A 72,089-nucleotide genomic window follows, 5' to 3' on the forward strand; every position below is an offset into this window, starting at 1 on the left:
AGCTCAGCGAATACGCAGATGCTCCACAGCAGCAGCCTGGGACACCATGCTCATACAGTCCCCATATCACCCCACCTAACTCCTGAGATCCCTTATCCTCTGGAGCCAGACGGTGTGTAGTGGACTCAGACTCTGACTCTGCATTATCCCGCACGCTCCCCTCTACTAAACTATCTTCCCTTTCCCCCTGATTGGCCTCCCTCCCACCTTTCCTCTGAGAAGTACAAAAGCCCCCCCTGCCCTTGGTGCCCACATGCCCTTTCCAATCTTTTACAGCACTTACCAAGTGAAGTTACTTGTTTCTTTCCTTGGTTATTCCCCTCCCCTACACCAAATTCTCCCCCAACTTCAGCCTTCCCTACTAGTTACTGAAGGGTTCATTTACAGCCCCCATTGGATACTTGAAATCATAATAGAAAACTCAGGGCAAACCAGGTCAAGACGACACACTGAATGGAAGCACGCTGCTCAGTGAGGCATCCTCCTTAGTTCAGAATGAACCACCATACCTCTCATCCGTTCATACACAAAGAACAAGCAAGAAATTGCACTCCTTACAATGTCAATCACTTCCTCCTTCACATTGATCCTTATAGATATGAATCCAGTGATTTTGTATAATCTCCACACGTATCATAATGAGACTGTCAAATGTCGATTGCTTCCTTCTCTGATATGCTGTATATGCCCATGTCAAATATCTCTAAATTCCAATCAAAATGATGTGAATTTTTTTTACATCAATCATGACATTTTAAATCATTGCATGGATCACATTCCCAATGACATCTGAAATTATATTGTTCAATACAACACCATGCATTGCGAGTTATATTTACTTTAGGGAACAAGTTTTAGTTATTTGAAATAACCATAATTGGTGAATTTCTGTGTTTTTCTTAGTTTAAAACATTTATCCAGATTTAAGAAAAGTGGTGCTTCATGTCATGAAGCGCCACTTTTTTTGCAGCCCATTGTGCCCCCCTAAATCAACCATGTGTGCACCATATTTAACATAAGGTGCATCATGGCGCAGGTTAGGGACAATAGGTCATAATTTTTAGTGCTATATTTGTGTCGCGTAGGCTCTCATTATCCTATTGAGACTACTAGATTTTTGGGTGGCAGGATCGTTCACAGTGTGGGGGACTAAGTCTAACCCACGGCGAAGGACCCTTGTCACCCCAAATCTGGGTTGAGCTCCGGCTAACTAGCAGTGCCTCATCTCTCCCAAAGGGAAGAGACAATTGGGCAGCCGAGCACATGACATCTTAGGGCTTCCCAGGGAAGTCGTGGTCACTCAGATCCCAACCAGTTCTCTTATACACAGTGTGGTCTCATATAAAAATAACAAAGGCAGTTTGAGTTTTAAAGATTGGTTTAATAAAACAACTGCATTTTAGATAACAAGGCGTGAGCCGCAATAACCAGAACCATATAACACATTAAGATTTAAATAGTAACAAGGAGAGTGAAACATAAGAATAACGCTATCATAGTGCTACTAGATTACGTTCTCTCTTCTAAGTTCTATTTTGAGCACAGCATGTTAAGCTCTAAGCCTGCCTTTCAGGTTCCCCCGGGATGAAATCAACCCTCATACCTGTGCAAAGGCCTGTGATCGGGATCAGCATCTGCAACAGGGCAGTCAGCGTCTAGTTGTGGTTCCCTGGTCGGAATCTCCCTCTTTAGTGTACCAGGACTAGGAAGTGTTTTTATAACTAACACGCCGGTGTTCTAAGAAACGTCCCTACGTAAGAATGTGTACCTTCTACGAACCCTAAAGACTAAACTTCTACCACGTCTATCGGCAATGTACCAGACTGTATCCTTGACGGAAGCACAGAGCGAGCAAGAATGTATTCTTTGAGAACTCCAGTGCTGAAGTAAACTAAACAGTGTGATAGAAGAAAATTAAACAAGACCGTGAAACTGGTTATTGTAAAATAACAGTGCGAGGCTAATTAAAATGCATCTAGGACAGAGTGCACAGAGGACTAATACTATAAGCAAACGTGCAAAAGCTACATTAAAAAATGGCTACTCCACACCCTCCCTTTGTCGATAGATGGTTTAAGCCTAAGCTAAAAAATGCCCTAAGTTAAAAAAATTCACTAAAACCTTATAAAATGTCAACAAGTCAAGAGGACACCAAAGCACAATAATCTTAAATTTAAAATATGCATACGGCTAAGAGCCAAATTCATGTAACAGTGTCAATTTAGACCGAATCCAATTCAAACAGTGTTCATTGAAAGCAGGAGGTTATCCACTTCGGCAAATGACAAGACCGGAAAATCCACGCCAAAGACTATTAAGGAGCAGGTGTGTTCCAAAACCCCAGAATCAACCAAGGCGGCATCCCGTACACGGTCCGTAAACAAGTTAATATCAGCTTCCTCCAGGAAGGGTATGTCATAATCAGCCTCACAAAGCAAAGGCATGTCTGGGAATGAGCCCTCATTGGGAACATCAACAGATCAGCATTAACCACTGGGGGGCGTCGCTGTGAGAGACAGACGTCTAGTGCATGTTCAAAAGAGCACCAACGGCACCGAAACACGGGCTGCACACAATCCAAAACCGGTCTGAATAACAGAGACCAGTCACACTCCAAATGTCCCAGGAGTGTTGTTCCAAAGTGCTGGATCATGCGTTCACAACACAGCTGCGCTGATGGGAGCGCCCACATTCGCCCTTGTTGCGGCGGGACAGCCATTGCGGAAAAAGAACAGCAACAGCAAAATGCGAGCTAATAAAGCCAAAGTGATCGGAAATCCCCCAAAAATGTTTTCGAAAATTGAATGAATAGCCGAAGGTATTAAACCGAATATGGAAGAGAAGGTGTGAATGAAACCAACACCTACGGCTTTGAAAAAATGTGCCAATCCAGCTGTGCAGGACACATTAAATATACGTCCCACGAGTTCACCAAAGTGGCTCGGAAAGTTGTTATTTAACAGGGACTGTATTTCTGCTGATGACCTTGCCATCTGAAGTGTGTAGGTCTCGCGTGCAGATGTAAGGGCCACATGCTTCTGAAACAATAAAGCCTTTAGTCTACTTAACTTGTCGAAATTCACCTTGGAAGTAGCAATGTGAGGCCAGATATCTGCTACCTTCCTTAATTTAGTGGGGGGAAACAACACATTCCTGCAGCAAGTAACGACCTTGGTGACTGAAACAACGTAAACTATTCCGGCCCGCATGCCACAACAGTCTTCACTATTGAGGAGGACGTAGCTGCCATTTGAAAGCACCTGGAATGTGCATTTAATCAAGGGGACCCGAACTCCCTTCAGATAGCAAGCCAAGTTCGCAACCGAGGCATTACATGCCCCATGCAAGGACAGCTGCTTACAAATCATCGAATGGCTGACTGAAGTCTCACATTCACTGCCGCTTAGAAAGACCTCTTTCATTCCATTGAGGCATTTGTATAAGAAGGGAAGCTCCCACACCTCATGGATGTAACTATCTCCCAACTTTTCATATCTGCCTACCGGAACATGTTTTAAACAAGAAGTGAATTGTAGTGTGGAAATAGGCAGAATAATAACCCCGTGTATCAACCACTCAGCTGAGGGAATCTCGGCCACGTTAAAAGACAATCTTTCCAATTTTTCAATGTTTACCATGACATAAGTCGCCTCCTTCTTAGCCACAGGTTGTTGTTGTCGTGTCAAATTAAAGGAAAAAAAATATCTCCCTGGCACTGATGTGCTGCCACGGAACGCGACCCGCCTTCAGTGTCTGAAGTGTCCAACCCAACTGCATAATGGACCTTGTTTGACTTTGTCCATGATATAAAGTAGACATATCAGATCGTATAATGTCTATAGCAGAAGAAACAATGTTGTCAGTGGTATATATTCGGTCGGACAAGGTGTGAATTCCATTATCCACAACAGCTAATGCCTTTTTCAAATTGTCCTGATCTATTTGCCTTAACCGGGCTGCAGCCTCTTGTTGGGAAAGTTTTCATATTTCATTGTACACTTCGTACAAGAAACGCTTCCTACGTGGTGTCTTCGGGGCTGACAAAAAATCTTGCAAGTCAGTGTATTAGACAGGAGAGTGAGATGTGTCTTGACTGCATCTAGCGAGGATGATTTTAACCATTGTTGACAGAATTTTCCCACACAATATGTAGTAATAATTTCAGCATGTTCAGGTGATATGTAGCGAGGGTCTGCCCAACTCGTCCTGAAACCCCCCCCGAGGAGGTGACAAAACGTTGATGACACCCATTGGTGTCTATAGGCCACAATAACCACGCGCCCGGACGTGTCAATGAAGTGTTAAATGTACCATTCTGGAGCCAGTCTGTAAGCTCACTAAAAGTGGCATTTATGTATTTCTGCCAATCCTTAATTTTTGTAGGGACAGGTATACTAGGCATGTTCAATTCTCTAATCGTTGCTAAGCCCAAACAGCTAATCTGTTGTACTGTTTCATTTAAAAAATCATTTGGACGGGAATGAGACATGCTCTAAACAATGTTTCTCTACCCTGTGTCTGCCAATGTTTTGTTCCCCAAACACTTTTCAAATCAACATTATTTGGCCAATATTCGTAACCTTCAATTGACAGTTGGGAAACAAAAAATCTGAGTATATGAATTTCGTATTAGTCAACAACATTTGCTTATCTTTAGACGGAGTTAACATAAAATAATATGACTTAGCATTCATTTGATGATGCCCAGAAAAATACGTAAATTTGTCTGAATAAGTTTTAGAACTCCCTTGCGGGGGAGTTGGGCAATGCTCCCATTGCGTATAGTCAAATATCATTTTCGGACTACTTGCTTTATGTATAAAGTGATGCCCATAATAATTATAGCAAAACATGTCACCATAATTGTCTTTAAACTGGTAAACATCTTCATTCTCATAGACGGTATAGTATTGTAATTCAGTCATCATGGAATCAACTGTCTTCACATCCCAATCATCAGATACAATGCCTGGTATTACTATATCATTCATAGATAACTTTAGAACATACGGTATTTGAATTATCTCAGTTGGACCGTATGTATCAAACATTACTTTATCCCACACAATCCCATCCGGAATTGGTACCGCAGAAATGTTCACAAAGGACAAGTCTCTTCGAACCTTAAGTGATGAAAAATGTGGCTTCAACACCTCCTTCACCTGTTCAACCGCCGATCTCTCAGGAAGAAAATGACCATGTATCAACAGAAAAAAGGTAATGACAAACCCGATCCAGAGAAAAAATGCTAACATAGTCAATAAGAGCCACAGATAGTTCCAAGGAAAAACAAAATACGTATCTTTAAGCCAATAAATCAGCTTACGTGGACCTGGGTCAGTGGTTGAAGAGGCAAACGAGTCCGATAGACCATCGTTGTTGTTGGCAAAGTACCCAGAGGCAGTTCCTGTAAAAGGTGCCGCCGTATTCAGTGGAGGAGTTGGTGTTTCTCGCGGTGGTACACTGTAGATAGCACCATCCGCAACATCAGTAGTCATGGTGACTCGATCAAAGGTCTCCAAGTAATTTGTCGTCAGTGGAACTAATGCAAGATCATCTTCCACCCTCCCCAAGCTCGGAGAGGCAACAGTGTTGGTATAAATAACTTGGAGTGGAACATCTTCCTCAGTAGTGAGAGGGATTCGGGAACTACTGGACGTTCCTCTTGGTCTGCTTTGCAGAATCGGCCACATGTTGTAACTTGACATTGTCAATAGAAACAAAGCGATTTTCTTTGGCACCTGGCAACGGTGGTAAAATAACAGTTCTTGTTCCGTGTATCCCCAACACAGGGACTGGTGCTCGATAAGAAGGGCCAAATTCTTTTTTCACCGCGACTTTTTCACGCACAAGATCCCCAACTCTGGGAATCCAACCAGTAGGTGTTACTGGCACATCCTTAATTCCTGTGGAGGCAGCACTTTTAGAAGAGTTGTCTTCACGGAACTGTTGTAATTCCTGCAAAACAGTGACACGATCATTTATGTCAAAAGGCGTTTCCGCCGCCTCTACACCAGGACCATCTAGATCCAGAACAAACATTTGTGTTCCGAACAGGCACTCATATGAAGTACGACCCCCCAGGGACCTTCTAGGCAGGTTATTCAGTGCTCTCTGTACTCCATACAGGTGGGTTAGCCAACTACGACCCGTACCTAAGACTCTTGCTGTTAAGGATTGCTTTAAATCACGATTTAAACGCTCCACGACTGAATTTCCCTTGGGATGAAATGGAGACGAGAACTGGAGCTGGACCCCCAACGAAGCCATAGTGTCCCTGAATGCCCTTGAGGCAAAAGCAGGGACCTGGTCCGAATGGAACGCCGCAACTGCATATGTACCGACAAAGACACACAAATCTTTAATAAAAGTTCGAGTGTCAGCCAAGGGCTGTGGCCATACCCACACAAATCTGGAGCAAGAATCTACAGCCACCAGTATATATTTGTATGCACTATCAGGTGTGAGTGGACCGCAATGATCCAAGTACACACATTGTAATGGTCTGTTTGATACTAAGAGGGGTGTCTGCGGCGTGCGCTTAGCTGTTGAAACTTTAATTTGTTGACAGATGTCACAACAAAGGACATACTGCTTAGTCTCTTTATAGAGACCAGGCCACCAGTAACGGGCCTGTAATAACAAAATTGTGGCGGCCACGCCAGCATGTGCAGATGCCACCCCTCATGCGCTGCATTAATCAATTGAGGTCTTACAACTTTACTGGGGATCTCGCGTACGCCTATGCCTGGAATTTTAACCTCAGCATTCAGCATACTTCCCATAAAGTATTGGTATTTATTAGGAAATCCTTTAGGATAAGGCTTGCCATTAACCATAGCTTTTATGGCAGCCAGAATCTCTGTGTCTGGTTTGGAACTCGAACGAGTCACTGCAGCTACAGTGGCAACTGCCACTGCTGACTTTGCAGCTTCATCAGCCACGTGTATTCCAACGCGCTGGTGTCCAAGAGTATGTACAACATGGACTTTGGGTAGCGTCTCCTTCAGGTCTGCTACCTTCCCCCACAGTAGTCTGTGTTTTATGGTGTTGCCCTTTGAATCTCTGAACCCATTCAAGCGCCAGTAATGTATGTATTCATTAAAAGACTGGACACAATAATACGAATCACAAACAATCAGCGTGAACTGTGTCGGATCCGTATGTTCTAATGCCATCAATAGAGCTTTCAGATCAGCCAATTGTGCCGTACAGTCCCCTAAGGTTTGTGTATAAGTATGTTGGGGGCAGAATTTCTCCCCCTCCATATGGCCGCTCACTACTGCACATGCAGCAGAATATTGGTGTTTTGTCACCACGCCGGTTGCGCAGAGCCATCGGTGTACATGACTACTTGATAGTGATCAATAGGCAACGTGTCAGCTGGAACTGGATATTCAATTTCATATTGCAGAAATTCCTGAGTCTGTAAATTTGGGTCAAAAATGTAGTCTACATCAGTGGCTGTTAAAGACGTAGCCCATTGTATCCATCGCGGGTGCAGTGCTTTCGCGTTAGGAACACTCGCTTTTGTAACAGCCTCTAGGGCCGGAATAGGGGAAACGACTATAATGCATTTACCCTGGGCAAGAGGTCGTTCTTTAATAACAGCCATCTGTACAGCAGTGAGAATTTTCTCTGTTGGTGCGAATCGTTGTTCAGCAGCCGAATACAAGTGGGACTTGTATCCAATCGGGACTGTCTCACCTTCATTAAATGTGACATACGTAAACCCAATGGCCCCAGCTATCACCCAGATGACCAAATGTGTCTTATTGTCCTGTGTATGTAAATGTTTCGCAGCTAGGAGATCTGCTTGTAACTCCCGAAGAGTATGTGTATGTTCAATTGTCCAGAATTTGCTTTAAAAATCAGGACGTATTAATTTGTATAAAGGTTTTATGCGTGTAGCATAATCAGGAATGTATGTTCTGCCAAAATTTAGAAAGCCCAACAATGATTGGAGTTTCTTAATCGTATTAGGTGGTTGCAATTGTGCACATTTTTCAAAAAATTGTTGCGCTAGGCTCTTACCTTCATTTGAGAGGAAGGCAATTTTTGATTTTTTGAAGTTAAATTTGTAGCCGATTTTGGCAAACCCAACAAAAATGCGGGCTACCCGTCTTAAATGTTGTAGTAACTCGTCATCCATGAGATATATATCATCCACATATGACAATGCTTCAGGGTCCAACCCGTGTAAAATTTCAGTCATACGAGTTGCAAACAGTCCCGGGCTATTCTTAAACCCCTGAGGTAAACAACTGAATTTTTTCTGGGAACCTAACGCACTAAAACTTGTGAGATCCCTACTTTCGGGTGCTATATTCTTGCAGAAGAAACCATTCGAGATGTCTAAAGTCGTTTTGTATTTTTTCCGCACAATTTTGTTCATCAGTGCAGCGCTATGTGAATTTTGTATAGCATATGTACGTGTATGTCCGTTCAAGTGTCTGTAGTCTAAGACTATTCTATATGAATGGTCCGGTTTAGCTACAGGGAATAAGGGATTATTCATCGGCGAGACACAGGGTTCAATTCCTCCCTGGTATTCTAATTGCGTAAGTATTTCTCTCACCGGTGCCCTTGCTTCATGTTTTATTGGATATTGCGGCTGTGGCTGAGGTTCACCTTTAATCGGAATTACATGATATGGAGAATCCCTATCCCAGCCTACGTGATTTCTATATAAAGCAGGTGCTTGTGCTAGAGCCCATTTGATGCTATAGGACTCTGCGAGTTCCCCTGGAACAAGTGGTGAGAACGAAGGTTTAATAACCTCCTTCCCAACTGGGCAGGTGCGAACAAAGTCAGGTGGCCAATCCTGTTCAGCCAGCAAAATGTCATATATCTTGACTACACGATCCCAAAAGATTGCGTTTATAGTGCGTTCAATGTCTCCTTCCAATTGTAATGTCACTGTATATACCCTATCGGGTTCAGAGACACGCATATCTGCTGTTTCAACTTGTATGAAGTCATCAGTTGCTTTCACCTCCAGATGCTCTAGAAGATTCCGGCGAACTATTGTGACCTCTGCCACGCTGTTTAGCAGTGCTAGGGCCCATGTCTTGTTCTTCAAGAGAACTCTCTTCCTGTGTGGCATGTCTAACTGAGACTGCTGCCACTTTTTTCTTTTTAAACTGTTGTTTTTGTTGTATCTGTTTCTCTTCTTTCTTGACAGAAACCTCTGAAGAGCGTTGTGATTCCTGTCTTGGTTTCACATACTCTGTTCTCCGCTCTGACCGCCCACCTCCCTCATTTTTCTTTTCCGATGAGTCCTGAAAGGAACGAGATTGGCGTGTATCAGTATATTGATATCTATCAGGCGTTTTCAAGTTATCTCTATTTCTGAGATTATACCTAGTCTGCGGGGTCTCCGCTCGCGGAGATTCTCCCCTTTCTTTTTTAGGTGTCTGTTGTTTTTTCTCCCAGCGCTTCTTATTACCCTCAGGTTGGGGTATAGTATTATCTTTACTAATTTTCCCTTGAAACTGTGGTTTCTGTGGTCTAGCCCCTAGGCTATCTCGACGATACTGGAATATGTTTCCGCTATTATTTTAGGCAGTTCCCGTTCCTGATCTAGTTGCAGGACGTCACGAAGACGCATACGCACCGCTAGTGCAACTGCCTCCCCTTTAAGATTACTTAGTATTATTGAAGAAACTGTGGCAAAATTGCCCATCAGTTGCATTCCCAAATCTAAGGCTTGGGCAGCCCCGTATTCATCCTGAATCTGTTTAATCACTTCCGGTAGGTTTGCTAATGTCGGTGTACCATGTGCTGTTGTGTAGAGGCCGGCAAACACCGTGCCCCATGTATTACAATGTTCCACTGTGGGAACCATGCCAAATGGTAAACACATAGTTAATATTCTATGTTTGTCCTGAGGTCCCGTATGGGGAAATACCGCCTCCAGCCTATTAATTTTCTGTGCCAGCCAAAATGGAGTCTCCTCCCGTTTTGCTGGAACTTTACCCATAATGGAGTGTACAGTCGCCGGGTTTATACCTGGAGGTACTTCATGTGGTTGTGCTGGAGCAGCACGCGCTGGGTTTGTATTTAGTGTCTGTATCACGAATTGTACTAAGCGTCTATATGTAGCCATTAAATCTGTATATAAACGACGAACTTCAGCCACCGGCATGTTTGCAACCGCAGGATGTGGTGTATATGTAGCCAATAAAGGCCAGGTCAGACCATCATTACTCAGTGGACCTAACCTTACTGCCAATATTGTATGTGGTAGGGCGCATCAAGCCAATTATTATGTTCTTGATAAGATAGTGGTATCTCTAGGTATGCGTACGCCCTGTACTGGCCAGGCGCGTTCGCAACCGTATATGTGTGAAATGTATTTGTATTCCCATCAACTGCTGGAAATGTGACCCAGGAGTAAAAAAGTTCTCTTCTATAGGCTGCATGGGCAGCCAGCACAAACGTGACTGGACCCCCCCTGGATCGTAAGACTATATGCAAGCAAATGTGCCGTGAGCTGCTGTCTCATATTAAGAGCTATTTGTATTACCTGGGGATTCGCCATTAGAAAAACAGCAATGGTTCAGAGAAGGCACACCAAAAACGGGGTCTTTCCTTTTAAGGTTCAAGCTTGAACAACCATCCGCTATATCTATGATTACCTATATCGCGGTGGTGGAAGTCCTCAGTGCCATGGACGTCTCCGTTAAAGGAACTGGGGGATCATAATAATATATGAGACCGAGAGAGACTGGTGGACCCGAAAATTAGAGCCAGACCAATCGTTAGCGGTGCCAAGTCGCGTAGGCTCTCATTATCCTAATGAGACTACTGGATTTTTGAGTGGCAGGATCGTTCACAGTGTGGGAGACAAAGGCCCTCATTCTGACCTTGGCGGGCGGCGGAGGCCGCCCGCCAAAGTCCCGCCGTCAGGTTACCGTTCCGCGGTCGAAAGACCGCGGCGGTAATTCTGACTTTCCCGCTGGGCTGGCGGGCGGTCTCCTTCAGACCGCCAGCCAGCCCAGCGGGAAAGAGGCTTCCACGATGAAGCCGGCTCGGAATCGAGCCGGCGGAGTGGAAGCTGTGCGACGGGTGCAGTTGCACCCGTCGCGTATTTCACTGTCTGCGCAGCAGACAGTGAAATACATTTAGGGGCCCTCTTACGGGGGCCCCTGCAATGCCCATGCCAGTGGCATGGGCACTGCAGGGGCCCCCAGGGGCCCCGCGACCCCCCCTACCGCCATCCGGATCTCGGCGGTCCGACCGCCGGGATCTGGATGGCGGTAGGGGGGGTCAGAATCCCCGCGGCGGTGCAGCAAGCTGCGCCGCCGCGGAGGATTCAATGGGGCCGCGGTACACTGGCGGGACCCCGCCAGTGGTGCCGGTCCGACCGCGGCTTTACCGCCGCGGTCGGAATCCCCATTGAAGCACCGCCGGCTTGTCGGCGGTGCTCCCGCGGTCCTCCGCCCTGGCGGTCAAAGACCGCCAGGGTCAGAATGAGGGCCTAAGTCTAACCCACGGCGAAGGACACTTGTCACCCCAAGTTCGGGTTGAGCTCCGGCTAACTAGCAGTGCCTCATCTCTCCCAAAGGGAAGAGACAATTGGGCAGCCGAGCACATGACATCTTAGGGCATCCCAGGGAAGTCGTGGTCACTCAGATCCCAACCAGTTCTCTCATACAGAGTGTGGTCTCATATATAAATAACAAAGGCAGTTTGAGTTTTAAAGATTGGTTTAATAAAACAACTGCATTTTAGATAACAAGCCGTGAGCCGCAATAACCAGAACCATACAACACAGTAAGATTGAAATAGTAACGAGGAGAGTGAAACATAAGAATAACGCTATCATAGTGCTACTAGATTACGTTCTCTCTTCTAAGTTCTATTTTGAGCACAGCATGTTAAGCTCTAAGCCTGCCTTTCAGGTTCCCCCGGGATGACATCAAGCCTCATACCTGAGCAAAGGCCTGTGATCGGGGTCAGCGTCTAGTTGTGGTTCCCTGGTTGGAATCTCCCTCTTACGTGTACCAGGACTAGGAAGTGTTTTTATAACTAACACGCCGGTGTTCTAAGAAACGTCCCTATGTAAGAATGTGTACCTACTACGAACCCTAAAGACAAAACTTCTACCACGTCTATCGGCAATGTACCAGACTGTATCCTTGACTGAAGCACAGAGCGAGCAAGAATGTATTATTGTTTGAGAACTCCAGTGTTGAAGTAAACTAAACAGTGTGATAGAAGAAAATAAAACAAGACTGTGAAACTGGTTATTGTGAAATAACAGTGCGAGGCTAAATAAAATGCATTTAGGACAGAGTGCACAGAGGCCTAATACTATAAGCAAATGCGCAAAAGCTACATTAAAAAATGGCTACACTACAGTTGTACTTTGCAGGATTGGCGCCAAAAATGTTGATGCTAATCCTGCAAATTACATAGATGCCTATTATAAATAATGTTGTGCCTCCTTTTAATGCCAACTCTGTGCAGCCTTTAAAAATGCCACAAAAAATGGCGCAGTGGAATCTCATAGATTCCATTGCACCATTTTCGTGGGCCCCTAATGGGGGAACGCCCCCCTCTTGCATCCATTATGCCTGGGGCAGGCATAATGTGGCACAAGTGTTTAAAAGGGGTGCATTACGCCACTTTGTAAATATGGCACAGCGTTTTTTGCCACACTATCGACACATTAGCATCAAAGAAATTATGCTAAGGTGGCGATAGTTGGCGCTAGGCCCTTCATGAATTTGGGCCATTATGTTTTAACTGACATTTTAACTTATGTATAACATCCCTTTGACCTTTGGTGTTTAAGTGAATATTTACATACGTATTTATTTACACATATTTTTGTGACTAAATAATGATGATAAATACAAAAAAAATTGAGCAAGCCAATTTAAAATCTATGACAGCATTGCCCTGGGTGGAGCTGACTGAAGCATGCACCCTTGCCTGTAGCTCTTGATCTTGCATATTGTTTTTCTATTTTTTCAGCAGTTGATTTTGCTCTGCTGGGTGAATTAAGAGTAAATTTGTCTCTTAGGGCACTTCCCACCCTGTGTTGCATGAAAAGGAGAGAGCAGCAGGAGCAGCTCGCATGGCTTTGTCGGGGTGGGTGCGTGAGGGCGCGGGGGAGGGAGGGGCACGGGAGAAAATAAAAAACTTTTTTTTTTTTACTCACTTACCTCCTCCAGCTGCGAGCTGCTCCTTTGTCAACTGCAGGCGCAGGCTTCGAGCCTGCCCTGCGCCAATCCTGACGCTGCTCAAAGCAGTATCAGGATTGGCTGTGAGCGCCCAGTCAGGGCGCTGCCAGGCAGACTGGGAGCCTGTGCAGGAGCCCTGTGCGCATGTGTGTTTGGCCGGCCCAAGACGGCCAGACAAACACACATGCGCTTTGAGGGGAGTGCACAGTGCACTTCCCTCAGCTCGTCACCCCCAATGCCCCACCCCTTCCGCCATGTGAAAGGATTTGCATTGATTGCTGGTGGTGGAGGGGAAACGCACCTCCGCCCATATGGAGGAGCCACGCCTGGAGAGCAGAAATATTTGCAAAGATATGGAGCATTTCTGCTCTCTCCTTGTGCTGGGCCTGCCTAGCACCAACATATTGCTCTTTGTGGTCTTTACTTATTGTTCTGATGCACCAGGAAATACAAATTTGTTTGTGTCAACCAGTGCGTTTGCCTATTCCCTCATAAGGCTGCTGTGTTACGGTAGAAAAACAAAACAGACTTGTTCAGCAGCGTGGTCATTCCCGAGACTTGTAATGTATATCAAAAGACATAAAATGTCGGACGTGCTCTGCTGAGTCAACATTATAATCTAAAAATTGCACGCGTTAATTTGAAAAATATGTGTAATTCATAGGCTTGTTGCCCGGAAGCCTGCTGCTCAAGAATTGTAAATTGGAAGAAAGTATGGTCTTTCACAGTTTATGGCCCTACCTGCACCACCAGTGCAGTGGACTAGTCACTGCTATAATGCCCCAGATGAGTCTGTGTAGACAAAAGATCATTCTACTATCAAATTAAGTATCAGTTTTAAATTAAAGCCTCCCTTTAGGATGGTACAGGCATTCTGCATGACAATAATTGTACTCAGACTAGCAACCAGATTTGTGGATATGGTCCTTAACCTAAACTTATTGGCAGGATGGACATAAATATACAACAGAAGATTTCGAGAGATAGTGTTCCTTTTACAATTCCATGTAAACAGTAGTAGGTCTATATTATCACACCATAAATTGATAGGGTCGATTGTACAGTTCATTGCATTGAAATGAAAATGCACAATAGACAAAACTCCTTTCGCTCTCCTATTCCATTTATCTTTACTGGCTTTTACATAATAGCTGTGTTACCATTGCAATTGTAGTGGCTCACAGCACTACGGCGAGATCTATCATGCATTTTTGTGATTGCAAAACGGCCCAGTCTGACCGTTTGCAATCGCAAAAATGCATTTTGGTATGTATAATTCCAATTTGCGATTCAGTAACTCGTTACCGAATCACAAATTGGAATTTCAACTACATTCTGATTTGCTATTAGAAAGGAGCGTTTCAATGGCGTCCTTTCCTAATACCGAATCGCAGCGGTATGTAGGAATGTTTTGTAACCAAAATGCGGTCGCAAAACATTTGCATTTTGCCACTTACTTCAAGTAGGTGGTAACTGTGAAGACAGATTCAAGTCTTGGGAAGTTCACGATCCACTTTATTTGTTATAGCACAATGGATACAACACACTGTCAGGGTAGGATTTACATAACTCGTGTTCCTCCTCCCGGTGTCCACCCAACTGTCCCTGCACTCACTACCCACATTCTCGAATTCTCACAGTTTCTCTCACACGCGTACAACATAAAAGAAAGTTGCACATGCACATATTAATCTTAGGCTAAATAGCATCATAACACATCTCTTTCCTTATAATAACAGACAATTGGAGAAGGAATTAGTTTAAATAATGTACAATGAACCATATTGCAATATCGAAATTAAGGTACATAACCTACAAATTTGGAAAAGGGTACATAAATTAACAGCACGGATGGGTGACCCTATCTAACCTTTATACCTAAACCAAAGCCAACGTGACCTCAACTAACATGCTTTAGTGCTATAACTTTTATAAATAATCATCATTTAAAAAAATATATATGTTCTATAAAATGAAAAATCTTTCATCCTACACATGCTGTTTATGCATTCACATATATAGTCCTCCAATTTCCTAGGTTTGCTTACTGTTCCACCCATCCTGCTAGTTCTGTTAGTAAGATTGCCCACAGCATGGTGTTCCCTCCAAACTCTTCCTTTGCTTTTAGGAGTTTGTGTGTTGTGTGGGAGCTCCCTCATATCTCCCTTCCGAAAACCCATCTCTGGTGCTTTCTCTCAAAGTCTGTGAATTATCTTCATGCTCTACATTTTCCTCATCCAACCACTCAAAATCGTGTCTGATGGTATCAAATTCTGCTTCCCAAGATCTTCAATATAGTTAAGTTTCGAGAAAAATGACTTTGATCTTTCCTACCCTGTCACCAACTTCTAAATGTACTGTCTTGCATTTATGCTTTAGATCATAATATCTTTCACATAATGTCTGTTTTTTTGTGAATTTCTCCATAACATGTTCTGGTGACCAATCAATTCTCCTGGATACTTTCATCCACCCAACATTATCTTTGGACATGGGTGTCCTTCCTCTCATCAATTCAAAAGGACTAGATTCTGTGTTCTCCAACGGTGTAATTCTATATGCCCATAAGATTGTATACAGTTCCATCCTCCACGGAAGACTGCTGTTGCTAACTGTATAATTCCTTTAATTACACGATTAAAATGTTTCACAGACCCATTCCCTGCTGGATGGTACACAGATGTTGTGTTGTGTATTAACCCATTCCTCTTCAAATAATCCTTAATTAAATTTTTCTGCTATGAATTGTGGCCCATTGACACTCACAATGAATTTTGGTAACCTTTCTCTAACAAAAATTCTATCCAAGAACTTGAGGATGTATTTTTAGTCTGTTTTACGTACGATCTCCACCTCAGGCCATTTTGTGGAATGGTCAATTAGCACTATTACACACACTTGCTCTTTATGTTCCCAAATGGGTCCCATAATGTCCACACCCACTTTTTCTCAAGGCATTTTTTGGCATTTCAATGGATGTAGTGAAGGTTTCAGGGTGACTTGAGTGTTGTCAGAATTTTCACATTGAAAACAATCCCTAACTCTTCTTTCTGTTTCCAAATCATAACCCGGCCACCAATACCAACTTTGTAATCTCAATTTTTTTTACTTATACCTAAATGTCCCTCATGGCATGCATCAAGAATTATTTTCCTCAGTGTCTCTGGCGGAACCACTTTCCCATTCCTCATTATTAATCAACCTTCATGTGACAATTCGTTCCTCACTTTCCAATAAGGTAATAGATCTTTACCAATATTTCTTTTGCAGGGCCAACCTTCTGATATTATAATGCTTATCTCGCCTATGATTTTATCATTCTCTTGCGCCAACTCCCACTCTTCCTTTGTTATGCTGGGAAATTCTTCAGCTATGTTTGCCACACAGAATTCTTCTTCCATCTTATTTGCTGGCAAGGGTACCCTACTAAGGAAGTCTGCAATCACATTCTTCACACCATGTACATACTGTACTTCAAAATTGAAATCAAACAGCCTTCTTGACATATGGGCAAGTCTGGCTTAAGCATTATATAATCCCTTAGTGGACAGATCTTTAGTTAAGGGTTTATGGTCACATCTTCAAATCACCCTTTTCCCCCAAATGTATTGCCTGAAATGCTCCAGACCCCAAACACATGGCAGTGCCTCTCGTTCAATAACTGAACATTTTTCCTCTGTAAAGGTTAGGTAACAATACGCAAATGCTATGGTAACTTCCTTGTTCCTTCCATATTTTTGCGTTAGCACAGCTCCTAAACCCTTTCCACTAGCATCAGTAGTGACAATACTCTCTAAATCTGGATCGAACCCTTGTAAGGGAGGAGCTTCACAAATACTTTTCTTAAGGCAATTGAATTCTTCCTGACACTTGGTAGACCATTCAAACTTGTTTTTCACTTTAAGTAATTGTCTGAGCACGTATGTTTTGGATGAGAAATCTTTCACGAATTTGGAGTAAAAGCCCACTAATTCCAAAAAGGCCCTCACTTCATCTTTGCTATTGGGTGTGGGCGCTTCACGGATAGCTTCAAGCAGTTTCTTTTTTGGTTTAATACCATCCCCACCAATCACATGTGCTAAGTAGGTCACCTGCTTGTGAGAAAATTTGCACTTACTAAATTGTACTGGCAACCCCTTCTTCCTCAAAATATGCAACACTTGTAATAGATTGTCATCATGCTCCACCTTAATTTTGCCCATCACTAATATGTTGTCTTGGAATATCAACAAATTTTCCATTCTTTTGAACAATTCATGCATCAACCTTTGGAACATCACAGCTGCTGAAACCAACCCAAATGGTACTCTCTTATATCTATAACATCCAAAAGGTGTAACAAAGATGGTTAAATTCCTACTATCAGGATGTAAAGGGATCTGATGGTATGCTGCAGTAAGATCAGTGGTTGAAAACCACTTCACACCCTTGGTTAGAGCTAACATTTCATTCATGTTGGGTAACGGAATTTGGTAAATCTGTTTTTTGCTATTGAGATCGCACAAATCAGTGCATGATCTAAGTTTCCCATTGGGTGTCCTAGCTACAATGAATGGTGCAACCCACTCTGAAGACTCTACTTGTTCAATAATGTCATTCCTCAATAGCTCTCCCAATTGTTTTTCCACGTCGCCTTTTAACGAAAATTGTATATTTCTTACTTTATGTACACATGGCCTGGCATCAGATTTAAGCTGTATTTTATGACAAAAACCATTCAATTTCCCAATACTACCTGAAAATACATTGGTGAATTTTTCCTTAATGTGACTCCCCATTCTTTTTCAGAAGGTATTGTCATAACAGGTTGAGGACTGTTAGGATCTAAAGTTATTCCCAATTCACCCTGATCAATCCATCTTAAAACCGAAGGTCCAGTAACCGATATATACAACTTCCCTGTGTTAACTCTATTCTTGAACCTGAAGTTAAGTATTTTGTAACTTAATCACCCTAATGGTTCACCTGTGAATGTTTTGAGTGTAATATCTGGTTGTTCCAATTTTCCCCCTATGGTATGTGTGAATTTCTCCTCCCACATTTTTTTGTTGATAATGGTGTGTGGAGACTCAGAATCAGCCACTATTGAGATGTCAACCCCACCAATGCACACATCACATATTGGTTTCTTTTTTTTTAGCTTCAATGTAAGTATCAACGTTAAACATTTGTTTATCTTCTATATTCAACACACACACATTCAGATCTGAGTCCTTTGAAGAACTACTATGAACCTCTTCTCCCAAAGCAACCATGTTTACTCTACTTCTTGTCTTCTTCTGGCACATCTTCTGAAAGTGTCCTATAAGCCTGCACTTTACACATCTCTGTTTCTTCACCGGGCATCTCAAATCATTTGCCAAATGGTTTGAACTTCCACATCTGTAACACTTCATCTTTGTAAGGTTCATTTGGTTATTTTTCCACTCAGATGCCAGTTCTTCCCACTGTTTTGTTTTGTAGCTGTATGTGTTGATGATTTTGTGCACTCAATTTGTGCTCCCAACTGTTCCACGTGAATGTTTTTCCCTATTTCCAACACCTCCTTGTTAATTCAGCTCTCTTCACGATGTCGATAACTTTCTGGAGAGGTTTTTCACTTTTAGAACACAACTGTTCTTGTATATTCCCGTTTGATGCTCCCATAACAATTTGATCTCTAATAAGTTCATCCTGTAAAGTTCCAAACCGACACATAATAGCTAAGTTCTTTAAAGCAGAAACGTAATCTTCAATGGGCTTATCTTCACCTTGTACCTTGCATGCAATTGAAAAACTTGTAGCGATCGACTGCAACACATACTGTATGTTTGTAGTAATTATCTAAGTCCTCCAAAGCATTCTTGTGCATATCTCCTTCTCCTTCAGGTCTTTGTTTCTTATTAATAGAATTGTAAACTTTTAAATCACCTGCCCCTAAGCAATGTAATAACATTTTCTTTTTCTTTTTAGGTGTTAATTCTTCTTCTTCTTCTTCTTCGTCATCAAATGAAGATATGTAGTTTATGAAATAGTCACACCATTCTTCCCATTTTAATGTTGGTTCTCCTAATGTTGGGATAAATACTTGTGGAGGAGATAAATTAAATATGTTCCCTGAGGCCATTATGCCTTTAATAAATGCCCCAGTCAATGGACATGTATACTGTAATAAATTTAAATAATTCCACTGTAAAAGTCTATAATTTGTTTTTTATAAATATATTTTTATCTGTTTGACCAAATGTGCTCAAATACACCAATAGGAGTGTATATTAACAAAATGCACACTGTCGTAGAAGGCAGTTCCTGAGATAACAAGCTAGTCTTCCGTTTAGCGTTGTTAAGATACAATGCGTCATGACCTACGCTCATCAGCTCAACAAATCCTGCTTTGCTTAAACATTATAACACTATCCGTTTTGTTATCTCCCCCTTTTATGTTGTTACAGTTGCAGTTCCGTTCCGCCGTCCTTTCCAAACGGTGCCCATCCGTATGAATAAACTGCACGCTTTAAAGGTTCCTGTGTGTTGTTCGTCATGCTCACTGCTCATCGCCAATTCTGTGAAGACAGATTCCAGTCTTGGGAAGTTCACGATCCACTTTATTTGTTAGAGCACAACAGATACAACACACTGACAGGGCAGGATTTACATAACCTGTGTTCCTCCTCCAGGTTCCTATCCAACTGTCCCTTCCCTCACTACCCACATTCTTGAATTTACACGTTTCTCTCATGTAACGTACAGTACAAAAGAAAATGGCACGTGCACATATTAATCTTAGGCTAAATAGCGTCATAACAGTAACCTTTACACAAACGGGAAGGGGTCGCCAGGGGACCCTTTTTCCTTTGTGAATGCATGCAAAAACATTTTTTAGGAGCAGGCAGTGGTCCACAGACCACTGCCTACTCTTAAAAAATGAAAAGAAAACTTTTCATTTTTCTTTTTTAAGGAAAACAGGCTGCATTTAAAAACAAAAAAAGATTGCTTTATTTAAAGGCAATCACAGACATGGTGGTCTAATGAGCCCAGCAGGCCACCATCACTGTGATTATAGCCATTCACAATGGATCGCAAATTACGACCTACCTCATAAATATTAATAAGGTAGGTTGATTTGTGAGCCATTGGGAATTGCAAAATGAAACTCCTGGATTTCATACATACAAATAGCGATTGCGTAATTGCGAATCGCAATTCGGTAATCACTATTTGATAAAATGATACATCTGGCCCTAGGTTTCTTGAGCAAAAATTATGTTATTGTGAGCCAAGAAATACCTGGAGCCTGCATCTAATTTTTGATATCCCATGTTTCAAGAGAGCAGCAAAAGAGCCTGTGTGCTAGATAAAGACTGCTCCAGCTGCGGCCGCTCCCTTAGGACAATGAAGCGTCGTCCTTCTGCTGCCAGCGCAGCCAAGAAGGTGAAAAATAAAATGGTAATAAAAGACATTTATTACCATTTATTTTTCCCTTTCTCCAGCCGAGCCATATTTTCGGGGCGGGGCCCCTTGCTACTGACTGTCTAAGACAGCTGAGTAGAGAGCAGGCACAGGTCGCCAGTGCCTGCTGGAACACCAAGGCAGCCTGCTCCAACCAATCCTGGTGCTGCTGTCATGCTGCTAACATTATCAGCAGCATGACAGCAGCATCTAGATTGGTGTGGAGCATTCAATTACTGCACTCAGAGCTTCGAGGAACGAGGTCCGGAGGAGGCAGGCCAAGGGGGTGAGTACATTTTTATATTTATTTTGTACATGTGGCTATTACCCTAAATGTTTGGTTGGTTTCCCCATCAAATGTTTAGGTTACCAGGCGCTACTGGCCTGCTCAACAATATTTGCATTGTGGGCGGTGATTCAATGCTATCTTGAGTGAAAGATGTATTAAATCAATGTTGTAGCAAGCCAACTCTTGTCACCTCTGTTGAAATAAATCTGGTTTGTGTTTTGCAATGTGTGGCCTCTCTGATAGTACGCTCCATTTATTTGTTAAGTAATTTTGAATGAACCTTTATAATCAATTTGAAGGTATGTTTTGCAACTCTAGCCTCATCTGAGTTATTAATAAATGGGTTGAAGTACCTCCTGGTTAGTGGTACGGAGACGATAATCCCCCTTGGTACAAAGGAGTCTTTACTTTTCCAAATTAAATTAGCCGCTTCCAGCTCTGACCAGAAAACTTTTGTAAATTCCTTAGTGCTGCTGATTACTTGATTTACAAACTCTATTCCTTCAATGCCATTTGTACTCAGACTTTTCAGCTCATGAAATGCTGAAACAACTTAGGGCCATATTTATACTTTTTGACGCAAAACTGCGCTATCGCAGTTTTGCGTCAAAAAAATTTGCGCCGTCTAACGCCATTTGGATGCGCCATTCGGGCGTCAAATTTATACTTTGACGTACGGCGGCGCAACCAACAGGTGGGAGTCATTATTTTGTGACGCACACAGCGTCGGTCTGTCGTAAGGGAAACCCACGTAAAAGTGACGCAAATCACTGTGGGTCGATTTACGACAGCGCAATCGTGAAAACGCCGGTTTTTTTCACGCTATTGCGTGACATTTTTGAGCGAAAACTGCACTTACAGGAGAGGAGACCCAAAATGGATCCTAGATGCCCCAACAGACCCCAGGAGGATGAGAGCAGACCAGGAACCAGCCAGGAGGAAGCATACAGGAACCAGGACATGTTAAAGAAAAAAAGAAAGTGTAGCTTCAGTGCAGAGGAGCAGGAAATCCTGGTGAAAGAGGTGACGGAACACCAGCACCAACTTTTCATATCCTCAAAATTGCCACTCAGTAGGAGAGAGGCCATCTGGAAACAAATTGTGGACAAGATAAACAGTGTGGCTGAAGAACGCCGGACAGTCACCGAGTGTAAGAAACGCTGGCATGACTGTAAACGTAGGACCAAAGAGAAAATGGCCAGGAACAGGAAGGCAGCAATACAGACTGGAGGGGGGAGTCCAGCACAACAGGAGGCCCTGGACCACATGGAGGAGATGGTCGCAGCCGTCATCCCGGAGGAGATCGTCACAGGGATACAAGGACTGGACAGCGCAGACTACCACGACACTACGCACATGCAGGGTAAGTCGCATGGGGAATTACAATGCAATAATGGGGACTGTAAGCAGGGGGGGGGATACCTACTACACAATGCATGTAACTTAGCACATATATGAAGTGGCATGGGGAAAGGGGCACGGCAGGGGGGAATGGCCAGTACTGACCATAGCCGGGGCACGACAAAATACTGCCACCACTACAGTCCCACGGGGACATCCTGTAATTACAACAAGAGAGCCAAGGGAAACCAGTGACAGGTGGGAAGGACACTACCCTGAATCCACATCCAGGCACTTGTTTTGCACAAACTATTCCCCATCAACTTGGTCCCTACCTGTAATGCAGTAGCAAATACAACAACTGCAGCTTAACTGCCACCACAGTTGACAATAACACCTCTCATCTCTGGGCAGCTATAGTACCAAATGGCAGGAACCCCACCCTGGAACATACATACCTAAATTAGGGGGTGAGGATGACATCTGCAACTACTCCTAGAAATAAGACAAAGGTACCAGTACACTTAAATGCCGAATGTCCATAACTGACACATACATAAGCCTAAGTAAACAGCAATAGGAGCCACACAGCACTAATGACACACACATGCTGCATACGTCAGGGTCCCTCACGTGCCTGCCTAACAATGCTACATCACAAATGTCATACTGCTCAGACAACAACATTGACGAGGGGACACAGGCAACTGGTCAATGAAACACATCTGCATAGTCTAACCAAAAAATAGGACATTCATACGATAAACAGGCCAATCCAGTAAGACACACATGAGACCCCATCAGATACAAACATCAACAATGTTTACATCCATACCACATCCTAACATTGACATACATAGGTCATGCCACCTAACATGTACAGATCATGCAATGTGAATAAAAAGTGTATGGTGCAGGGCCTGTGAGGCAAGTGTGCTGGCAGGGCAGTCACAACACCCACAGTCAGTCAAAGTGTAGCGTGGCAAGTGAAACGTATACTTTGCGCAATAGCCTCAGGCTGGAGGCCTTTGTGCATCTTACCCTGAATGTACTTATACTCATTTGCTCACATCTAAGTGCCTCAGAGCACTTTGCACTAAATGAATCTCATTGCCCTTCCTATCAGTTAATGTAGCAAATAGTCAGTCCTAAGGTGTTGGCAATTAGTCAAATCACCCTGTTTTGCCTACTTCTGCACTGGAGTTTGCCAGAACATATTCACTCTGTGCCCCAGTCAAGGGTACCGTCTGGTTCATTGATGATAGATGTGGTAGGGGTTAAGGTTTGCCATTCCTGCGCAGGGAAACTTTGTCATCACAATGACATATGTCTTTTAAATTCACTTCCTCGTCCCAAGACACGCATGGGGGAGTTTACAAACAGAAAATCACATCTAGATGCTGCCTGCCTTGCTGCTGATGCACAACCAGATCCCAGCCCATTCCTCTGATATGAGGGATGATGTCTCCCCTGTGATTCAGACAGCCAAGCTCCAAACTTAACATGCTGTGCTATATATAGAACAAGCAGAGGGAGAGTAGAAACTGTTAGGCACCATGATAGCTGTGTACCAATGTATTACTCTCCTGCGGACTATTTCAGTTCTAACTGTGTGTATTGTTTTGGTTATTGGGGCTCACACCTAAATTCCTACAAGTCAGTTGTACAATGAAAGTTCATATCAAACAAATACTGTCTTTGTCATTTGTGTATGGGAACATACCGGAAAAGATAGAAATGTGTAGGACCTGAGTGACCACCACTTCCCTGAGAAGTCCCAAAGATGTCATGGGCTTGGACTTCTAAACATTCCTCTTTTGTGGGAGACCAGAGGCACTGCTAGTCTGTTTGAGCTAAATAGAATATCTGGGTGACAGAGTTATTTACAAGTGGGTCAAACTTAGTCCCCCACACCATTAGCTATCCTGCTGCCTAGAAAGCCAAGAATCACATGTAGGATAATGAGAGCCCACCCAAACAAATGTCCCTCCATAACAATAGTGAAACACCGAGGGAGGAGTAGGACAAAAAAATGCATATTCCGAAATAATTACAAATCAACACCTAGAGATGACCTGGCAGGCATGTCTGATAGCTCCATATCATACATGTGACACACAGGTGGGCCATAGGCCTACAACAATGCCCTATGACGGACAGCAGATACCAAGACAAAATCAGAGTACAAAGTTAAGGCATCCAAAGGCTTGTATCTTAGTGCAAAATGATCTCAACACAGACACACTAATTGTACCCTGTTTCTTTGCAGAGGAACACGGATCTCCTGCCGATATGCCTGTCCATGAGTTCCCTGATGACATGGATGACGAGACCATCAACCTCACACAAGAGACCATTGACATGGTCCTCGAAAGCCTCCAAACCCCCCCTTCAGTAACAAGGAGGAGCCAAGAAGAAGCAGCCACCACAGTAGAACCACCCGCCACCCCAATTGTAAGACCTGCCAGCTCCAACACAGCTGAGGACTCTGACGACACTGGCACCAGCTTCGAAAGAACAGTCGTTGGGGTCCAGCGGGAGCTGGCCAAGGAGGTGCGGGTGGGGATGCAAACTATGGCAGCCAGCCTTGAGGGGGTGCGTTCGTGCATGCTGTCAACTGCTGATCAGGCAGCTGCAATGCAGGCCAGAACATCGCTGTTGGAGGAACTTTTAGTAACACAGAAGGCAATCTGCACAGCTGTCATCCAGTTGACCAAACAACTCCAAAAGCAAGCCAGTCAGCGTGTGCACGAATGCAACATCGAACCCCTCAGGGCCGACCTGGCTGCCTACCATCGGGATGTGGCTGCCATTCTGAAAAACCAGCACGCCCTCCTTGCTGCAGTACTGCCCTTCATAACTGGACAGGGATCAGCCCCCGGGATGTCTGCCTCCATGTCTTCTGACACTGAGGTGTGTGTTGCCCCTTCACAACCAACAACAACAAGGACACACCAGGCAACACACACATCAGAAGAAGAAGACATGGAACAGATAACATTCACTCGCAAGAGTACCCGGAAGCCCTAGTCCCTGCACCATGCCCTACTCTGACCAAGGTCCTACGTTTTGACACATGCCAGCCTCACTCCAACTACCCTCAATGACTGTTCGGCAATCCACTGTTTAACTTGTCCACATTGGCTGTAAATGTTTCTCTCCTACCATTTGGCAATTCCTGTTCCTCTGCACCGTCTGTGACATCACCCCAGCATGTCAGGAGCATCATCCACACCCTGTAAATAGGATCACCATTTAAGAATGCACCAGAACGGACTCACCTAACATTGTTAATGGACTTTTTGCACTACTCCACCTAAAAATAAATATCACTTGCACACCTATTGTGTCTCTGTGTCATTTCACACTTCAACTGTGCAGTACATAACTCCAAAGTGGCTGTGTGGCAACCATGTCGATTCTCTATACTACTGTCCTGATTTCATGTATACTGAAACATCTGTGCAGTGGCCAGGATTGCATCATAGCTTTACTAGACTGAGGAAAATAACTGATGTAGGGACTAAGCACACACAATCATGCTGTGTTGGACAGAATGAGGCCCCATCCATAGCTATTCTAGACAACTAATGGTGGCTGAGAAATGTAGGCACCTTGCAATCCTAAAACAAGAAATTATGCTGTAAAATGAAAGGAATGATAACCAAATTACACTGCATCAATCACCCTTACAGCGTATACTACCATGAAGGAAAGTCATGCTCAAGCAGTACACACATGATGTAGGTCAGCAATGACAGCAACAAGACAAGAGTGTGAACAAATACTCATCTACAAAGCTCTCCCTGAACTTCACAATGCTGTCCGACCTATCTATTTACCTACAAAATCAACTCTGGAAGCACTCTTTGTGAAGTAGGATACATACCAACCCCAAATCTTGATGATCTATGCGCACTACCAATGGTGGCTCTCCCACATGGTGGATACTTACCAAGTTAGCACACGGGTAGCTGGCATGTTAAACCTCAATAGCCTGGGGATAGCGAGCATAGGACACAAATGTCATACTAAAACTTTCTGCTACACTGATGTCAAGGCCATGAAAAGGTAGCACCTAACGCATCAGGTAAAGGGTTAACAACATTTTTATTTCCAATAAGTAATAAAAGAGGCAACTAAGGGAAAGATAAACCTACACTAATCTAACCTGACTACTACTAACCCACAACTGTCCCTAACTAACCTAAGCTAAACTTACTCTACACATGTAACGAAACGATCTAAACATCAACCCCCCACCCACCATTATGAGACAAGACACATGCAGGACAACACTTACTAACCTACACACATACTACACTATCCTAAACAAACATATATATATATATTTTTTTTTTATAGATTTTTTTTTTTTTTTTTTTAAACAGGAATCCCAACATTGCCCCCCACCCACCCACCCACCCACACAAAAAGATAAGATATAAAGAAGAAGGACCCCCCACCCTCTTACCTAACACTAACTAAGCTAATTTCCTACACTTATCCTATAACTAACCCCCCAAACCCAACTAACAGTATGAAATAGGAAAGAGGTGAGAGGGGAGCGGTAAAAGTTCTGGAGGGCAAAATGTCTACTGATTTGGCCTCCGTAGTGTTCGCCGGATGGAGCGCACCTTCTTCTTCACCTCAGCCATGTCCTCCGTCAGGGTGTCAACTTTTGCAATCAACCTGTCCAATTTCCTTGACAATGCGTGGAAGTCCGCTGGGTTGATCGGAGGGTCAGTGCAGGTCTGGGTGCCGGTGGAGGTGGATTGTGTTGGTGGAGTGGTGTGGGCACGGGACTGCCCTGCTCCCACCACACGGCTGGGTCCAGGTCTGGATGAGGATGCCTGGTCCGTTGCTGGGTCCACTTGGCCAGACCTGGTGGATGTAGTGGCGGGGGTTGTTGGGGGCACCGTTGGGGGAGCCTGTGGTGTGGCATACCACGCCCCGGAGGCCCGTTCCGAATTGTATCTGCGGGCCATCCTCCGATACCCACACTGCACCTGCAGGATGTGGCTGTACCTCATTGCCCGGCGCTGAAACTGGTTGCGAGCTGCGGCACTCAGGTTTGCAGCTGTGAAGAGAAAAGGCAAATATTGAGCATAGAATTTACAGTGGGTTGAATACCACAATGGGTAATTTGTCCATTACTAGCAATGTATTGGTTGCAGCAATTGTTATAACATAGTTCACGGGAAGGCTCAGAGGAAGTACATGTGAATCATGCATACTGAAGGGCATATCACATATAGCATATCCATGTCTCTACATGATGGATGACATCACCCTAAACTACTCATACAATTCATACCTAAGGCATTATACATTATGGCACCAGCTCGTCCGCATACTGACTTCACTACATATGTCATTCTATGTGATAAGAATCACACTCCTCACTCAATGGCATTTCGAAATAGTTGTGTGCTAAGATTGAACCCCTGGCCATGAATCATATGTCGACACTATGGGCCAGATGTAGGAATTGATGGGAAATCAACTAGCAAATTGCAAAGCTGAACGGTGTCTCTGACACCGTCTGCGAGTCACTATGGGGTCCCTAAATCCCACCTCATGAACATCAATGATGTGGGTTCCAACTTGCACCACCTTAGCAACTATGGGCACTCACGGGGATGGAGGCCTGCTGGGAACAGCAGAACTCCATAGACGTGACTGCTTTTAAATGAAGCAAGTTATTTTTCACCAAGTGTAGGCCCTTTATCTGAAAGGAAAATGAGCTGCGATTTGTTTAAATTCACAACAATTGATTTTTCGTAATTTACACAATAATTATTGCTCCCCTAGACCACTGGCTGTTTTGTGCAGGAGTATTTTGGTCCACTCACATAGGTGAAGGTTCACAATGAGGACCCCTTCCAGTCAGCAAGTTGGTTAGCATCCACTTCAAGTGGATGATAACAGCTACTCACTTTGCAACCACGTACTCGTTAGCAAATGGGATTGCCTACCACTGTGATTTGCAAGTAGGGCTGGTAAACTCCTTTATTTTTTTCATTTAGAAAAGCATTTTGCGAATATGTACATGACCACCAAAAACATTTCGGATTAGGAAACAGACGTTTGCAACTCACTAACATCAAATTATGCTATTTGCAACGTGTAGACATTTTGCTACATCTGGACCTAGGTACAAACTCAAGTCACAAAAGGTGTTAAGTACATGTAACATACTGGTTGCTACAGTCCTAGGTACCCTGTTTCACAGTAACATCCCAGTCTTTGTGGGTGGTGTGGGAAGAACAAACAACAATCCCATGATCAATGCACAACCAGGAGTGTACAGAAAGTTCAACAAGCATGTGCCTTCACACACAACACCTATGAAGGGCTAGCAACACGTTGGAGTCAGCCCAACCTTGTCACATCCCAGGTCCACACATGTCAAAATGATATGACTTAGCCCAACATAACATACTATTAGTGAGGCATGTTTTACAACACACACAGAGGAGGTAGAACACCCATTCACATGATTCAACAGAACACCTAGGCCATTGCACTCAAGTCACACACACTTCGAGGTCACCTTGTGGAAGTACATGCCCCCGGAAGATCCGACCTACAGTGTACACAGTCCATCCTCAACTAGGAAGAAGCACTTGTCATCGAAGCCATGTGCCTAAGCTATCTGGGAGACTGTCAGTCTGATATGCTGACTCAGTTAATGGCAAGTTCCTGACCAAGTCTAACATTGACCAGTGTATTCAAAATGAGTCATGCCATTCCCAATTGTCGCACTAATTGAATGACCTACTGCCCCTCAATCTGAGAGATGACTAGGTATTGCTTTACAGAAACATTATTCCAATTTGATATCACACCAAAACAACAAAGCCAATGAACGGCCAGCACATCAAATCATGAATTATCCTGAACACACAGTAATCCATCATGCTTCATTTCCAAACAATGTAAATAGCACTTAGGCAACACTCACTGTAGGTATCGGGGTCGTCAAAATGGGCCACCTCACAAACGGTGTACGGGGCTGGTCCACCTGTAAAGCATGAAAGGAAGATTATACTCAGACTGGGTGAACAGACAAATAATTTCTGTTACAATGACAGTGTGTGAATATTACATGGTAATGATACACTTTCACACATGCTCATCCTGCCTGGCTGACTTTGTATTCTAGATTATCATTGGATGAGTCTCCTGCTCCAGTGACACACCCTACTACACTCATGCAGTGGCCAGGACAGTCATGTGTCGTCCAAGTTAATCCTCCATTAGTAGGCCCCAACAATCATGTGATCCATACATCTCAGCATGTGCATCCCAGAGAGAAACATTCCACAACTGGTTCCATGAGACTGCATGACCACTCACAATCAAACAGGCTATGTGGACAGGTTCAACACACAGCAACCAGACACACATGTGACATATGTGTGGACAACATGACTAACTTCATGTGACGTGAAGGCAACACACATGTGTAGCATCATCATGTGTTTGCAATTTTCGGTCTAGCTATGGCGTCTACATATGTAGGTATGTTGTTTCTACATGACGTACTCACTGGCCATTATGACCAGTAGAGTACAAATAGAGCAGTTCACGTGTTGCTTTTCAGACACAAATGCAACAGTACATTCCATGCAGCTACAGCCATCTGGTATGTGTTGCAAAAATGAGGCATCGGCCTGGTAGCATAGGTCTTCATACACATCCTGCAAGAAATACACATTTGGACACATATGTATACCTTTGTAGCGCAGCATTTGCATCATTTTGTGACGCAGAGAGGGGGCTACTTAGCAAAATACAAATAGATGTTGCATTTTACTGCTGTTAATGGGTGTACATGTGTAGCAAAAATGGGGATTTAGGTGTATACCCATGGGCCTAGGTTTCCCTAGCATAATACGCAGTCAGCTACTTATTTTGCGGATTGGCTACCAATCATCACATGTTCACGCACACATTCCTATTATTCCCATGTAATTGATTAGTACTCACCAACATAGCCACCAATCCGGAGTCCCAGGTGGTCCAGCAGGTCCTGTTCCCTGCTGATCAGATCTGCCCAGCGGTGCTTGAGTTGATGTATATTCCTCAGACTCCCGTAGACCCGGACCAGATGATGGCGCACCTTCTCCCAACGGATTTTCCTCGCCTCCGTGTGATACCCCTGTATCACACGGCCCCCAGCCTCCAGCATCAGTGGGAGGAAATGGCTTACGAGCCATATGAAGCCCCCCAATTCGTCCTCACCCATCCTGGACAGGCGAGGCCTACCTGACATGATGAGAGGTGTAAAAAAGTACAAAAGAAAAATGAAAGAAAAAGTGGGAAATGGGGAAAGGTAGAGGTGTGAAAGAAAAAGAAGAAGGAGAAAAATAGCCCAACTAACCCCCCAAACTATGCTACCCACAACAGACTCCCACAGACAATACAAACTATCACAGGTATAGACAAAATAACACTAAACAGACTGAGACAATGTTAGACAACAATAAAAGATTGACACAAAGACAAAATACAAGGCACACAGGACACTAAAGCAGTAAAACACAGGACAACACCTTTCACACAACCACACAGTCTAGATAACTCTGAGACTGCAAAGTGAAAGTGAAAGTCAACTCCCAGTACAGATTTGGTAAACAGGATATCCTATTACATCACTTCCTGCATAAAATGGCCGCCGTTTTTATTTTCGCGTAATGCGTCATATTTTCACGCATACACAGATGTGCGTCATATTTTTTTGACGCATTACAGTGCACATGATGCGGAGTGTAAAAATATGATATGAATATTAATATTTCAAATTGTACATGAGATGACCAACATATTGTCCATGTAGCGTCATTTTTACCATGCATACATCATGGGCGTCATTTTTTTTACACGTACAGTAGTGCACATGATGCGGAGTGAAAAAATATGATATGAATATTAATATTTCAAATTGTACATGAGATGACCAATATATTGTGCATGTAGCGTCAATTTCACCACGCATACATCATGGGCGTCGTTTTTTTTACACGGACAGTGGTGCACATGATGCGGAGTGAAAAAATATGATATGAATATTAATAATTAAGACTGTACATGAAATGACCAACATATTGTGCATGTAGCGTCATTTTTACCACGCATACATCATGGGCGTCATTTTTTTTACACGTACAGTAGTGCACATGATGCGGAGTGAAAAAAAATGATATGAATATTAATATTTCAAATTGTACATGAGATGACCAATATATTGTGCATGTAGCGTCAATTTCACCACGCATACATCATGGGCGTCGTTTTTTTTACACGTACAGTGGTGCACATGATGCGGAGTGAAAAAATATGATATGAATATTAATAATTAATACTGTACATGAAATGACCAACATATTGTCCATGTAGCGTCATTTTTACCACGCATACATCATGGGCGTCATTTTTTTTACACGTACAGTGGTGCACATGATGCAGAGTGAAAAAATATGATATGAATATTAATAATTAATACTGTACATGAAATGACCAATATATTGTGCATGTCGCGTCAATTTCACGACGCATACATCATGGGCGTGTTTTTTTTTACACGTACAGTAGTGCACATGATGCAGAGTCAAAAATATTGTGGATGTAAATAATAATTTGAAGGTGAAATATCAAGACACTTTTGGATACATTTGTATCTGACTCTGCATTGTGTGCACTCATGTACGTGAACAAATTATGACGGCCATGCTGTATGCGTAGAATATGGAGCAAATTTATCCAAATGTCTTCATGTGTTTAGCTTTGGAAAGGTGATTTGTCATGGTAAAACGGTGCGATGTGAGACACATTTGTGTTTGTATATGACAAATGTCCGTACTTTTATGTATAGACGGCCTTCACACTGTGATGTTTGGGATACGTTAACTAATGTATTGACCATATTTGACAACATATTTGGTGTAATTGCTGATGGCTATTTTGAAATGATGTTTTTGATACCATTATGTATTCCGTCTCCAAAATGTCCCCACCTTTATGATGGGGATGCTTTTATCTGTAGTCCTAACAGGGAGTGGGAGAGTCACTTTCAGTTTTTATGGGGCTGACCATGTCCCATTATGATTTTGTGTTTCATATTTGTGTAGGACTTGTGACATGGAGGCCACACATGTGCCTTATGCATGTGTTTAGTTCACAAGTACATGATTCTTGTATGTTTTGGGGGTGGTAGAGGTGGAGTTAGGCCCCCAGCACCCTAGGATTTGACCATCCAGAATAGCTACTGTATCCATGGAGTATTTTTATCATATCCTGGCAAACCTGCAGAAGCGGGCGAATGTAAGGCCATATGGTATGAATGACTGTTGACCATTCATTCATCTCATTAGCCCATTTGACGTTTGCAGTAATGATGATTTGGAGCTAAGTTGCATACCATTTTCATATGACTAAGGGGGTCATTCTGACCGCGGCGGTCGGCGGTCACCGCCCGCCAAGCGGTTCCCGCCGAAAGACCGCGGCGGTCATTCTGGCTTTCCCACTGGGCTGGCGGGCGACCGCCAAAAGTCCGCCCGCCAGCCCAGCGGGAAACACCCTTCCCACGAGGACGCCGGCTCAGAATGGAGCCGGCGGAGTGGGAAGGTGCGACGGGTGCAGTTGCACCCGTCGCGAATTTCAGTGTCTGCAAAGCAGACACTGAAATTCTTTGTGGGGCCCTCTTACGGGGGCCCCTGCAGTGCCCATGCCATTGGCATGGGCACTGCAGGGGCCCCCAGGGGCCCCGCGGCACCCCCTAGTCCTAACAGGGAGTGGGAGAGTCACTTTCAGTTTTTATGGGGCTGACCATGTCCCATTATGATTTTGTGTTTCATATTTGTGTAGGACTTGTGACATGGAGGCCACACATGTGCCTTATGCATGTGTTTAGTTCACAAGTACATGATTCTTGTATGTTTTGGGGGTGGTAGAGGTGGAGTTAGGCCCCCAGCACCCTAGGATTTGACCATCCAGAATAGCTACTGTATCCATGGAGTATTTTTATCATATCCTGGCAAACCTGCAGCAGCGGGCGAATGTAAGGCCATATGGTATGAATGACTGTTGACCATTCATTCATCTCATTAGCCCATTTGACGTTTGCAGTAATGATGAGTTGGAGCTAAGTTGCATACCATTTTCATATGACTAAGGGGGTCATTCTGACCGTGGCGGTCGGCGGTCACCGCCCGCCAAGCGGTTCCCGCCGAAAGACCGCGGCGGTCATTCTGGCTTTCCCACTGGGCTGGCGGGCGACCGCCAAAAGTCCGCCCGCCAGCCCAGCGGGAAACACCCTTCCCACGAGGACGCCGGCTCAGAATGGAGCCGGCGGAGTGGGAAGGTGCGACGGGTGCAGTTGCACCCGTTGCGAATTTCAGTGTCTGCAAAGCAGACACTGAAATTCTTTGTGGGGCCCTCTTACGGGGGCCCCTGCAGTGCCCATGCCATTGGCATGGGCACTGCAGGGGCCCCCAGGGGCCCCGCGGCACCCCCTAGTCCTAACAGGGAGTGGGAGAGTCACTTTCAGTTTTTATGGGGCTGACCATGTCCCATTATGATTTTGTGTTTCATATTTGTGTAGGACTTGTGACATGGAGGCCACACATGTGCCTTATGCATGTGTTTAGTTCACAAGTACATGATTCTTGTATGTTTTGGGGGTGGTAGAGGTGGAGTTAGGCCCCCAGCACCCTAGGATTTGACCATCCAGAATAGCTACTGTATCCATGGAGTATTTTTATCATATCCTGGCAAACCTGCAGCAGCGGGCGAATGTAAGGCCATATGGTATGAATGACTGTTGACCATTCATTCATCTCATTAGCCCATTTGACGTTTGCAGTAATGATGATTTGGAGCTAAGTTGCATACCATTTTCATATGACTAAGGGGGTCATTCTGACCGCGGCGGTCGGCGGTCACCGCCCGCCAAGCGGTTCCCGCCGAAAGACCGCGGCGGTCATTCTGGCTTTCCCACTGGGCTGGCGGGCGACCGCCAAAAGTCCGCCCGCCAGCCCAGCGGGAAACACCCTTCCCACGAGGACGCCGGCTCAGAATGGAGCCGGCGGAGTGGGAAGGTGCGACGGGTGCAGTTGCACCTGTCGCGAATTTCAGTGTCTGCAAAGCAGACACTGAAATTCTTTGTGGGGCCCTCTTACGGGGGCCCCTGCAGTGCCCATGCCATTGGCATGGGCACTGCAGGGGCCCCCAGGGGCCCCGCGGCACCCCCTACCGCCATCCTGTTCCTGGCGGGAGACCCGCCAGGAACAGGATGGCGTTAGGGGGTGTCAGAATCCCCATGGCGGCGGAGCGCGCTCCGCCGCCATGGCGGATTCTCAAGGGCAGCGGGAAGTCGGCGGTACACCGCCGACTTCCCGTTTCTGGCCGCGGCTGAACCGCCGCAGTCAGAATGCCCATCGGTGCACCGCCAGCCTGTTGGCGGTGCTACCGCCGACCTCCGCCATGGCGGTAATTACCGCCAGAGTCAGAATGACCCCCTAAGTTTGCAAGACTCTCAGCGTTCACGATGTGATAATGCGAAGATTGTTTTGCTTGTCTGTGTCCCTTTCTGCATAAACTGGTTTAGTGTCATGTTACAATCTTCCTGCTAGGTTCAAACTGGGACACAACTGTGATGGTCTACTTTCAAATATTAGGTTGGTTGTATGACATATGTGTACATGTGTGTGGGAATGTGGATCCAGTATGACCTGTCTGTGTGTATGTTGTCACTGTAACTTCAAGGTCTCCTCCTGAGTTAGTGGCAGCTGATGTTGTTGCAATTGTGTATTGCTCATATCATACACTTGAGAGAAGCCATTGATGACATGTTCACGTACACATGGATGGTCCCACCCTGTCTCTGAACACGTGTGATGTGACTTTCAAATGATCTCCAATTTTGGGCTGGATGAGAGACTGTTTCAGTTGTTTGGATCCGGCATGTGTAATTGTCACATTTGTACTCTTGTTGGGCTCTGTGTATGGTAATGTAACATGTCACATCCTACCCTCTGTGCATACAGTTGTGATGTTTATTTTTGGTGTGATGAATTTTAATGGCATTCTTGATCAATGAGACGACATTCATCTTCAGCTATTTCAAACTAAAGGTGGTCAGAAATGAATAGGCCAAAGCATGATGTGGTGTTTGTGATCTGTGTTTATTTACAAGTGTGGAATACAAGTGATTATAATAAGTTAAGTAAAAAAATTGTTCACAAGCTGTTGGCGCCTACGCACTCCTGCTGCGGTGTTAGGTTGTTCCCCCTCCTGTTGCAGGCCAGCATCCTCCTCATCATCATCCTCAGGCATGTCTGGGTCCGGTTCAAGGAGGGGAATGTTCCTTTGTACACAAATATTGTGTAATATGGCACAAGTGAGTATGATTTTGCATACCATCTCTGGGGAGTATAGTAGGCTTCCGCCAGTGATGTCAAGGCAGCGGAACCTTGACTTTAGGATCCCAAAGGTCCTCTCCACAATGCTGCGGGTCCTCTTGTGGGCGTCATTGTATGCCCGCTCAGCAGCAGTATTTGGGTTCCCATATGGTGTCATTAGCCAAGGCTGGATGCCATACCCCTGATCAGCTGAAAGAGAAACACAGAATGGTATCAATTAGATGTAGGAGGCACTGTTGTACGTATCTTTGATGGCAGTAGTTGTGTTGTGTTGTCTGTGACTATTTTGTGTACTAATGTGACAACCTATGGTTGTTGGTGGAAACTTTGGCATTGTTTTTTTTCCTTGGCTGAGCAAGTGTTTGTTGTCTAACTGTTTGTCAGCAGGATGTATTGGTTTCTCAAGTACAGTGTGCCCTCCCTTGCATTGTGACTTGTGACACAGGTGTCCGTGTGTCCTCACTGGGGGTGTGATGATAGTTCCATGCAGAGTTGAAACATGAAAGGGTATTAGAAACGTTCATATGAACATAGCCAGGCCATCCCATCCCTTAAAAGTTATGCATTGTATTAGTGTACAGGTTATTGCGAGACTTCCAATTTGCAAGGTGACATTTAGGCAACCACAGTCATGAATGTCTTCACACTAAGCTGTGGAGTAAATTCAAATGTGTGAGAGGTTCAATGGTGACTTGTGACACATGGCTAGTGATGTGAGTACCTCAGGGTGTTCCTGTCTAGGTGTTGCTATTGTGGTGTATGGGTTGTTTATCCTAGAGGGTTTCTGTGCAGTGAGTATATAAGTAGATTTTTGTCCTTACCAACAAGTAGTCCATTGCCATACCGTCCATCCTGGAAGTGTTGGTTGATGGTGCAGTGACGGAAGATGAATGCGTCATGTACACTCCCAGGATATTTAGCCACAATGTTGCTGATCAGTCCTTGGTGATCGACTATGGCCTGCACGTTGATGGAATGTGTGTGCTTCCTGTTGCGGTAGAGGTGTTCACTCGCAGCAGGTGGCACAAGGCGTACGTGTGTGCAGTCGATTGCACCAAGGACGTGCGGAAAGCCACTGATGGCGTAGAACCCCTGTTTTGTTTCCTGCTGCTTCTGCACTGTGTTAGGGAAGCAGATGTGGCGGGGTGTCAGTCCAATGATGGCATCCAGTACTTTAGGCAGGAATGCGGAGAAAGATGGTTGTGAGATTCCACCAACCAGGGCACCAGTTGTCTGAAACGAGCCACTTGCCAGCAGGTGAAGTACGGCAAGCAGCTTTGTTTCGGTTGGGATAGTGCGTGGAGTCACTAAAGTGGGGGCCAATTGCTGTTCAATATTTGTCAGCAGCTGCTGAATGGCCTGCCAGTTCAACCGGTACCTCTGGATGATGTCTCGTTCCCTGAGGCCATGCAGGGTTGTTCGTGGGCGGAATATCCTCTCCTGCCTTCTGCGCTGTCTTTGGGGTCCCTGCTGTTGTTGTTGTGGCTGCTGTTGTTGCTGCAGGGCTCGGCGTCTACGTGCACGTTGAAGAAAAAGCACCTCCATGTCTCCCTGTTGCTGCTCTGCTGCTCTGCTGCTCTGCTGCTCTGTTGTTTGTTCTGTGTGTTCTGATTAAGTACAGGTGTGTTTGCCCCATTTTAACGCCTGCCCTGACCCAGGCGTTAAAATTTCACGCTATTCGTGCTTTGCGCCATTTTTTTGCGCCGCCTGCCGCGCGGGAGTGATTTTTGCCCTGGAGCATAAATACCACGCACCGCTATGTGCGTCTGTTTTTAGACGGGAATGCCTTCCTTGCATCTCATTAACGCAAGGAAGGCGTTCACGCTAAAAAATGACGCTATTTGCCCATACTTTGGCGCTAGACGCGTCTAACGCCAAAGTATAAATATGGCGTTAGTTTTGCGCCGAATTTGCGTCGAAAAAAACGACGCTAATTCGGCGCAAACGGAGTATAAATATGCCCCTTAATGTGCACTCTAATTAAAATGCCTTTCTGGCCCCAGAGATTTCCTCTGAATTTTTTCGTTTGTGTGTGGCAGTGCAAGATCACTGTGTGATGCAGTCAAGGCTATGTGCACCAAGGAATTTAGAGCAATATTTACAAGCAGCTTGAGCCGCTGGTGCATTACTTTTTTTGATGCACCAATCATGCAGGTTGCAGGCACATATATACAATGCCACGCAAAGCCACTTTGAGTGGCTTTTCATGGCCTTGTAGATATGGAGTAAGGTAACACAGCTCAAGTCAATGCGTTGCCTTACTCTGCGTCAAAGAGGCGCTCATGGGGTGTTGTGGTGGGTGCTCCCACGCAGCACCCATTGATTTTGACACATTTCCAGATTTACAAAGCTTTGTAAATCTGGGAATTCGTCAAAAGCCTACTCCTCCCCAGGGAAGACATAAGAAAGGCACAACAAGGAGTAATACCTTTCTTTCTCCTTGTTTTTTCTTTTTTCTATGTGTACTGCATTTTACAGCACACAGAGAAAGAGGAAAATGCCTCTTATGATTGTTTTTGTGCAGGAAGTTGTCCCTTTCTGCACAAAAACAATCATCCCCTCAACACAGGCACCCTTGCACCATGGTGCAAGGGTGCCTGCGTTGGTGCATGGAAGCCCACTGTGTGCCAGCACAGGGGGAAAGGACAGGAATGTGCTGTATCTTGTAGATAAGGCACATTACTTCCCTTTGACGCAGAGCAGCGCAGCAAGAAGGCTATGCCCCTGAATATGCGTGTGAGTGCTGCCAGTGCTGCGCTCAGCTATATAAATCTGTGGCTATTACCAGTCCAAATGTTTGTTTACAACAAGTGCGAAAACAAGTGCATTTCACATATAGTAAGAAAATTGATGTACTGTATGATAGGGTTGGGGCCTTATCATGCATTACACTCACATTTATCTTTTTGGGTCCAGTCAGAGTTATTTACCTGACCTTCAACTCAGCCTTTTGGTAGATATGGCTTAGCAAAGGATCAATGTGTAAAGCATTTAACAGCACCAAACAACGGAATAGGAAAGTCACCAAACAAGAAAGAGACACAACAACAATATATTTATAAATATAGAATATATTTTTATGAATTATTAGAGTCTTGATGGCCAAAATCCACCAGAGGGTTCAGGAGATATTAATTTTTAGAACATTTAAAAATTTGGACCTTAACTGCAAACAAGCATTGGCAAATCAAAACTTCGAAAACATTTGAAAAGTTTGTGAGAGTTTGTAACAACGAGTTTGATGACTCCGACCCGGGTTGGATGACCAAATCCCACATGATGGAGGTCTAGAAGTCTTATAAGAAATCTTTGGACAGTTACCTGGCCACCGGAGCATTTTTAGAGTGAGTTATAAATTGTACAGGACGACTGCTATTGACTTCTATGGAGTGGTCCTGATGCTGGGGGATGCAGGCTTATAGGTGCTCAATGGATGCGCCAGATGCTGTGTAATCCACAGGGATGAAGTCTGGTCATAACCTCAGTTTACAGGTGAGTGGAGAAGACTCCGGTCATGGATCTCGGGGTCCCGCAGAGTCCTCTATGCAGGGGTCAAAGGGCTGTTGATGCAAACCTTTCATCCGTGCAACACAGCGGTTACCGAGCAAACCCTTAGTGGGGGCTTGTGTCCCTTGAGGTGGATGATTTTGGTCAAAACCAACAACCACCGGTCCAGCAGAATCGGGGGGTAACATCTGGCTATTTTTAAATTGTCTGTCAAAGTCCCTGGCATCCGGTAGTGGCAAAACAGCTGTGGTGGCTTCCAGAGATGTGGTTTGGGTTCATTCAGCTTTAGTGTCCCCACACCCATTTTGGGGGGCCAGCCAACTGATCCTTGGAGTCTCTACTTCAGATTGGGGCTGGGAATCTACTTTTCTCTGAACAAGGCACGCAGAACAGGGTCCAAACTTCACTAGCTCAAAGGGCAGCAGTTGCAGTCACTCTGACGTTGAAGCCTCTTTTGGTGCACTTCCACATCCAGCGAGTACTAAAGTCTTGGGTGCCACGGTGCCCATTATATCCCAGTAAAGTGCCCTGAGGGGCTAATGCAGTCACTAGCCAATGGGCTAGTAGGTCCCCTCCTATCTGGTGACACAGTTCCAGTGATGTGTGGCATCTGACTATCCTAGAGTGCATCTTGCATGCCACAACCAACATGGCTGAAGTTTTCCTCGAGTGGGAGGACCTCAGTAGTCCACTCCTGATGATGTGGCTACCATGGGCTGCCAACCCAAAGAACACTGGTTCTGAAACTGTTTTTCCCTTTATTGGCCCAGGCACTACACTGTCTAGGGGAAACAAATTGCTTCCTGCATGAGAGTGTTCTTACAGCAGCCCTTCAAAGGCTGCATCACCTTTATTGCCTGCCTTTTGAGCTAACACCCTTTGCAGGCCATCCCATGGGAGAGGGTCATGCCTACAATGCGGCAACAGCCTTTGTTCTAGGCCTGGGAGTCATTTGCACATCTCCCAGGCGGACAGAAACCTGTCTCAGTCCCAGTGCTTCTGCAAAGTCACTGGACCAGCTGGGTCAAAGAATGTCAACTTTCACAAAGGTTGCCAGCATCAAATTTGACATAAATGTCAACTGCACTATTGAGTTGCATTTAATGTCCCCCTTAGTTTGATACCTTACTTGGCACAGTTAGGTAGTCTCTATCGGGAGTTGGATGCATTGGAGTGCCAACTGTTAACCCTGCAATTACATTATAAAGCTAATTAACTGTCCTTAGCAAACACTGACAGTTTAGGGCTTTGTTGTATAGACATATCAAAAGCAAATGTCTACCTTAACAATATACAGCTCCTTGCCATAGTGCTTCATAGCACTGCCTTAGAGGAGACATATATACAGTTAAGGTACTGGTGCATTTTGCCATTAGTGGTAAAGGCAAAGCCGTGGGTACAGTGCATGCACACCCTCCTCAGTCTCCAATGGCAGCTGAAAGTAGTGTTTTTACTTTTTCACACATGCAGTGGCATAACCAGTGCTGCAGCTCTTCTGCGGACAGCTAGCCTTACCTTCCATGGGTACCTTGGTAACATATACTCTGGAATTATAAGTTGGCACATGCCAATTGCGTACACCCAATTAAACATACCATTTTGAAAAGGGAAGAACACTGTCACTGAGGTATGGACAGCAGGCCTCAGTGCTCTCAGTGCTCTCTCAAAGTAAAAAACCAGCATATAATAGTCCAAAAATGGGGCAGCAAGTTGGGGGAAACCTGTAAAAAGCTTTTTTTCTCAGTGGTATTGAGACAAGTTTGCAATGTGGAGAAAAACCATCATGACATGAATTGTTTACTCTTGTAGGGCCTACATCCCAGGTTTATAAAAGGATAGGACTCAGGTTTACTATTATAGATATTTATTGAACAGCAGGGGGCACCCAAACAGTCAGAAGAATGAGGCAGCTATCATTCAGCTCGAAGTGGAATCCTGTCTGTACTCAGCGAAATATGCTGAAATATTTCTCAGTGTAATTTGCTGACACCGGGACAACCTGCTGGTTGTCAGCTTTCCTTTCCGAACAGGAATCTGTGGCGGTGAAGGGGCTTTCTTATTTACAATTCCAGCTAGTCCCAAAACAAAAGCCTCATTTAAAGTTTAAAGAGCCATCAGCCCTCCTTTTGTTCAAGGATGATGTTGACTGAAAGCCACCTGGATCTTAATACCTTAAAGCCAATGCAATGGAGGGGAAACTAAGGCAAAGTGCTGATCACTTTACAGGTCAAAAAGAAACATTTGAGGCAGGTTTTTGACTTTGTTCATCCCTTGAATCTTAGATATATGCGTCTACTGTAGGAAGGAAGACATTGTATGTTCAGAATGCGTAACTGAGAGAGACAAGAAGTCAGGGTTTCAAATGTAACACAGTGGTTGGGCTTGTCTGTAGCGCTATGACTTTATGACTACACAAAGAAACCTTCTTTAGCAGCCTTATATGAAAAATTGAGAAAGAAAACAATAAGGTTCTAAACCCTTGACTTGCATTTTGTAAGCAGCTTGTTGGCGCTAGTTCAGAGCTCACTGTGCTATAATAAAAGGATTGCACTTTATGAACTGCAAATCATGAAAGGATCTGGGTCAAAAGCAAAAACCCACTTCCGTATCCACACAAAATAAAAATCTGTGATCTGCATGTTACACAATGTGCTTTGAAGGAGACACACTAGCAATCTATGCAACATAATGAGTAATAACTATAATTAGACAAAACTCCATCTCTCCAGCAACTGCATTAACCCCAGAGTTATGGAATCATTTTAATAATGCCTGAGATTTTTTGGCCACGGAAACATCTCTGCAGATAACCCATAAGATATCTTATGATGCAGCCTTTGTGACCAGTTACGCTCCACAGAGGTACTGTCACGCGTGTCCTTGTTGCCAATTTCTTTACAGCAGGATTTTTAAAAACGTTAATGATATTCTTTGACAGGGAGGCTTTGGTTTTCCGACTCTGTTCCTTTTGACTGCACCCCCTTTCTATTGACACACTTTGACCACCAATTGATGTTCTCCTGGCATTAATTTTCTCTAATTCTAGCACTGAGTGTCATACATCAGTTATATCTATTTAGCGTTTTCATGGTGAGTTTGCAAAAAAGTGTATGATGGTCTAATATCAGCTCCTACAGGATAACAGCCTAACTGAGCTGTCAGTCTAGCTCCCCTAGTTCTAACAGCTCCATGTGTAAACAGTGGGGCTTGGAGAGGGCTGCGCTCTTAATTGTGTTGCTGCCCAGTTTTCCATTCCAGTACATTAGCAGCTGCTGTCATCTGTGCTACTGCTTTATTCTTTTTTCATGCCCTCAGCCCAGACATAGCAATGTAGCAGAATGAGCACATGGGAAAACAAGTGGGCATGCCAAGAAATTAACAGAGAGAGCCGAGCCAACAGTTGGTTCTGGCTCTCAGAGCCATGCACAAGACTTGAAAGTATTTGGAACGTAAATCATTCAACAACAGGATGCTAGAACATGATGAGCTTGCCTTCACAATTTATGAAAGTGTATTTCTTTAACATGCAGAAGCATTTCCCCTTAGTACATCAGATTATTTGCAAAGTACTTGTTGAAGGTGAGTGTTTTAACACATTAACAGAAACAGCCGATCACATAACAGGAGCAGCTACTCATTCTGTGGATGAAATGCAGGCCACATCCACCACAATAAATGAATGCTGTGGACAACACATTATTTCCTGCATTGTGCCTGCCCCCAAATGCTGCTGCTAATAAATCATTTTTTTATCTGTTTTATATAGAGCAAATTTTACCCAAGGGCATTGGAGCACTTTAAATGAGCACCTGTTACATTACACAAGGACACATTCATTGTTTATAGGCATTGGGAAATTAAGGGGTTTGTCCAGAGTGACAGGATATTGAAAATGCACAGCCTGAAAGGTGACTCTGGATAGGCACGAGCATGGCAGGTCCAGAGGCGGTGGATTTCCAGGTGCAAGCCACACATACTCACAGAAATACACAGATTGCTACTATCTCTTGATGAAACCATACACATATGTATTTCGTCCCACCATTGTGTCAATGAACCTGGCCAGGAACCCGGTACCCTATTCTACAGTAGACTGTGACAAGATCCCACATTATCAGACAGGGAACAAATGTCTTCCTTAATAAGTGATTTACCCTTCTGGGCATGCAGTGATGCAGATTATGACACATTAGATTGGCTCCTAATGGTGAAACACACAGCTTCCCACTTGAGTTCACTCTTTCTTACTTTATGTAACAAATCCGTTGAGATGGGTGCACTGCCACCTGAATTATGACCTGCTACAATCAAAGTCATTCTGAAATCAAGCTGGATGTCTGATACCTGCACCTTCTACTGCCTAATTTCCTTAATAAATGCAGAAACTATTGGGAAATTACTGGCCAATAGGATTTTTGAGGTTGCCCCCACATTAATACATCAGGACCAAAATGGATTCAATGCTGGGCCAGAGTAAAGATCCCTGCACTCTGATGTTAGTCGACTTTGAAAAAGCATTCAACACTCTTAATTTGACCCCACTGAATACAACCCTTTAGGAGCTAAGGTGGTATTGAGGTAGTTCAGCAGGTGAGGGATCTCTAGGCTAAATACCTCTTTAATAGACAACACATTGGAAATATTCAAGTGGTTGAAGCCGAAATGGAAGGAGAATTTGGAACACTTAGATGTTAGTGATTGGAGAGTTGCTAGCATGGACAGCTGAAAATTGCAATATCAGCGCAATTATGACTCATTCAACTACAATTCCAACACACACTTTATACCAGTGCGATTACGGCACATGGGAAGTCATTCAACAGCGTGTCACTTTTTCACACAGTATGGGATTATACAGTGATAAAAGTTTATTGAAATTCAATACTGCAAATACTTTCTGAAGTACTGTGGTGGCCCAGTGAACCTTCCCCTCGGCTTGCACATAGGTATCCTGGATAATTTGGTGGGGTCAGGGTAGCCTTGGAGAAAGAATTTTGGTAGGAGTGGGTACCCTTCTTGTTAAAAGGGACATTGCTAAACATTGGCAGTCCGAAGTGGCACTGCCTATGAGTGGCTCCCTGAGGGCCATAGACTACTGCTACAAGATGCAGCAGCCTATCTATCAGGCTATATGATGCCCACACAAGCATAAAAGAATCTGGGACCACATGTACAAAAGTATTTAGCATTTGCAAACGGCATATTGGGCCATTTGCAAATGGCCTTTTGCCATGTACCAACCCTATTTTGCAATTCAGTAACTAATTACCAAATCGCAAAATATGGTTTGCGAAACGCTATTAGGAAGGGGTGTGTTAAGGGCATCCCTTCCTAATAGCGAGTCACAGGATCATGTATGAATGTTTTGCAACTGGAATGCAGTCGCAAAGCATTCATCTTTTACCGACTCTGTGAAGGAGGAGGTAACTCATTCGCAAACTGGAACGGGTGAATGTGAACGTGAGCGGCAGCATTTTTTCAGAGCAGGCAGTGGTCCCAGGGATCACTGACTAGTCTTAAAAATGAAAAGAACACTTTTAATTTTTAATTTTGAAATGCATCCCATTTTCCTCAAAGGAAAATGGGATGCATTTCAAGAAAATTGCTTTAATCGAAAAACAGTCACAGACATGGTGGTTGTTAGACCTGACAGCCTTAGGGTGGTCTTCTCCCAACTCTTTGGCTGCCTTCCTCCATTTTACTGATCTTGTTTTTGCTGGTTTTAGGACTCTGCTCACTTTATCAATGCTGACCAGTGCTAAAATGCTTATGCTCCCTCCCCTAAACATGGTAACATTGTCCCTTACCCAGTTGGCATATTTGATTTACCTATAAGTCCCTGTATGTGCCATGGGCCTGTAAATTAAATGCTACTAGTGGGCCACCCACATAAGTAGTCCCTTTACCATGTATCAGGCCTACCATTGCAAGGCCTGTGTGTGCATTTAAAACTATTTGCCAAACCTTAAACACCCTTTTTATTACATAAAAGTCACCCCTACGGGAGGCTCTAGGTATCTCAGAGGGCAGGGTGCTATGTAAGTAAAAGGCAGGACATGCACTTGTAAGTTTTACATGTACTGGTAGTGAAAAACTCACAAAGTAGTTTTTTTTACTATTTTGAAGCCAGCTCCTCTCATAGGCCAGTATTGGAAATTCCGGTGGTAATTTCTGATCTGGAAGGAGTGGCATTGTCTTGTTTGGTATGGTTGGAATGGTAGTGAGAAATCCTGCTTACTGGTGAAGTTAGATTTTACATTACTATTTTAGAAATGCCAGTTTTAGAAAGCAGGCATTTCTCTATACTTACTGCTCTCTGTGCCTTTCAGCCTGTGTCCAATCAACGTCTGGTCTGTGCTGGTGCACAGCTCCCCTTGTGCATTCAACCCAGACAGCCATAAACGCAGGACACTTAGCTGCATCTGAATTCCTTTGCATACTGATAGGACTTCCTGGGCAGGAAGGGTGGAGGGGCCCTCACTTACACTTCAAAGGATAGTGGCTTGACCCCACACAAAGGACTGATAACCCCCGACAGAGCTCCTTGCAGACAGGGCTGGGTTGAAAGGGGAACTGGTGCATTTCAAAACCACTCTTTGAAGTCGCCTCTGCTTCAATATATACTGGGTCTGTGACCCACTAAAATAAGACACTTCTGGACCTTCAAATGGACTCTGCCAGAAGGATGCAGTGCTGCCCAAAGGACTCAAATGGACTGATTTCCCGGAAGGACTGCTTTTCTGCTTGTCCTGCTGCCTGCTGCCTGCTGCTCCCTGACTCTGCTGGAAGGACTTTGCCTTCCTACCACAAGTGATTGCCAAGGGTTTGTCAGCTTGGCTCCTGTTAAGAAGTCTCAGGGCCATCAAAGACTTCATCTAAAAGAGAAAATGCATGCGTCAACGTGCGGAGAAAATCAATGCAACACCCGTCTGGCGGCTGAAAAATTGACGCAACGGCTGCAGAATTGACACAGTGCCTGACTCACAACTGATAAATCGATGCAGTGTCTGTTTCACAGTGGTCCCATCATCACAGCACATGTGATGATTTTCCACACATTATCCCTGGACATCAATTTGTCATCAAGTGAGGCTGCGTGTTCGGAAATCGATGCATCTCCTTTCCTGTGAGAAAATAATCGATGCATCACCTCCCCTGCCAGTAAGAAACAGACACATCATCTCACCTGCAAGGAAAGAATCGACGCGTCATCTTCGTTGAGCAGTAAGAAACTGGCGCAGCGCTTTGCTTTCCTGGCACCTCACCTCCCCTGTGGCCCACATCGTCCTTGTTTTTAACGCATCCCAGTTACTTTGTGCTAAAGCAATAAATCCATTGATTCTTATGGATTAAGACTTACTTAAACCTCTACAAAGTGGTATCTTGAACTGTGCATATTGGATTTTATCATTTTGGTCTTGTTGTATTCAGATAAATGTGATCTATTTTTCTATTTTCTAAACTGGTGTGGTGTACTTTTTGTGGTCTTTTCACTGGGGCAGTGTGTGAGTTATTACACAAATACTTTAAACATTGAGCAAAGGATAATTTAGGTTGTGTTGTGACTTACCCTGACTAGGATTGTGGTCCTTAATTGGACAGGGTGGCTCCCTCTGCCAACCAGAGACCCAATATCTAACAGTGGTTTGCTGACCCCAGTAGGCCACCATCCCTGTAAGTGCAGGCCAATTCTAATGGGTTGCAAATTGCGACCTGCCTCATGAATACTAATGAGGCAGGTCCCTTGTGACCCATTTGGGAATCACAAACAGTCTGAGACACTGTTGTACATCTCATTTTACAAGTTCTTAATTGCAATTAGGAACTCACAAATGTTGGAATCATACATGTGACCCCTAGTGATAGTGGTAGGGATACTTTAATGTTCTTTCATGGATTACCATTGGGTGGATGGGATGATGGAAAGGGCAGAGGAGCTGTGTTTCACCTTCTGGTGACCTCTAACAAATATACAGTTGGATCTTCCACAATGCTTATTTACAGTTTTTAAAAAATCAGTTCACTTTGCTGTATAACATAGTTTAAGTCCTTCAGTCCACTAGGCACACATTTTGTTTAGCAAACACAAACCACCAAATATTGGTTTATTGTAGAACAATATAAACAAGCATTTGCAATGCAATAGGTCTTGCGTTTACTCGAGTTAAAGCTATTAGCATTGTAAACTCCTAACCAAACTTTTCTTGCCACAGAAAGTGAAAAGTAAAACAGTTGTACATAAGCGAGCTGTGGTAATCCCAGCAGTGGTAATCTCAGAGGTAGTAATCACAGTAGTGGTAATATCAGCAGTGGTAATCCTTGCAGTGGTACTCTCAGACGTAGTAATCACAGTAGTGATAATATCAGTAGTGCTAACCCCTGCAGGGGTAATTTTAGAGGCAGTAATCACAGTAGTGGTAATTCAGCAGTGGTACTCCTTGCAGTGGTAATCTCAGTGGTAGTAAACACAGTAGTAATAATCCCTGCAGTGGTAATCTCAGATGTAGTAATCACAGTAGTGGTAATATTAGTACTGGTAATCTGAGTGGTAGAAATCACATCAGTGGTAATCTCAGCAGTGATAATCTCAGAGGTAGTAATCCCAGTAGTGGTAATCCCTGCATTGATAATTTCAACATTGGTAATCTCAGCAGAGGTAATTCCTGAACTGGTAATCTCGGAGGTAGTAATCACAGTAGTGGTAACCTCAGCAGTGGTAACCCCTGCAGGAGTAACTTCAGAGGTAGTAATCACAGTAGTGGTAATATCAGCAGTGGTAATCTCAGAGTTAGTAATCACAGTAGTGGTAAACTCAGCAGCAGTAATCCCTGCAGTGGTACTCTCAGAGTTAGTAATCACAGTATTGGTAATCTCAGCAGTGGTAATCTCAGAGGTAGTAATCCCAGTAGTGGTAATTTTAGCAGTTGTAATCCCTGTAGTGATAATTTCAACGGTGGTAATTTTAGCAGAGGTAATCCCTGCACTGGTAATCTCAGAGGTAGTAATCACAGTAGTAACCTCAGCAGTGGTAACCCCTCCAGGGGTAATTTCATAGGTAGTAATCACAGTAGTGGTAATTTCAGCAGTGGTAATCTCAGAGTTAGTAATTGCAGTAGTGGTAATATCATCAGCGGTAATCCCTGCAGTGGTACTCTCAGAGGTAGTAATCACAGTATTGGTAATCTCAGCAGTGTTAATCTCAGAGGTAGCAACCCCAGTAGTGGTAACTGTAGTAGTGGTAATCCCAGCAGTGATCATTTCAACTGTGGTAATCTCAGCAGAGGTAATCCCTGTACTGGTAATCTCAGAGGTTGTAATCACAGTAGTGGTGAACTCAGCAGTGGTAACCCCTGCATGGGTAACTTCAGAGGTAGTAATCACAGTACTGGTAATATCAGCAGTGGTAATCTCAGAATTAGTCATCGCAGTAGTGATAATCCCTGCAGGGGTAATCCCTGCAGTGGTAATCTCAGAGGAAGTAATCCCAGTAGTGGCAATATCAGTAGTGGTAACCCCTGCAGGAGTAATTTAAGAGGTAGTAATCACAGTAGTGGTAATATCAGCAGTGGTTATCTCAGCAGTGGTAATCCCATGCAGTGGTACTCTCAGAGGTAATAATCACAGTAGTGGTAATTCAGCAGTGGTACTTCCTGCAGTGGTAATCTCAGTGGTAGTAATCACATTGGTTTTGGTGCATCTCCAAGCAGAGCTGCAAGGTGGCGCTACTTCTGGCACACTGATGGGATGCACTTTTTCTGGCACCCCAAGGGCGGGGGGTGCATTCCTGCTGCTACAACCTCAGCCACAATTAATCATATTACAGAGGCGGAGTATCTACAATGTAGGTTTTGCTGCTACCATTCTGACAAGCATAGTTCAAATAAAACAAAGGATTTGCAATACTTTAAATGAACGCAATGCAACTTGACCCACTCGTTCTTTAACTGAGGCACATCTTTTCAGACCTGCTTTTGTGGAGAGGATCATGCAGTGTTTGGGAAGGAGGCTCCCAACAATTGCTGATCAGCGTCCCCCTTTCCCCTAATGCGGTGGGCAGGCTGGGACAGCTGAAAGGGCCCCAACTTCTGGGGAAAGGGAGCTGAGGGGAGTTCTGGGAGCCCGACTGCTGGCTGCTGACCGGGACTTGGGCTCTGGCGCCTTGAAGAAAGAGTCAGCAGCTTCCTCAGGCTCATGGACACGGTTTGCATCAGCCCCCCGGCGCTCTTGGGGGTCATGACGGCATTGAAGAGCGCCTCCAGATCAGTCTCCGAGTCCCCACAGACGTGCACAATCTGGTGTGCCAGTGGAGGCTGCGACGTGTGGGTCGTGGAGCCCGGCTGTTGGATGGGGTCGATGGTGGGCGAGCAAGGGGTGCTGCCTTTTTGCTCGAGGGCCTGAGGCTCAGAAGCACCAAATCTCTGCACGGAGAAGAGCCGGCCCAGGCAGCGGGGTCGTGGCTCAGGTTTCACTGCATCCATGGGCTCGGCCTCCTCTTCTCCTCGTTGATACTCCCACACTTTTTCCCCACAGCACTAATACAAAAACTTCTGACCCAAATTTTTGTTTTGTTTGTTGCTCCAGCAGTGCACCGTCTGGCCGCAGCATGAGCTGGGAGATGGGGGCGGCGCTGTGTCTCTCCTTCCCTTGTTCACAATAGGGGGGTTGAGGGCCTCACATTTATTTTATTTATTTATTTATTTAATGCGTTTTTATATAGCGCGGACTTAACCCGAAGGTGTCAGAGCGCTTCACAATAGGCAAAGTAAAGATACAAGAGGAGAAGAATTACAAGTGAGCCTGTTACAAAAGCAAACGTTACATTACATGAGGCAATAGTGATAATTGTGCAAGTATCAAAAAATACACGAGGTAGCAAACGATACGTTACGAAAGGAAAAAGTGACGTGTGCAGGTTACAAGAGCAAATAAAGTACGAGTAGAGGAAAAAAAATAATAATAAATAAATAAAAAATAAAGTGGTAGACACTCAAAACACTAAAACAATAGTTACGTTACATGCGTCAGTGGTGGCCGTTGTTCATGTATCAAAAGCAAACAAGATATAAGAGGTAGCCGTTGTGCATGTATCAAAAGCAAACAAGATATAAGAGGTAGCAAATGATACATTGTAAAAGGAAAGGTGCCGTGTGCATGATACAAAAGAGTACAAAATACAGGTAGAGGTATAATACTGCACTAAATGGCAGACACTCAAAACACAAAAACACCCTGGGAAGGCACTTCTATAGGCATGGAGAACAGAATTTCCTATAATGGAAGGACTTCCTTCAGAAAACAGAGGGCTTGAATTAAATTTGGAAGTGTCTTTGAAGGAGGAGAACTTTGAGGTCAGTTTTGAAGGCCTGGGAAGAGGTGGTGGTCCGAAGCTGAGGCGGAAGTGAGTTCCAGATTCTCACTGCGTTGCCTGAAAAGGATTGGGCCATCGATCTTTCCTTCTTGAAAATGGGGGGTTCAAGCAATAACTTTTCTGCATTACGTGATGGTCTGGAGCCCCCAGAGAGTTTCAGTTTATTCACCAGGTAGCGAGGGGAGGAGGAGTGCAAGGCTTTGTGGGTGATATAAGCAGTTTTGTAAATAGATCTTGCCTCTATGGGAAGCCAACGGAGGGTGGATAAAATGGGTGTAATGTGGTCGCTTCTTTTGGCCCTATATATGAAACGAGCTGCTGAATGGAGAATAGACTTCAGGGGGGAAAGGTGGGATTTGGGAAGGCCAGTAAGAAGAGAGTTGCAGTAGTCCAATCTGGAGAGAACCAGTGATTGGACCAGGGTTTTAAGGTCGTGCTCCGGGAAGAAGCGACGAATCCCCCAAAGAAGGCGCAGTTGGTGTCGAGCAGACTTTGCAATGGAGTCGATGTGGGAGAGTAGATTGAGTTTTTTGTCGTGTATGACACCAAGGGATTTTGCGCTCTCGACAATGATGGGCTTATTGTTCATTAGATTGATCTGATCCATCCATGATTGCACTGGGGGATGAGAAAGTGAGGAGGAGAGGAGGAGGAATTCTGTTTTGGAGGGATTCAGGATCAGTTGATGAGTTAACATCCAGTTTTGAATGGAGTCGAGAGTAGAGCTAAGGAAGGAGAGATCGTGATTGGAGGCCACCTTAAGGTAAATCTGAGTGTCATCCGCATATAGATGATAGTGGATCCCGAATTTACTCAGGAGATTTCCCAACGGTTCTAAATAGAGATAGAACAGTGTGGGTGCAAGTATGGAGCCTTGAGGAACACCTTGACTGACCGCTAAAGGAGCTGAAAGACTGTTCGCTATTTTGATCATTTGGGATCTATCAGAGAGGAAGGAGGCAAACCATTTGAGCACAGTGCCCTCCATGCCCATTCTCTGTTGAAGAGTGTTAAGGAGAGTGTTGTGATTGACAGTGTCAAAGGCTGCAGAAAGGTCAAGAAGAATTAGAAGACAAGACTCCCCTGAATCGAGTATCCGCAGCGCGTCATCAATCACTAGCAGCAGGGCTGTTTCAGTGCTGCAGTTTTGAATGAAGCCGGACTGGAAATTGTCAAGAAGATCATTTTCCTTGATATGGCGAGAGAGTTGTTTCGCTACACATTTTTCTGTGATTTTCGCAAGAAAGGGTAGGTTAGTGATGGGATGGTAGTTGTTGAGGTCGTTTGCATCAGCGGTGGGTTTTTTAAGCAGAGGGGTGACCTGCCCAGTTTTGAAGGAAACAGGAAGGGAGCCTTGACTGAGGGAGAGGTTGACCAGAGTGGTCCAATAGGAAAGAGAGTTAGTATAGAAGTCAATGGCAATGGCACTAGGGATGGGGTCAAGAGAATGGTTAGAGGGCTTTGTATCGAGGATGCATTTAAGGAGAGCATCGTCAGAGATGGGGTCAAAGTTTTGCCAAATGGTTAAGGATTTGCGCTCCTCTGTAGGGGTAGGATGAATGACCTGATCTACAAGTGATTTTACCTTTTCGTCAAAAAATACAGCGAATATCGCTGCTTTCTTTGTGGAATCTTCCAATTTGGAGGTTGGGGGAGAGCTGTTTGGGTTCTTGATGAGATCGAATAGTTTTTTGGGTCTATTTTTGGCTGAGTCAAGGAGGGATTTGTAGTGTGACGCTTTTCCAAGGAAGATGAGCTTGTGGTACTTGGATCTTGCTGAACGAAGCGTGGCCAAATTTTCAGTGGAGGGCGCTTGTCTCCATTGTTTCTCAAGGGCTCTTAGGAACTTCCTTTCTTCATAGAGGGATTTGTTGAACCAAGGTGCTGAGGGAGTGGGCCTTTTCTTTTTGCTTTGGAGAGGAGCGACATTATTGATTTTGACTGCAAGGACTGTGAGGCATTGGGAGGTGAGTTCGTTAACATCTAGGTCCGGGTCTAGCCTTGGAAGTGATAGCAAAGCAGAATCACAGAGGGTACTGAGGTCAATATTTTTAGTGTCACAGAACCAGGAAGTAGCCCTCTTAGGCTGGCCAAGAGTTATAGAGTGTGATAGGTGAAGAGAGAATGGGATGAGGAGGTGGTCCGACCAGTCTACATGAATAGGGGTAGCGATAGTCAGCAAGCCTGCTTTAGAAATAACAAGGTCCAGGATTGAGCCTTTAGAGTGTGTTGTTTCTGTGCAGTGTTGGATAAGATCGTTTGCAGAGAGGAAGGTGGCCAGCAAATTCGCATAGGTGTCTTGAGGCGAGCCCCAGTGGACATTGAAGTCACCCACGAAGATCTGATTGTCACTTTGGTGTATTGGTCGCTGATGCATTCCGTGAGTTCCTCCATAAACGAAGGGCTGCTACCAGGCGGGTGGTAAATAGCATGGAATCTGAGAGGTGAGCGGTGGTGCAATTGAAGCTCAAGAGATAGGCATTCAAAAGTGTGGAAGGAGCTGTTAGGAAGAGCCTTAAGTTGAAGGGAGTTTCTAAAGATGACTGCAACACCTCCCCCAACTTTGTCAATTCTGTCATTTCTAAGTATAGAATAGCCTATGGGTACAAGGAGATCAAACATAGAGTGAGAGGTATCGTTGAACCAGGTCTCTGTGAGGAAGAGCATGTCAATGTTGTGCAAGTTGATGGTATCAGAGATTTCAAGTTTGTGTTTTATTGCAGATCTGCAGTTGTGGAGCAAACAGCGCAGCTCTGACGCAACTGTTTTGGTGACGGGGGCACTTGGGCTATGAGGGGTGATAGGGATATTGTACTTATATGAGGGCGCTCGGGAGGGTTTAGGTGGGCGAGTGGTTCTGACAGAGGAGATGGTCGGAATAGTGTAGATAACAGGGTTACTGGGAAGTGGAAGTGAAGGAAGGGTGGCGTTCAAGTGCTTGTGTGGAATTGCAGACGACAGGCTATGCTTAACTATAATGGGGTGTGGGGATGAGGTGCATTTCGTGGAAGGGTGAGTGTTTGCCAAAGGAACTGAGGTGTGTGGAAAAGTCGAGATCTTGGAGCTTAAAACTAAAATGGTAGCTTCAAGTTGGGAGATGGCGGAGATTAGAGAGCCTAGCTTATTTTCCAGAGAGAGTAAGGAAGAGCACAGCATGTTGGGTAGCTCGATGGAAACAGGAGGGGGTGCACTAGGCAGTGTACGGCAGGGAGAGGTGGGGGAACGGGAGGGGAGTAGGGGTATAGGGTTCAGAGGTGGGGAAAGGTTTTGGATGAGAGCAGGAGATGGTGCGCCAGGGGTGAGAGGAGAGTTGTCGTTGTTGGCGTTGCAAGAAGAATAGGAATTAAGGGCAAAATTAGGGGGCGATAGGAGAGGAGTGGGGCGGTGGGGCGGTAGGAGAGAGGAGGAGAGTGAGGAGTCATAGGGATTAGGGAGGTTTGGAAGGAAGGGAGGGGAGGGGGTTGGATAGGTCCTGGTAGCTAAGTGAGGTGGCTGTGAGGGAGCGGGTATCAGGCAGAGTGGGGGGGATTGGGAGAAAGGGAAGTTGAAGAAAGGAAGTGATTCTGCTCGGTCCGAGGGAGGGAAGGGGTTACCAGGGGAGGAAAGGGGGTAGCACAGCATAGCTGGAGGAGAGTGGGGAGGGAGAGAGATGGAATGTATTTGTGGGGAAATCGGGGTACATAGTGAGGGGAGGAGTGGGCGGAAAAGCAGAGAGGAGGAGGGAACAAGGGGAACGTAGGGAACATAGACAGGGGGAGAGGGCTGGAGGAGAGGTGGTCTAAGGAGGGGGGTGGCCGGAAGGGATAGGGGGGAGGAGATGAGAATGGAGTGCCGGGACGGTGCAGAATGGACGAGGAGCGTGTTAGCTAGAGGTAAGGCTGAAGTGAAGAGGGGAGGGGCATACTGTGAGGGGGGAAGAATGGGAGGGGAGGTCCGAGGGGAGAGAAGAGGGTCGACCTGTGCCTCCCCATGGTGCAGCCTATTGGAGAGTGGGGGGGTCAAGGGAGGAGAAAGGGAGTAATTGGTGGAGCTAGATGGAGAGTCAAGGGATAGCCCGGTCGCAGGGGAGGGGAGTAGGGAAGGGAAGAGGCGGTCAAAGAGAGAGAGACAGGTGTCTTTGGCTTGGATCATAACAGTACCGTTGTTATAGAGTGAGATAGTGAGGGAGCCGTTAAAACCCGCAGAGGGGGACATTTTTAGCTGTTTCCCATGAGGGATAGAGGAGGAGGAGGTGACGTTAAAGGAATTGTAAAAGCTGGTAGACCAAGAGGGTATGTCGTGCGTGAAAAAAATTAGATCGTTTTTGAGCCCCCCATACCGACCATTGTAAAACTGGTCGACAAAAAGGGAATCGGGGAAACATTCAATGGTGTTATGCTTGAAACGTTTTGCTGCAGCTTTAGTCAGGTTAGAAGGGTAGATGATTTTGTAGCAATTAATTCCAGACTTAATTCGAGCGGTGGCCATGTTGGAAATTCTGGAGGAGGAGGGTGGTGGGGATAAGGGAAGGGTGTTCTCGCACACCGGGATGCAGAATCCTTTCCACGTCCTGGACCCAGCTTGTAGAACAGAGGTGAAAAATAAAGGAAACAAACCGAAATTGATACTTTGTAATCAGCGTGAATATAAAAAGTTTATTGGAATCTCCACAAACCTTTCACTCGGTCACGTCCTGGGCCCCTGTGATGCGTAAAAGAAGGAGTTTAGCTTGGTTTGCGGAGAGGGACGCCGCTAGGGGGGGGAAAGCAGGGAATGATCTGAGTGGGGGTTGGGGATGGTTTGAACGGAGAAGGTGCCGATGAATGGCGGCTGTGCTGTTTTGAGGCATTGAAACGGGCTGCAGGGACCAAAAGCTGCGGTGCCACAGTTTGAACGAGGCCTCCGGTAGGCCGCCCCACAGTCTACAACCTGGGATGTTAGTAAAAAAAAAAAAAAGCTTGGGACCTAAGATAAAGGAGGGTGAGCTGGCCCTGGAAACCCCCCCGCCCGTGCTGTTGGTTTTATGTTTCAGAGGAAGCTGGGGGAGGACGGACTTGCCCGAGGTGGCTGCTCTGGAACACACTCTCACAGTGTACGATGAACAGACAAAAAGTTTTTTTTTTTAAAGTCCCCTACAGAAGAGATCAACAGGACATAGCGTAATTTGACAGTAATTTGTCCTACTCCCAAAGTGAAAAAGGCAGGACAAAGAGACAGAACTGACCACTAGCAAGCAAGGATATTTGAAGGTCACTGGAACCAACAAATGAAATAGTTGTGAACCACAGTATAAGTATACTTAAAAGTAAACAACACGTCAAACGTTTACGCTTGACCTAAAAACTAAAGGCCTGGCACACAGGGAGTTTGTCCACCTGTTACTCATGTTAGAGAGCCAATTTGGGCTCTACCAGTGCATACCTGACACCGCTCCATGTTTAAATTTGCGAGGATAATGCGGGTTTGATTGGACGGCAGCACCGCAGATTTACAGTGGTTCTCAAGCTCCACCAAACAATAAATGACCTAAATCCATCTGCCAGCTCACTCGAGAAATAGAGCTGTACACCTTAAGCGTAAGTACTTCTTGAAACAAGTTGGTAACTCCCTCTAAAGAAATGTGCTTCAAACTTTTTTCTAGGGGAGCAACAACCTAATGTGCAGAAATGGGGGTTCTCATATTACCTTATTTAACATTTGAAATTCTGACATAAGGTTTAGCTTCCATTTTTAAAGGGCATGTTATAGGTAATTGGTTTTAAGAGACCACTCCAAGTGGTTGACATATTCCAGTCCTCCTCCTTGCTAAAGCCTTGCATGCCCCAAGCCATCCTATTGGGCAGTCATGTGGGCCCCGTCACCCTTTTGTAGGATACTATTCTAAAGCGACGTGAACTCTTGTGTACAATGTATTCATTATTCAAACAGATGAACATGTTAAAAAACTAAAGACCAAAGGGAGTAGCACCATTGTCGCGCTCGTCCGCATTAAAGAACATTTTCAGAGTTGCTAAAAACATGGCTAATCCTCCATTTCTACAAATTGTATAGTGCGAAATGATGCAAAAAGCTTTTCTCTAGCATATTACAAAAACACAACGCCAGCGGGTAAAACGTGAAGAAACAGATTGTACAGCCAAATGCAGCACGGGCATTGTATTTAGGATATTTAAAAGAAACGACAGAAATGTTAACAAAACATTTTAGCCCGTGAGTAATAAGTTGATTTTGCACTAGTTATGTGATAATTAGAACAGGTGATTTTGCTATGAATATAGCTCCAACGTGACATTTAAAAACTGGGCAAAATTTATTTTTTCACATCTTAATATTGAATAACAGCAAAAAATGTGAAATGTGTTTTATTGCTCTCGTGTGTTCAATGGGCTCTTCGTGGCCTGGTACCCAAGCACCAAAAATAGTGAAAGTGGATTTTGTGGATTTTTTTTGCGCCTGTAGTAATGAACTGCCTCTTTATTAATAAACTGCCCCTGATGCTAAAGTTTTTGGATTCATAAACACTTGCAATGGAAGGAAACAGTTAATTGTGGGCAGCACGCATTTTTTTGCAACGTGCATAAAATCTTCTTTCTGAAATCCTTCTCGAACACTTGGACTTTTCCTCCCGCTTGCGGATTAATTTAAATTTGCCCTGTTCGAGGCAGACCCTGCAAAATAACAGGGAATTCGTTCTTTTGTTGAGACCACTGAGTATAATTGAGTCAGGTGTTGCATTAGCTATGTGAATGCACTTGCTGTGTGAAAAAACACATCTCACACTTATCAATTATCTTTGTTATTCCCAGAACACATCTATGAATTGTTTCACCTTTGTCCCAATTTTTATATACTTACTGGAAAAATGTGTCATGCATGTTATTTTCTCTTCTTACTGCGGCAAAACGAAACCGATAAGAAAGTTGAACTTTGACTCACAGGTAACTGAAAATACTCTTCTTGTCAACTACCACCTTTGTTTCCAGGGAAACGAGATGATAACTTTACTAGGATTTGTAAACAGCAGGCAAAAGGCTTTGAGGATCCTCTGCTCCCTGTGCCTGACGTCCTAAATGCAGACACTTTGTTATGTTTACTTTAACAAGGGCTCCAAACAGCTCAGCAGACAAGCATTGGCAATAGGTCTGGTTCATAATTGAGAGTGCCTTTTGTGTCACTGCTGGGATTACTTACTGGTGGAAATTGGCCCCTTGTTTGCAGTACTCCCCAAACACACCTTTTGCCTGATATCTGATGCTAACTTGACTGAGTGTGTGTTGGGATCCTGCTAAACAGGCCCCAGCACCTGTGTTCTTTCCCTAAAAGTGTACCATTGTTTCTCTAATTTGCACACCTCTGGAACACAGATAGGTCCCTTGTAGAAGGTACCAGTGGTACCAAGGGCCCTGTGGCCAGGGAGGGTACCTAAGGGCTGCAGCATATATTGTGCCACCCTAAGGGACCCCTCACCAAACACATGCAAACTGCCATGCCCACAAACCACTGCCTTTGGCATAGGTACAATACCCCTTTAGCAGGCCTTACAGTCCTAAGGCAGGGTACACAATACCACAGGTGAGGATATAGCTCCATGAGCAATATGCCCCTACAGTGTCTAAGTCCATTCTTAGACATTGTAAGTACAGTGTGGCCATATTAAGTACATTGGCTGGGAGTTTGTCATTACGAACTTCACAGCTCCATGATTGCTTCACTGAAGACTTGGAAGTTTGGTTTCAAACTGCTCAGCACAATAAACCCACACTGATTCCAATATTGGATTTTTTGTAAAAATGCACACAGAGGGCATCCTAGAGATCCTGTATTTTAACCAACTCTTTAGTGCAGGGCTGACCAGTCTGTGCCAGCCTGTCACTAACAGACAAACTTCTGACCCCATCGGGTGAGAGACATTTTGCTCTCTGGGGTCAGGAACAAATCCTGCTCTGAGTGGAGGTGCTTCACACCTCCCCCCTGCAGGAACTGAAATACTTGGTGGTGAGCCTCAAAGGCTCAGACCTCCTGTTATAGTGCCCAAGGTCACTCCAGCTAATGGAGATGCAATCCCCCCCGGACCAAGCCCCACTTTTGGCGACAGGTCCAGTGGAAAAATTGGGTAAAACAATGAGGAGTGACCACTGCAGCCAGGATCACCCCTAAGATGCCCAGAGCTGAAGTGACCCTCTCCTTGCAGAATCCTCCATCTTGTTTTGCAGGAGAGGATCCAATGGGGATAGGAATATTGTATTTAGGGGCACCCCTGAACCTTGCTCACCAGATTCCTGGTGGCCTCAAGAAAGAAGAAAGAAGGAGGATTGCAAAGCCGACCCCAGCAGTGAAGACTCTAGATAACAACTGACTTGGCCCCAGCCCTACTGGCCTGTCTGAAGCTTCAAGACTCCTACTACAAAACGGGTGATGCATCCAGCAGGACTGGTGACCTCTACAAACTCCTAGAGGACTGCCTGCCCAGCAGACGACCAAGAACTCCAGAGGACAGTGGCCCTATCCAGAAGAAATCCTCCAAAATGACTCCAGAACCACCCTGGATCCTGACCACTCTGCACCTGATGCCCAAAGTCCAGGTGGCCCACCAGTCCCGAGAAGGTCCCCAGGTGTTTCTGACTTTGAGTCCACCATGTGTTGACCCCTCCTAGCCAACACGATGACGCCTGCAGCCTGAATCCAGACAACCCCGACCGTGACAAGATGCAACAAAGATTCCTGACTCCCAAAGGCCACCCTGGCCTTCAGGAATCCGATCAATGGCCCAGCAACGTCCAGCGGGCAACTCTCTTTCCTGTCCAGCCCTTGGTTTTCTGGAACTGACCCCCTGGACCCAGCCTGCAGCATCTTTGTGACCCCCGGTATTCCCCCATTGAAAGCATTGGGTGCACAATGCTGTGTTTGCACCCTGCACCCAGCCGCCCCTGTGCCACTAAATGTATGCGTTTGGTGCTGACCTAAACTCCCCAGGCCTGTGTCTTGAAACCAGGGGTACTTAAATACAATCTGTTTTCTTCTGATTGACCCCAGTCCTTGCAGGATTCCATTGAAAACCCGACGCCATCTTTGACCTCTGCACCCGGCCAGCCCTGTGTTGCTGGTGGTGCACTTTTGGTGTCAACTTGTGTAAATCCTAACCCCCGAAGACTGGGATCATAAGTTGAGTACTTACCTGTTAACTGTACTAACACTTTTCCTCCCCTAGGACTCCGTTGGTTCCTATGAGAAATTGCATCACAACAACTTTTAAAATTAAAAAGTGTTACATACTTGTAAACTATGTTATCTACAAAACCTACCCAAAGTATACTTGATACATATGCTTGAAACTTACTTCCAACTGTACTTACCTGCAACAAAGTCTTTTTGGGTCTAGTAAAAAAGTAACAAAATATATTTTCGTTTTATAAAAACATTGGCCTGGAGTTAGTCATTGAGTGTGTGCTTCATTTCTTGACTGTGTGTGTACAACATATGCTTTGCACTACACTCTTATGAGCCTAACTGCTCGATCACACTATCACAAAAGAAAGCATTAGTATTATCTACTTTAGCCTCTGGGGAACCCCTGGACTCTGTACACACCATACTTCATTTTGGTATAATGTAGACAGAGCCAGCTTCCTACATTGGTGGATCAGTGGTGGGGTCTACGACTTAGCATTTGTTGGACTACTCAGCCAATATCTGATCACATGCCTAAGTTTCAAAATTTTTAAACATCCTGCTATGGCCTTGGTTAAGTACCCTTTAGCAGTTCTTAAGAAGTTTAAAAAGTTATTGTAGCTAGGGGTAAGGAACTAAATCCCCAACCTTAGTAAAAAAAAAGAGCTGCCCAGAGGAAATAGTGGTGGAACTCGACCTCACCCCTTACATCCATCTTGGGATGAGAGATCTAAGGAATCCCTGCAGCCTCAGAAAAATCAAAACTGGTTCCAACCCTCCCAAGATTAAGCTCCAGGAGTTCTTGGCAGTATATGCTAAGGAACCTCCTACTGAGGAGGAAGACATCCCCTCAGATGGGGAAGATGTTAGGGATCAGGAGGATGTCCTCCCCCCTCCTAACCTAACTAAGGCTGACAGGGTCCCAATGCCCCTGACTTCAAGGATAGTGTTCAAAGGATCTGAGGATCTGGGTCTCCCACAGCGGAGTCTAGTTCCTCTGGGAATACTGAGGGTAGCCTCAGTGAAGAGGACCTCCTTTTAGCAAGGACGGCCAAAAGATTAGCTTTTGAGAGACATCTCCTGGCTATAGAAAGGGGCAGATCAGAAACCTAGTATCCAATAATGGTGGCAGCACCATAAGACCTAGGGACAGAGAGCAATCTTATGATCCTAAAACCCCTAAAGGGATTGTCCCAAGTATGAGGATGGTGATGATATCACCAACTGGTTCATAGCCTTTGAGAGGGCCTATGGAATGAGAAAAGTGATTTTTTTTTATTAGGGAGCACTCCTTTGGGAACTGTTCAAAGGTAAGTGTAGGGATAGATTCCTCACACTCACTGGAACAGATGCTGAATCCTAATCCTAATGAGAGCTACCCTGATTGAGGGCCTTGCATTTACCGCTGAGCAGTATAGAATTAGGCTCAGGGGGATCACAAAACCTTGAGACAGTCCTGGGTTGATTTTGTAGACTACTCATAGAAAGCACTGGATGGTTGAGTAACTGGAAATGATGCATGACTATGATGGGCTTTATAACTTGTTTATGAAAGAATACATTTTAAGTACCTTCAATGACAAGTTGCATGAATATCTGGTAGACCTAGATCCAATTTCTACCCAAGAATTGGGAAAGAAGGCAGACCATTGGGTCAAGACTATTGTGACTAAGACTTCCACTCGGGGTGACCAAAAGAAAGAGGTTAAAAATCCTCCCTGGGAGAAAGTGGGTAACACTTCTAGAAATAAAGAAAATGAATTCTCTGTAGGTCCCCAAAACGTGTCCAGGTCGGTGAGCCATAGGATATCTCACAAAACAAAATTAGGTACTAAGGTAAGCTCTGGGATGCCACCAATGCATGGTGCCACAACTGTACAGAGAGAGGGAACCACAGTAAGGACACTCCTTGTCCCAAAAACAAGCCTAGTAACAAACCCCCAGGGGTAGCCAGTGTAGCATAGGGTATGACTCCTCAGATGAGGAGGTCCTCATAGCATTTAACTGGAAAGTAGGCCCCAAATGTGAGTTAGAGATTCCACAGGGGAATAGACACTTACACCACCTACTGGTGAATGGAATCCCAGCCACTGCCCCGAGAGAGATGCTTGTGCCAGTCACACAATTGTGCATGCAGGAAAGCTGGACAACCTTTAGCCAAGGTTCTAGTAAGGCAAGGTGATTCTGCTCTTGTAGGGGGGAACTCCAAAGTTGGCACTGGTGAAGTCCAGCTGACCCACAAGAAGTACAGACCAGTACGGCATATGTTAAGCATGTGTTGGTGGCTCCTCTGCTAACAGAAAAGGGGTGGAAGGAGGGTATTTACTACAAGATGTAGCAACCCCCACTCTACCTCAGCAGACAGGCACCCTCAACCCAAAAAAGCCTGTATCTTTCCCCTTGTCCTGTTGGTGAAGAGCTAAAGGTGTGGTTCTGGGCACTGACAGCTGTCAGTGACCTCTGCTGGGTGTTAGCATTTAGGGCTGCAGTGTCCTAGGCATGTTGGTCTGACCCCATGCAAAATAGCAGGATAGGCCCCCTGACCCTGTTGATGATGGTGGGGTTACTCCAGCTATGGGTAACTTCTTTGGGTAAGCTGGGGGTGGCCCTGGCTAAGAAAGACTTAGCAGAGGTAGATACCTCTGGTTCCAAGCAGACAAGAATGGGTGAAGACCTTAAAACCACAGACAAGAGGCAATTCAGATTGGGTCCTATCACTGTTGAGGTAGGTCGGTTCCCCAGAGGGAATGACCTGGGCAGGAGGATATAGGGCAGAGAGGGCCCTGCAACAAACCAGCCTGTTTCCCTAGTCTTCCTCATCTGACAGACTAGGAAGACTCTCACAGGTTTGGCTGAGTCTCCTGGCCTGTGGGCTGGTGGGGGGAGAGGAGCTTGTGTAGAAAACTGGCCCCTTGTTTGCAGCACCCCCAATTTTTACAGTAGAGCTTAATAAGGATTACCATAGTGTAAATTGTTTGTCCCCATGGTTTGTTCAGGTGGGTCACCAACACCTACTAAGGAAATCTGTGTGATGTCATTACCAAATACCTGCCTCCTGGCTTTAGTACAGTGCAGTAATAATTCACCCTAAAAAGTCTACTTCTTTTAAAACACACTCTTCACAATAAGTAAGGCCTACTTGCTTTGTCATAACTATTCCTTATAGACATGTCACACCTACACCTACAATCTGGCATAACTTTTCCCAGTAAACCAATAAGGCCTCTAGGCTTTACTAATGGCTTGACACTTAGGTACAACACAGGCCTGCCAACTACGGACAGTGGTGGGGAAGGTAAATGGGTGTTGGGTGCATGGAGGCACAAAATTATATTAACTAAATTGCCGACATGCATTAGATTATCATTTTAAAGTTAAAATGTTTAACTCTAAAATAGTAATGTAATAGATGTCGGAAAGTTAGTGCACAAAGACGATTAAAAAAAAGAAGAAAGTTGAACGGGACAAGGGTACAAAAAGTAATGCAAAACGTTTGCAAACCAATGGACCACCCTGATGAACAGTCCAGCTTCATCCTACAAAAAGGAGTCAATTCATTCACACAGATGCTGCCTTGCCAATGGTTATTCTTGCTATAAGCTAATATTTACCACAATTCCCTCTGATGGAGATATCATTTGTTTGTTGTGTTTTTTTTGTTTTTCTGCCCTCAAGTTACTTCATTTCACCGCATTGAGTACCTCCCAATTCCCAGGGCAGCACTTTTGAACTCTGCCCTGACCTACCACCCAACTTGATCAAACCACTCCCACTCTTTGTAATGGGATTTAGATACTTATACCCTGATTATAGTAAAGAGGATTATTGTGATTATCATTAATAATAATAATGACATTGATTAAGAAACACACACCTCAGTGGTGCTTGGGTTATCTACCTCAGAAGGCAGAAGATATGTTCAGCATGACACCAGTCGACTGCCCAAAACCCCAGTTGCAAGCGCATTAGCCAACTGAGATATCCATATTCAAAAATTGCACTCTGCAGCTCACTCGAACCCATAACAGTATCATCAAATATGAACAAAAACAATATGTGGGATGCTTGTTATTTAATGTGGCAGAACACAGTTCACTTTACATTTTGATTCAAGGAAAGCCAATGAGCACTGAAATTGGACACTCAGACAAACAGTCCACAGCCCTCTCAGGGATTCATGCAGCTCTGACTGTGCATCTCTCAAGCTCTTGTCTGCCCACCACCTTAACTACCTTCTCCACCCCCTGTACACCACCCCGGCACACACACACTGTGCTCCATAATCTCTTGCACGCTCGTGTAACTCTAAGAGATTGTTTCACCTCTTTGATGTCCCTTTGATGTTCTCTTTGTAGTCAGTCCACACATATCTGACAAGTCCCTGAAAATCTCCCAAATTCCTACACACCCTGATGACACAGCATCTCTTTAAGGTGAAGAACCCTGCATTTCTGTCAAGTCACTGCACTTCTATTGATCCCCGGACTCACTAATGACCCTGCATTTCTCTGAATTCACTATGCTCCCTGATGAACACATTTCTTTTGAAGTTGTTGCATCTCTGTCATGTCCCTTCAATCCCTGTTTACTGTGCATTCTCTGAAATCCCTACACTCCCTAATGACACCGGTGCTCTCTAAAGTCAACACACCTCTCTCAAGTCCCTGCTTATATCTCAAGTCCCTGCACACTCTAGTGACACTGTGGCCCTCATTACGACCCTGGCGGTATAGAACCGCCAGGGCCGCTGGACGGGGAGGCACCGCCGACAGGCCGGCGGTGCCCCGCGGGGCATTCTGACCGCGGCGGCTTAGCCGCGGTCAGAGAAGGGAAACCGGCGGTCTCCCGCCGGTTTCCCGCTGCCCCCAAGGAATCCTCCAAGCAGGCGCAGGGATTCCGACTCCCCCTCCCGCCATCCAGTTCCTGGCGGTTCTCCCGCCGGGAACCGGATGGCGGGAGGGGGAGTCGCAGGGCCCCTGGGGGCCCCTGCAGTGCCCATGCCAACGGCATGGGCACTGCAGGGGCCCCCGTAAGAGGGCCCCAAAATGTATTTCACTGTCTGCCTTGCAGACAGTGAAATACGCGACGGGTGCAACAGCACCCGTCGCACCTTCCCACTCCGCCGGCTCGATTACGAGCCGGCTTCATCGTGGGAAGGGAGTTTTTCCCTGGGCTGGCGGGCGGTCTTTTGGAGACCGCCCGCCAGCCCAGGGAAAAACTCATAATACCCTCTGCGGTCTTTTGACCTCGGAGCGGTATTATGGAGGGCTGAATTCTGGCGGGCGGCCTCCGCCGCCCGCCAGAATCAGAATGAGGGCCTGTGTCTCTTTTAAGTCCCTGCATCTCCCTAAGGTGGTGGCATCTCTCTGACGTCCCCACTTCTTTCTGAAATCCCTGCATCTAAGCTGAGTACTTGTAGATCTCTCATGTTCTTGCACATCCCGGATACCTTCACATCTCTCTGAGGTTCCTACATTTCTGTTGAGTCCCTGCATGTCCCTCAAGTCCCTGCACACCGCTGATCGCTCATTTCTTCGAAGTCCCTGCATCCCCGCCAGGTCCTTTCATTGGTCTCTAATTCGAGCACAGCTTTATTGACCCTGCATCTTCAGGGTATCCCTGCTGCATGTGTTCAAATCCCTACATTTCTCTGAAGGCCCCTGCTTCTCTCTAACCTACAATGCACCTCTCTCAAGTCCCTGCATCTGTCTCACACCTAGCACAAAGACATAAAATACATAAACAAATTAAATTAAAGTTCCATACTTTTAATACATGTCCTCGCGACAGTACTGGTGTTTCTTCTCTCCTAAAGTGGAGGTCTCAGCCAAATCCCCTAACCAACACTGGTGTTGCTCTCATGCTGTTAACTAGCACGAGAGAAGCACAAGGATTGCCTGGAGTGGGCTCTCTCAAAGCTCCCAAGGGCACTGAACGCCTGAACGCCTTAGACAACTGGGTTGGAGAGATTTAAAGTGTGCATGTCTAGCTGGCTGTTGCAAGACACCCGGCCAAAGAGACATGCGAACTTTAAACTTAAGTGCCAAGCCCACCACTACTCCTCCCTGCTGTTGCCACTTCGCAGGAGCCCTGTCCCATCCTGACACTTGGGGGCATATTTATACTCCGTTTGCGCCAAATTTGCGTTGTTTTTTTCGACGCAAATTCGGCGCAAAACTAACGCCATATTTATACTTTGGTGTTAGACGCGTCTAGCGCCAAAGTATGAGTAAAGAGCGTCATTTTTTTGCGTGAACGCCTTCCTTGCGTTAATGAGATGCAAGGTAGGCGTTCCCGTCCAAAAAAATGGCTGCGACGCAAATGTGTCGTATTTATACTCCCGGGCAAAAATCACGCCCGGGAGTGGTCGGGGCAAAAAACCCCACATTTGCGCCTCTTTTTAACGCCTGGGTCAGGGCAGGCGTTAAGGGACCTGTGGGCTCAAAATGAGCCCACAGCTGCCCTCCCATGCCCCCAGGGAACCCCCCTGCCACCCTTGCCCACCCCAGGAGGACACCCAAGGATGGAGGGACCCACCCCAGGGACATTCAGGTAAGTTCAGGTAAGTATAAATTTGTTTTTTTTTTATATATTTTTTTTGGCATAGGGGGGCCTGATTTGTGCCCCCCTACATGCCACAATGCCCAATGACCATGCCCAGGGGATATAAGTCCCCTGGGCATGGCCATTGGGCAAGGGGGCATGACTCCTGTCTTTACTAAGACAGGAGTCATGTAAATGGCGTCTGGGCGTCGTTAAAAATGGCGCAAATCGGGTGGAGGCGATTTTTTAGCGTCAACCTGACTTGCACCATTTTTAAGACGCCCTAACGCCATTTTTCCCTACGCCGGCGCTGCCTGGTGTACATGGTTTTTTTCCACGCACACCAGGCAGCGCCGGTCTGCTTGCGCCGGCTAACGCCATTCAATAAATACGGCGCCCGCATGGCGCTTCAGAATGGCGTTAGCCGGCGCAAATTTTTTTTACGCTAAACTGCGTTAGCGCAGTTTAGCGTCAAAAAGTATAAATACGGGCCTTGGTTCTGGAGCCGGTTTGTGAAAAATAGAATGGCAATTAATTAACTATATTACCATTTTATTTTTCATCTCTGGGGAATGGGGGTATTTTAATTAGTGGAGTGATGCTCCTCCACTCTAATGGATGAGTCGTTCCTGGTGGTTACAAAATTACAAATATGGACAAAATTACAGCTGGCAAAACAATACACAACCCCTCTCAATAGGGCATAACAAGAATCAGCAGAGAGAAAGTCTGTCTCCTGGGTTTGTCAGAATGGTTGACCAACCCAAAACCCTTGTCTACTATATTAATCTCACATCACTACACATGGAGAGAGGAGGAGGGAGAAGGAGGGACAAATGTGGAGGAACACACCGCACTTAGCTCCCTATAACTCAAAATACACAAGAAAGTACGGGGTTCTCTTGAGGCGGCCAGAAACAAGTTTATTTACGCACTCCCTCCTGTTCCTTTAACAGTGAGGTTGAGTCTGCCCAGGTGGTACTGCCCTACCTGGGTGGGTCTAGGTGGTCAAATGATGAAGCATGACACTATGGGGGTTATTCTAACTTTGGAGGAGGTGTTAATCCGTCCCAAAAGTGACGGAAAAGTGACGGATTTACCACCAGCCGTATTACGAGTCCATTATATCCTATGGAACTCGTAATACGGCTGGTGGTATATCCGTCACTTTACCGTCACTTTTGGGATGGATTAACACCTCCTCCAAAGTTAGAATAACCCCCTATATAGTGTGTGAGACCACCTAGTCCATAAAAGGAATTTCCTCCCCCGCTGTTCTTCCCCGCGCATGCACTCTGCAGTTACCTACTGACATTTCACTGACATTACCCTTCCAAATAGGAACACATACAACCCAGGGCTACGCTGATATCCGCGACGCCCTCTTTAAGAGAACCCCGTACTTTCTTGTGTATTTTTACTATATTAATCTGTCAGATTACATCTAATCAAATATTTATCTGTGGAGTTTAACAGAATGTGATAACAATCTACTGTTAGAGGCCTATTGGATTCACCAATAAATACGTCTGGACTACTATCTTTGTAATAACTTTTCATAATACACAGGCAAGACATTTGGCATGGCATTTCCCTGCACACCAATTAAGCCCATTGCTTTTATCATTGGCTTATCACCATAACCAACTCATACCTACTGAACCCAGCGTAATCTCTCCCAAAAAGTAACCATCAGGCATGTAATCATAACATTACAAATGTGTACAAAATTACAGCTGTCAAAGAAAAATACTATCTTTTCTAACAGGGCTAAACAGGGATTCTCACTTTCCAAACTTTCTATAACCATGATTTGTTAGAAAGGGAAATTCCATGTAACAAAAACCTATTTTTAGGCTTTACTTCAGAGTAATAGCAGTTCACCTTTAACTGTATTTTGACTTTAACATATGCTTTTCACAATCAATATGCCAGACCTACTGGCTTTATTGTAGTTTTTTATAATAAACAATCAGGCCTTTAGCATCTATCATTGGCACGTCACCATAACCAACTCAAGTCTAATGTCATGAGCATAATCTTTCTAAAGGCAACCATCCAGCTTACAGTCATAAAGTACACAACATTTATAAAAATGACAGCTGGCAAAGCAAAATACCATCTCTCCATGGCATGACAAGGATTATGGTAGTGCATATGTTCTATGCCTATGGTTTATTCAGGTAAATCACTAACACCAAAACTGTTGTCTAGTAGAGTAATCTGTGAAATTCCATGCACCAAAATATCTGCCTCCAGGCTTTAGCATAGTGTAATGACAATCCATTCATAACAGTGTGTTGTTTTTACCACATTCGTTTCACATTATGTAGGTCAGGTCAACTAGCTTTGTTAGAACATTTCACAAAAGATCTAAAAATCTATGTAGAATTAATGTAGCCCTGGGTATCCTATACTGCTCTCAAACACAAAATCAGCTCTCTGAAGTTTAACATTAATAATGGAAGGGGATGGCGCTGGGACTGCAATACATTCCTAATGGCTACCCTCCGCCCACTGTGCTGCTATCAGAGAAAGACAAACACCATAAATTATTTAGTTATCTGCAACACTTTTACAGCATTACAATGTCACGTGTGTCCCTGAAAGCCTATTAAGCTCAGTAAGCTAGATAAATGGATAAACGGATCACAGCTGCATGGAGGGCAAGTATTTTTTTGTGGATGCACACAACCTTTGCCCATTCAAAACATGAACTCCTAGCTCCCAACAAGTGGGCAGAGTCAACCCCCCTCTCTAGTGATGCTCATGTAATTTTCTGGCAACAGCTGCACTATCAAACCATACTATAAACAGTCCTCTTTTCCTGCTGCCAAATGTGTGGACCATACAGTTACACCAATACTCTACTTTCCCTTACCCAGATCTACACAATGCAGTTGCTTGATAAATTCAGAGCCCATCCTACTGCAACAGATATGGGTATATAGCTTTCTAATTGTCTTTATTGGCAATAATGATATTCAAGCAAATAATTTGACATCCTCCCTCAGACCTAACTCCCAAAGAGCAAATAGTGACTCCCAGTCTCTTGTTGCTCCCCTTCCTCCTTATGAGCAACAAGTGCTGTATTCTGTATTGCCAATATTTCCTTGTTACACCACTTTCCATCAACCACCATGACTACAGAATCGCTGATGTTCACAAAATCGTTTGGACCAGGGAATTTTGATAATCCCTTAGGAATGCAACCTGGCAACTTCACTCTCACCACATCACCTACTTTCACACTTAACTGTCAGTTCTCTCCACCAGAAGCTTTGTATTTCATTTACTCTTATTCAACACATTAAACAATATATTCATAGGCAAGTGTGTCCTCTCCATCCAAGGTTCTTCTATTTTAGTGGTAGTCACCTGTCTTCTCCCTTCGGTTTCCTCACTAAGGCAGTCATTCTAACCGCGGCGGGCGGCGGTCGCCGCCCGCCATGCGGTTACCGCCGAATGACCACACCGCGGTCAAAAGACCGCGGCGGTCATTCCAACTTTCCCGCTGGGCCGGCGAGTGACCGCCAAAAGGCCGTCCGCCGGCCCAGCGGGAAAGCCCCTGCAATGAGGAAGCCGGCTCCGAATGGAGCCGGCGGTGTTGCAGGGGTGCGACGGGTGCAGTGGCACCCGTCGCGATTTTCACTGTCTGCAAAGCAGACAGTGAAAATCTTTGTGGGGCCCTGTTAGGGGGCCCCTGCACGGCCCATGCCACTGGCCATGCCCCCAGGGGCCCCATGGCACCCGTTCCCGCCATCCTGGTTCTGGCGGTGGACACCACCAGAAACAGGCTGGCGGGAAGGGGGTCGGAATCCCCATGGCGGTGCTGCAAGCAGCGCCGCCATGGCGGATTCCCTGGGCCAGGGGAAAACCGGCGGGAAACCGCCGGTTCCCCTTTTCTGACTGCGGCTTTACCGCCGCGGTCAGAATAGCCCAGGAAGCACCGCCAGCCTGTTGGCGGTGCTTCCGCCGCCCTCCGCCATGGCGGTCATGGACCGCCAGGGTCGGAATGACCCCCTAAGTGTTGTGCGAATGGCCCACAACAATTTTCTTAGTTCCTGTGGCCAATTCAACTGATGACAGTGGACTTCTGTAAACTATCCTTTATTATTCATTTACATGTTTCAACAAGCCCATTACTTGTGGGATCATACAATCATGCAGTTGTATGATTGATACCCAGCTGTGTCTTCAAGTCCTTGAATTTACCAGTTGTGCGTTGCACTCCATTATCAGTGACTATTTCATCCGTAATCCTTAAATCAACTTGTAACTGCTAACAGAACTTACAATCTTTGTCAAGCCAACGTAAACACTAGTCAGTGACCACAAAATCATACTTGCTGCTACCCTCTAACACATTTAGGAGACCAATGAGGTCCAACCCTAACGTTTCCTAACGTTTACCTGGTACTCATGCTACATCTATTGGATTGGGCACCATAACTTGAAATTTATCACTAATGGCACATGAGATTCACTCTCTCACACAGTGTCCACATTCCTACCCAATCAAAAAACTTTCTCTAATCCTCATCTTCATTGCCCTCATTCTTACGTGTCCTTCATGAGCTGATTCTAAAACTCTTATGCAAATTCATGCTAAACAACCAAAATGTCAGCATGCCCCAGGAAGCCATCCACTGCAGACAACTCTACAGCTTTCTTCAACAAGCACCAAGCTTTACCCCATCACCTCCATTAAAAATGTACCTGTTGCAAGAGCATCTTTCCGTGCACTCTCTAGAATCGAGTTACCTGTGGACACAGAAAGCGATCCTACTAAGGTTAATTCATGTTCCTTACTATCACTTACTGTCTCCACTACATCTAATGGTAATCACGATAAACATTTGGCAAATATATTCTTCACTCCAGGAAAATACTCCATGTGATACTAAAGTACTCAATGGGATACTTGGCTATCCAAGGTGTAGCCTCATCAGAACATTTTGTGGTAAATCAATCAATCAAAGGTTTGTGATCTACTCTAATGACACATTCATAATCCCACAAGTAGCTCCTAAAGTGATCTACCCCCTCCAACATGCTAGAGACCCATGTTCAATTACTGAACAATTGTATTCTGCTCCTCTCAAACTTCTAAGTGCAACAACTACTACCTCATTCTTTTCTATTAATGATTGAAGTAATACAGCTCTTAGACCTTTTTGACTAGCTTCAGTAACAACTAGCAACAAATGCATAGGAAGGATGGCGTAGTTATTGCATATAGAGTGGAATAATGTAATCATTTGCCAGCCTATTACAACATGGAGTTGCATTGTATGTGCTGTGGTCTACAAGCCAGGATCTTAGGTGCCACTTCTTAGCCAACCCTCACAGTAATCATGGTTGTATACATCCTTAATGGCATAGAGGTGATGGCTCAAATCACTCTCTCATGGATATTTAGCAATTCTTACACCTACATCATCACTAAGCTCAATGAGCCCATAAGCTCCTCCACTTCCTCTTACGCCCTATAAATCCTTGTGCTCTTTCTGCCTAACCGGCTCTGTGCACTACCAACTCTGGCATTCCTCTGTCACTCTGACAGATAGATCCCTGTCACCTCATGCAAAATACTTCACAGATTTGCTCTTATCTAGAAAACCGGAGGCAGAGTAAGGTTGTCATGTCAGGCCTTTACAGATTTCTTATAATATGAGGACAAACAGAAGAAATGCCTGTACTGAACTATGATCACTCAGAAGAAGATTGGTTCTCCCTTGTGGTTGAAGCCCGAGAGAATGTTGGAAATGGCCCTTTCTGCAGAGTTATTCCCAAATGTTTTGCCTTCTTCCTCCTATTTTTCTGACCCCCTAGGACTCTGGGCA

This window comes from Pleurodeles waltl, chromosome 1_1, assembly GCF_031143425.1.
Source record: "Pleurodeles waltl isolate 20211129_DDA chromosome 1_1, aPleWal1.hap1.20221129, whole genome shotgun sequence".
NCBI classification, from domain to species: domain Eukaryota; kingdom Metazoa; phylum Chordata; class Amphibia; order Caudata; family Salamandridae; genus Pleurodeles; species Pleurodeles waltl.